Source organism: Lactuca sativa, chromosome 5 (genome assembly GCF_002870075.4).
Source record: "Lactuca sativa cultivar Salinas chromosome 5, Lsat_Salinas_v11, whole genome shotgun sequence".
Taxonomy (NCBI): domain Eukaryota; kingdom Viridiplantae; phylum Streptophyta; class Magnoliopsida; order Asterales; family Asteraceae; genus Lactuca; species Lactuca sativa.
In genome coordinates, this window is record NC_056627.2 from 230,650,749 (window position 1) to 230,722,837 (window position 72,089).

General features: G+C 34.1%; 4 protein-coding genes across 4 annotated transcripts; 2 read left to right on the top strand and 2 right to left on the bottom strand.

Moving 5' to 3' along the window:
- The first annotated feature begins 10,265 nt into the window (after positions 1–10,265).
- Positions 10,266–13,097, top strand: LOC111881860 (probable galactinol--sucrose galactosyltransferase 6). Its single transcript, XM_023878248.2, has 4 exons — positions 10,266–10,474; positions 10,560–11,893; positions 12,007–12,216; positions 12,296–13,097. Exons 1-4 carry the CDS (start codon positions 10,304–10,306, stop codon positions 13,035–13,037), a joined length of 2,457 nt encoding a protein of 818 aa, XP_023734016.1. The 5' UTR covers positions 10,266–10,303; the 3' UTR covers positions 13,038–13,097.
- Positions 13,098–14,742: 1,645 nt separating this feature from the next.
- LOC111881916 (zinc finger BED domain-containing protein DAYSLEEPER-like) lies at positions 14,743–17,630 on the top strand. Its single transcript, XM_023878301.3, has 2 exons — positions 14,743–15,083; positions 15,406–17,630. The coding sequence occupies exons 1-2, from the start codon at positions 15,051–15,053 to the stop codon at positions 17,455–17,457; spliced, it is 2,085 nt and encodes a 694-aa protein (XP_023734069.2). The 5' UTR covers positions 14,743–15,050; the 3' UTR covers positions 17,458–17,630.
- Positions 17,631–18,225: 595 nt separating this feature from the next.
- On the bottom strand, positions 18,226–24,527 carry LOC111881827 (uncharacterized). The gene is made up of 13 exons (XM_052763616.1): positions 24,459–24,527; positions 24,152–24,370; positions 23,812–23,953; positions 23,501–23,650; positions 22,841–23,086; positions 22,306–22,741; positions 21,708–22,217; positions 21,278–21,621; positions 20,418–21,169; positions 19,953–20,328; positions 18,886–19,830; positions 18,388–18,782; positions 18,226–18,258 (listed from the first exon to the last, which is right to left on the bottom strand). Exons 1-13 carry the CDS (start codon positions 24,525–24,527, stop codon positions 18,226–18,228), a joined length of 4,617 nt encoding a protein of 1,538 aa, XP_052619576.1.
- An 8,602-nt stretch (positions 24,528–33,129) lies between these two features.
- Positions 33,130–36,260, bottom strand: LOC111881886 (zinc finger BED domain-containing protein DAYSLEEPER). Its single transcript, XM_023878270.3, has 2 exons — positions 35,947–36,260; positions 33,130–35,463 (listed from the first exon to the last, which is right to left on the bottom strand). Exon 2 carries the CDS (start codon positions 35,455–35,457, stop codon positions 33,379–33,381), a length of 2,079 nt encoding a protein of 692 aa, XP_023734038.1. The 5' UTR covers positions 35,458–35,463; positions 35,947–36,260; the 3' UTR covers positions 33,130–33,378.
- Between the last annotated feature and the right edge of the window lie 35,829 nt (positions 36,261–72,089).

The window sequence follows — 72,089 nt, forward strand, 5'->3', positions numbered from 1 at the left end:
GTTCATCGGAAACAGACTTATAATGAAGAAGTTATAGTACTTTGAAGTTATTAGCATTATTGGTCCTTAATGGAGAAAGATGGCATGAAAGGACCATTCATGCAAGGTAGCAGGCGCGAAAGTACGCCCAACGTAGAGAAGAAAGTGGACACGGGTATTGGAGGAGTACGCTCAACATACGAGAAGTACGCCCAACGTACGCTCAGAGTTCCTAAACCCTAATTTTAGGGCTAAGCATTATATAAAGAACATAATTCTCTATATATCAACCTCCCCCTCATCCTTAGATAGCCACCACGAAACCCTAATCCTCCCTTGAGTGTTCTTGGAGCTTTGGAGTCCATTAGAGAGAATTTTAGTGTTGTGAAGCCATTTTCCAAGAAAGTAAAGAGCATAGCAAGGTAGTGGATCAAAGGAGAAGTAGTAGATCCGAGATTATGGTTCCATTTATGATCACCTTGAGGTATAAAGCGTTGAACTTTCCTCAAGTATGCTTAGATCTTGTGTTGTATGGTTTTGGAGTCTTTTTGGTCCCAAGAATAGAGCTTTATGGTTCATATCTGACTCCTAGGCTTAGAGTTGCCACTCTTAGTTCTAAATGAGTCCCTAAGGCAAAAAGTTGCCATCTAGGATGTCTTATTGGGTTCATGCATGAGTTAAGATCACTTTTATGAGAATAGGATGCCATTTTGGAGATTGGGGTTATTAGGGTCATGTAAAGTCACTAAGTCAGTGACTTTATTGATTAAGACGTTGAAGAGGACTTGGATCTGTGTTTATAGCCGTTGGGATAAAGTATTAAGTGCTTTAATGGAAAAGTGACTTAAAAGAGAAGTATGTTGGGCGTACATACAAGTACGCACAACATACACACCATGCAGCTTGTACGCTTAGCGTACAGAGGAGTACGCCCCGCGTACTCATCATATATGGGCTTGGCGTGTATTGGGCCTCAGATTGGGCCATGCAGTGGATTTTGGTTCTTTGGGACTTAGTGGGCCATCAAAAGTCAGATAACTTGGGCCAAGAATATGTTTGGTCTTAGGGTAAGGTCCATTAGAGGGATTGGGCCCATTTTAGCAAATTGGGCCATTATTGGGCCACTAGTGGGCTTGAGAAGCCTACATAGTGTTGGGCCTTTTTAGATCATGGTTTGGGCCTTAGATACGGACCAAGTTGGACTAGGGGTAAATTGGTCATTTTACCCTAAAGATAATTATTGGTTAGGACTAATTGTTATTTTAGGTAATGGTAGCTCGGGGAGTCGAGAGAACAGCAGTTCAGGGATCTGCCAGCTAGCAGCGAGAGGTTATTCACAAGATTATACAGTCAACTTGTGAGGTGAGTTTTCTCCAGTAGGAGCGGATCGAAGGCACCAATGTCGGCCTGTTTACGTATGTTAGTGTATTCCGAATTTAGATCTGATGCTGGAGTCAGCCCGATGTAGTTTATATGCTTCCAGATTACGGTCCGACGCCGGCGGGGCCCAATGAAGGTTTATATGTATGTTTCCGAACTACAGTTCGATGTCGGGTGGTACCCGAGGAAGGAATGCATGTTTAGTTATACTTTTTGTCTTTGTGATACTTGTATGCGCCTGGTAGGGAGGATGAGTGTGGGCGGGTGCCCGTATCTCATCACTAGCTGAGTGTGGACGAGGTTCCATATCTCATTAGTAGTAGAGTAGGGGCGGGGCCCAAGATAGGCGGGGCCTTGAGACTAGAAGTATTAGTGTGTTTTTCTTGTTATCTACTAGCTTGATTATGATTATATGTTTGTATGTGTATAGCGGGAGGGGCCTAGAGACAGACGGGGCCTAGTAGAAACAAATCTGTATACCGAGCGGGGCTCGATGCCAGGCGGGTCCTGATGCCGGATTCGTCCGATGCTGGGCGGGGACCGATGTAGTGGGATAGGCCCAATATTTGTAGTATGTGATTATGTGTATGGTATGTGGTAGTTTGGGGAGACTCCCTAAGCTTCTTGCTTACGGTTTTCACTTTTGGTTCCAGGTACTTCCAGTTGCAAGGAGAAGAGCTCGAGATGACTGTATTGCACACACCAAGTTGTTTTAGCCTGGGATGTTTACACTGTTGTTTTGAAACTCTGATAACAATGTTTGATATATTATAACTTATGTTTTGATGAAATGGGTTAATAACTGTGGTTCTTAAATTAAAATGAAAATTTTGGACCGTATTTTTGGGATGTTTCATAATCAGGACTTAATGGACTTAGGGTTGTAGATCTTGCTTTGGGGTGAGGTCCTAATGGATAAAGTTGGAAATTGTATCCAGTAAGTCAATGAGAAGGATTAGATCAGAAGTTTGAGCCTTGATTTTGTCACACCCCCGAACCATAACGGCGGAAACGTCTGGAGGCGGGTGACGTCATTGTGCAGTATCATAACAATTATATATAATTAAAGCATAGCAAATCCAAACATCACACGTCAATATAACAAGCTTACATTGTTTTACATCGTGTTTATATTCTCAAATTTACACAAAAGAAACATCAGTAAGCAAATTTCCAAAATACAGCAAAATAATCTTCAGTCCGCGATCCATAACCTACTTATTGATTTCCTGAGAATACAAGTCGTTTGAAAAGCGTCAACATAAAATATGTTGGTGAGTTCATAAGCATGTTCGTATAAAACTTTGATGATAGTTTAGAAATCCAGAAAATCCAATATTTTCTTATCAAAATAGTTGTAGTTCTTGTTTCAAATCGAGTATAATTGCATGTATGTCTTAGTTCATTGTTTTCGAAATCGTAATAAATCACCCCCCCCCCCAGAAAATCCTATACTTTCTGATGTGTGAAAATAGTAGCTTTGGTAAAAACATAACACTTGTGTGGAAAAGTCTCATTGAGATAATTAAAACATAGTTGATTGTAAACCGAAGGTGAAATTTGTATACATACATACGTTTCTGCTATATTCTAGTGAGTCGTTATAACCATACTAATATGACGGAGTGCCTGTTATGACGTTCTTCAGGCATCGGTTTTGTTTAAGACATTTGTCACCCTAGACTGCCCGGTCTAGCTGTAGCGAACAACGAAGGTGCGGGGTGTCAACCCCATATAGATCTATACACAAATTCCCGCTCCCCCTCCAGGAGACTCTGGTTATAACTCTTACAGGACTTTGAGCGTACATTATTATGTATAAATATATGTACTGTGAAGATTTTTCTAACTAGAATACTAACCGACTTTTGAGCAAATCGTGAAAACCATTATTGACTACATAAATAATAATAGTAGTAGTCGTTTACTTGATATTTCGTTTAGTTTCGTTTCATGTCGTTTGTTAAAAATAATCCGCTTTGTATATTTATCAATCGGCCCAATATTAGCGAAGTCGAAAAAATGGCTCTTCCCTTTATAAATTACTAAGTGAGGCCCCATTTTTCGGAAGGTGTCAAGTTATGATTTGTGTAAAACTATGACTTGTGTGAAGTTATGACAACAGCTTTATGACATGCAAAATTTTCTGTCATAAAGGCTCTATTTGTATATTTTCTCGACTATCAAATATTTATAAAATACTCCCTAATATTTTTCAGAAGCATAAAGTTCCAAACTTTGAAGATCCTAGCAATAGTGTCAACTTATAAGTCTATTTCAACAACTTTTTATCTCTAGATATGGTGATATGAAATAAGGTTGGGGGGGGGGGGGGACATATCCAAAAGCCTTGGGAGGCTCTCTTCCTTGTAGACAAAGTATTCTTTATGTGGTGGTTTTTAAATATTTTTCAGATTTTCATGAGATCTGTGAAACTCACGTTCATGAAAATTTATAATAGAATAATAATATTTCAACACACACACTAAACATACAAATACATGGAATTATCCAAGGATTTAGACAAGATTTGACTTGTATTATCCCCCCAAAAAAATAAAAACTTAGAAAAAGGTGGGGTATGAAGCTCATCTTGGTTATTTGAAGAGTGATGAGGAAGTTTCCAAGCTCCAAAACTTGGAAGTTTCTTGAATCTTTAGGGGATTCTAAGAGTAAATTTTGTGTGTAAATATAATGAAATCTTAGAATAATGTGAAGAATAATTATTCAAAGAGGATAAAATACTTACAAAATAAATCTAAGAATTTTCTTTGAAGAAGATGAAACTTGAAGCTTGAGTAAGTGGAGGGCACTCTTAGGAGCTTTTTGGAAGTGAAAATGAGAAATGGAACTTGGGGTGGAAAAGGAGTTCACGTATCTAAAGGGAAGGATAAGGGTGACTTGACATTTGCATGGAGGGCTGGTGGGTAAAGCTTGTTATCCATGGATAATATGTGTTTTACTAAGTTTTGCATGAGAAATAAGAGATTTACATCACATCATAAAGTCAAACCCCTTTATTTGCCTTAGAATCTCCTTAAAAATCTTGGGTACTATTTTATATAAATATGTTTAAAATAATTAATTTTGGCATAAAATAGTGGTTTAAGGGGGTCTAAGATATGAAAAATATGAGTTTGGAGGTATTCCCGATGCCAAAATGCCTTAAAATGATGGAAAAGTCCGAAAATGCCAAAAATCTGAAATGAAGAAGCAAATTCTGGAGTCCACCTCGAAATTTCGGAGCAAGGGTGGATTTCCGAAACCATTTAGATAAGTTCCGGAGTCATTCACCAACTTCCAGAGTCACATGCGAAGTTCCGAAGCACTCCTTTTAGTTCCGGAGTCGACAGGCGGAGTCCGGAGGTGTGAAACAGGCTAGGGATTCCAAAGCGGCCTCAGGTGAGATCTTTCAGAGCCAAAAAGCTCTGAGGTGCGAGATTGTCTGGTACCAGGGCCTTCCGGAGTTTCTCACTTCCGGAGTCACTTTAGAGGTTCCGAATGGGGGGGGGGGGGTCCGAAATGGCTTAAGAAGGTTCCATTGTCTTGTTCTTTTAAGCTTTACTCCTCATTGTGAGCTGAAATTTAACTAAGGAAAGGTTACATAGGAAGCCTTGGGAGAGATTTGACATGCTTGGAGAGATTTGGGAGAGATTTCACATACTTGGAGAGATTTGGGAGAGAAAGAGATATAGTGGGAGAGATTGAGAGAGATTTTGCTGGGGGCCTTTATTAGTGTTTTTCTTCATAGTTCAAAGGCCGTAGACTTAGTTACATCCCATTTTGAGTGATATACACCCCGAAGGGTACTTAATAGTACTTTATAGAGATGTTACTTCCCTGAATCATATTAGGGTGTTAAATTTTGAACATTTGGGACTTTCAAGTGTTACTTTGCATTAGGATTTATAGTTGTACATTAGTAAACATAAAGAAATCCCTAATGTATAACACTAGTTGAGTTGACCAGATTGACTTGTTGACCTTGACTTGACTTTGACTTGACCAGAAGCTTGCCGGTTGTCACAGATTTCTAAGGATTAATCTCTTAATGAGGAATTGTGAATTCTACCAGTGCCCACGATGTGGCCAAGGAATGACCATGAAATGGTGGAGTCTTGTCTCATGATTGTTTTTTCTGGACATGCTCATGACATGGCCAAGGAGGGTCCACAACATGGTGATGTCATGCATATCGTATATTTTGTCATGTCATGCCTATGATATAGCCAAGAGACCTCCACGGTGTCGTGGCTGTTGACTTGTTTGATTGTTGACTTTTGTTGACCGTTTACCATTGAATTTTGACTAGTTTGACCTTGAGTCAAACCAAAAATCTATTTTTATGTTAGTCGATTCGCAAGATTGATCAGCGCAAGGGGTAAGAGTGTTGTTGTGTTCCTCCGGTTCTTCAATTCAGGTGAGTTTCTTACCATGTCACATATCCCATGGTATATCCTTTGCATCGTATGATAGATGTACTATTAGAGTACAAGTATGCTAGTTGACTAGGATAACTCCTTGGTATGCTTTGTAGTTTAGAACACTTGGTGTTTTGGTATGGTAGAATGGTAGGGTCTTACATATTGATCGTATGATACTGTTTTGGTATGCTAGACTAGCAGGGTCTTCCCTGTTGATCATATGATAGTGTTTTGGTATATGCTAGACTGGTAGGGTCTTGCATGCTGATCGTATAATGCTGTTTTGGTATTCTAGACTGGTAGGGTCTTGCATGTTGATCGTATGATACTATTATGGTTAGCTAGACTGGTAAAGTATTGTCTGTTGACCGTATGATATTGTTAGGAGTTATGTTTCGTTAGGGTAATTGGGGAAGGCAGGTTATCAGAATTATGTATGATTGACCAACGAAAGACTTGGTTGAGTAATGGTTAATGAAAGGGTAATTAGGGAAGGCTAGTTACCTAGGGTATGCAATATGCTAGTTTATGTTATGCATTTATGTTATATGATTATGTGGTAGTGATAGTTTTGGTTCTATGTAGTTTAAGTTGGATAGCCTGAGAACTTTTGGTCTAATGCCTAATTACAATGTCTTTGTCTGATTGTTCGCTCTTGGGTGGATCATCTGTTTGACTGTTTATATGATCCCTAATTACATATGACTTTATGTTTTAAATGAAAGGCCATGATCTAGCCCCTGGAAATGTATAGAAGACCAAGATTTTGTCCTCTAGAAATTGTATGAAAGACCAGGATCTGTCCTTGACAATTGTATGAAAGGCCATGAATCTGGCACCGACACTCGTATGTAAGACTAGGATTTGGCCCTTGGAAATGGCAAAAGAAGACCATGGTACTAAGTGACTGTAAGACTATGATTTGGCAATAACATCCACTTGGGGTTGGAATTGATCTATTATTTTATGTATGATTGCTATGTATGTTATATGCATGTTGATAGGAGATTTGGCAGGTCGATGCTAGAGAGACAAGAACTTTGTGTGGATGGATTGTATATATGATGGAATATGTGGTATACTGGGAACTCACTAAGCTTTATGCTTACAGTTATGGATAAAATATTTTACAGGTTGTTCGTGAGAAGAGATCGGCGGACTATACACATGCATCATATATTTTCTTTTCCGTGGTTTTGTAATATAACTATGATAATGTATGGTTTTAACAAACAAATGTTACTTAATGATTCCCGATATAAAGGTTTTAATTGATTAATCTATTTTGAAAATGAAAAATTTTCTTTGCAATTTTCGAAACATTACATAAATGAAAGTCTCACCGTATAACCACCATTCACTTAGATGATTAACTAATTACTTTCCATGTTTCAAATATGACCCTTCCCCATCTAATTCATGCCTAATTCATGCCGATAAAGTCCTAACTAGTCGTATGGGTCTAAGCCTAACTTCCTTAAATTGATGACCATGGCCTTCTAACCAAATTTCTAAATTTGGCTTAAATGATCATCCAATTATTAATTGTCGTTATAATTGTTACTCTAAAATTAATTCTTTTATTTTATTTATTATTATTTATTTAATTATTTAAATTATTTATTATCTCAAAGTTTTATTTTTCCATTAAAATGTTTAAAACTTTTAGGCTCTAATTCATGATGTTGCACTAATATTGAAAAATCTTCAATAGAAGCAGATCGAAGTGATGTCCATAACACATGATGGGAACAAAGTGGTTATTCCTCATATCGTAATTAGAGATGACAACGGGGGCGGGGGGGGGGGGGGGGGGGGCGGGGAACACAGGGGATCCCAATCCCCATCCTCATCCCCGAATCCTCATCCCCATCCCCATCGGGGAATATAAATAAACCCCCATCCCCACCCCCAACGGGGAAACGGGGATTTGTTTATCTCTTTTAACATGCAAACTTTTACGTAAGAAAAAACTCTATATTTCAATTTTACCAGCATAAATTTAAAAATTTTATAAAATATATAAGTACTCATAAATTGCATAAAAAATATAATTAAATTTTCTACCAAATTTAAATACATACATGAAAATCAAGTAGAAAAAATTATCAGATTGATATTTAAGGTAAAACAAATCAACCAAAGAGAAAAATATATATATACACGAGTTTAAATTAGATAAAAGAAAAAACAAAAAGTATAATTTCAACCAAATAATTACTAATGAGTTAGGTTACTTAGATAAAATTTTATATATTATAAACTATACTATAAATATACGTTCTGTATTATTTTTATATATTAATATATGTCGGGGCGGGTCTAGGGTCGGGAATTAAGGGCATCCCCATCCCCACTTTTTTTTTTTTTTTTTTTTATTTGGGTATTCTCCATCCCGTCCCCATCCCCGGTCAACCTGAGGATTCCCCAGTCAAAACGAGTGCGAGTTTTGGATTCCCCATTAGGTCTGGGGCTTTTTGCCATCCCTAATCGTAATACAATCTATGAATCAAATGGCCATTTTTTTAAAACTCTACAAGAGGCAATTACCTTTTACCATATGCTTTATAATGATAATCAACAAAAGCACGCTTCCATACATGGTCAATTATATGTAGAAGATTCTTGGGTAACAAGAAAAAAATGATTTGCCATTCTAAATGGAAATGGAGATATGCTAGATAAGACATTGAATAAAAAAAACATTTTTTTTACAAAGAAGCGTTCATTCAAATGTCAAAAAGAAGTATACATGATCTATGCATGTACTAATAGTAAGTTAGGTCTTTACAAGTTTTAAAAAAATATAAATATGAATTCCAACACATTTTAACTTTTACTCGATGATATTTTATCCACTTGATTTTATATTTCTGTACCCACAAAATACATCTAGTTGAAAGATAAAATAAGACCTCGTGTACCATCACTTTCAAAATAGAAGGAAGTTTCCTTTTTAAGGTTTTTGTTCATTAATTATTGATTAATATTAACAGTTAATAAAGATTCTAAAAACTATTAAATATTAACTATTAATATTATATTTAAATAAATTTGGAAATATATAAAAGATGCTCATAGAATTTCAGCATCCCATAATAAGTCATTTTCATCAACTATTATGATAGCACGTAACTTCAAAACGTTTAGATTTGTATTATATTATTATTATTTTAAGGAAACTCCAAAACAGTGTGCGATATGTAGACGACTTTGGATTGGAGAAACGTAGATCCAACGTGTCATTTATATCTAACCTTTTTATTATAAAAAGAAACGTAGATCCAACGTGTCATTTTTATCTAACCTTTTTATTATAATATCCATCTTACCCCCTTCTTCTTTAGTCAAGTCTCACATTGCACCTCGAATTCTTTTTTCAAGTATGCCTCCACTTTAGATAAATTTCAATCCGTACTTGGACATTCAAAATGAATTGAATTTTATAAAATTTAATGATTTGTCATGTTTGTATCTAACTTTAATATTATTTTCTTACAATACATTAAAGTTTAATGTTGAACTGTATAAAAGTTAAATATAACATATTTTAAAATTTTAAAAGTTATATTTTTTCATTTAACAATTTAATAACCATTAAACTTTATATAACATTTTGTTATGGTTGAGTTTAATAAATTGAATGTCAACTAGTCACTCAATATCATTCAACTATTCCATTAAATTATATAGTGTGAATGCTCTCATGATGTTAGTAAATATTTGAAACATCTTTTATTTTATTTATTTATTATAAAATAAAAGTTCAAATGACTCCAAGCAAACCCGAAATCAACATACAGTGTAAAGCACAAAAGGTAATATAGTAGAGATAAAATTGCTAAGTATATATCTTATATATGCACGAGGTTCAATTTTTCTTTATTTTTATAGCTTTGATATTCTAACAAAACTTATCTCATTCTTTAAGTAAATTCCCTTTCAAGTTATTTATCTTCATTGCTAGTCAATTATGATTTTATGTTTATCCTTATGATCTTCTAGTTTTCAAGATTGTTTAGTTTCAACTTTTAAGTAATAATTTATGTCTATAAAGTGTAAATCATAAACGTTTTCCACACAAAAACAGTTGAACAACTTTTTTATATGCTCATGTATGACTTCTTTAGAAACTAAATGTTAGTATTTTGGACGTAGATAATAAAAAAAACATCTTAGCATTAGTATCCATGAATACTAGATGTAAGAATGTAAAAACTAAAATTTTAAGACCTTTAGTACTTGTATACTCATGGGCACGTATAATTCTACTTATGCATTAATTTCTTGAAGATTTTTTACTCACACTTTACATATAACAAGCTAAATTAAATAGAGTTTATGGCTTTCCAAAGTCAAAGATAAAATGGAAGCACTTTATCACAAATACAAGGGCGTCAAATAACAATCCTTAGAAGTTCAAGGTTCGATACGAACATTCCCAAATCGACAAATAACAACTCAGATCCTACAAGAGAGAGAAGAAACTGCAGAAATAGAAAACCAAAAAAATTGCAGCCATGGCGATTCGATCTCTCAAGCTAATCCCTCATGACACATCTTTATCTCCCCCAATAAATACCCATCTCAACCCACCTTCTATCTCATCAATCACGTTCTTCTCTCATCTATCCTCTAAAATTACAATCAGTTCTCGAAATCGAAGAGCATTCATCTCGTCTTCATTTAAGGTACTTTTCAATTCCACAATCTCTCTTTTTTCCCCATTCGTAAAGCTGGTTTCCAAGTCGATTTTTTTTTTTCGATTGTTAACAGAACAGAGAATCAGTGTTGGATTACCCCGAAAAAAGGGATAAAACACATCAAGAACAAGCGGAAATGACAATTGGTCCAGTGGTTCAGATTTCACGGCGGAGATTGGTGGTAAAGGACCGAACCATTCTGACCGGTGTGTCGGAAAACGTGAGTATCTCATCCGCGTCGGAATCGGGTCACACAGATGGGGTTTTCCTCGGGTCGGATTTTGAAGAAGAAAGTAGTCATCACGTGGTGTCACTGGGGAAACTTCACGATGTCCGGTTCATGGCATGCTTCCGGTTCAAGCTATGGTGGATGGCCCAGAAGATGGGAAGTAAAGGGAGTGAAATCCCATCAGAAACACAGTTTCTATTAATGGAAACAATCGGAGAAACCCAAACCGAACCCATTTACATTGTTTTCTTACCCTTGATTGAAGGGTCATTTCGAGCTTGTCTCCATGGTAATTCTGGAGACGAGCTCCAGCTTTCTATCGAAAGCGGTGATTCAGACGTAAAAGGGTCTATTTTTACTCGCACGGTTTACGTGGGAGTAGGAACCGACCCTTTTAGTACAATTACAGATGCAATTAATAATGTTAAATTGCATCTAAATTCATTCAAGCAACGAAAAGACAAGAAACTCCCCGGGATTCTCGATTGGTTCGGGTGGTGCACTTGGGACGCGTTTTACCAAGACGTGACTCAAGAAGGCGTTGAGTCCGGGCTAAAAAGCTTAGCCGATGGTGGGGCCCCCGCAAAGTTTGTGATCATTGACGATGGATGGCAGTCCGTTGGATCGGACAAGAAAAAGATCGGAGAATCACAACCGTTGATGAGGCTAACCGGGATTAAAGAAAACGAAAAATTCCAATCCAAAAATAACCCGAAAATCGGGATCAAGAACATAGTCGATATCGCGAAAAACACATACGGGTTGAAATATGTGTACGTGTGGCATGCCATTGTAGGATATTGGGGTGGGGTTAGCCCTGAGGCTGGCCCGATGGAGGAATACGGGCCGGTGATGAAATCTCCAAAGGCGTCTAAACATGTTCTTGAAAATGATCCATTATGGAAAGCCGATCCGTTGGCTATACAAGGTTTGGGAGTAATGAACCCGAAAAAAGTGTTCAAATTTTACGATAATTTACATGCGTATTTAGCGAATGCCGGTGTTGATGGTGTGAAAGTTGATGTACAATCCATATTGGAGACACTTGGTACCGGTTTAGGTGGTCGGGTTGCCATAATGAGGCAATATCATCACGCGCTCGATGCATCTATCGCTCGGAATTTTCCTGATAATGGCTGCATTGATTGCATGAGTCACAACAACGATTCACTTTACTCGTAAGTGCTATATGGATAAAGTGTTGTCTGATATTGTTGTTTAAGTTGTTCTTTCTGTAGTAAAAGTAAAAACACTGATATATAGCTTACCAGATTAAGTCATGTATGTACAGATCGCAACAAACGGCTGTGGTTCGCGCTTCGGATGATTTTTACCCTCGTGACCCGGTGTCACACACGATCCACATTGCATCCGTGGCGTACAACAGCGTATTTCTTGGAGAATTTATGCAGCCTGATTGGGACATGTTCCATTCGCTTCATCCCGCAGCTGAGTACCATGCATCCGCTAGGGCCATAAGTGGTGGGCCGATATACGTGAGGTAATGAATCACAATACCATAAAAATCCCGTAAAATTTAGAAATAATCATAGCTTATTTTTAATTTTTTTTTTTGATAGTGATGCTCCCGGGAAGCACGATTTTGATTTGTTGAAAAAACTTGTTTTGCCCGATGGATCCGTGCTTCGGGCCCGATTGCCGGGTCGACCCACTAAAGATTGTCTTTTTGTTGACCCGACCCGTGATGGTGTTAGTTTGTTGAAGATATGGAACATGAATAAGTACACCGGTGTTATTGGTGTTTATAATTGTCAAGGAGCAGCGTGGGACGCCATGGAACACAAAAACATGTTCCATGAAACCAGGTCCAATCCGATAACCGGATCGGTTAGTTGTCGGGACGTGCACCTCATTGCTGAGGTTGCACTGGGTCCCGACTGGCGTGGTGACTGTGCAATGTACAGTCACCACACCGGAGATCTGATAGCTTTACCGAACAATGATGTGATTCCGGTTTCATTAAATGTTCTTGAATATGAAGTATTTACGGTTACGCCAATTAAGGTTTTGGGATTGGGGTTAGGGTTTGCTCCATTAGGGCTTATTGACATGTTTAATGGTGGTGGAGCTATTGATGATTTGAAGTATTTGATTGAAAGTGGTGGCTCTTCGGCGGTTGTTGAAATGAAGGTCAAGGGATGTGGACGGTTTGGTGCGTACTCGATGACTGAGCCAAGAAAGTGTATGGTTGGACCGAGTGAGATCGAGTTTGTATATGATTCACGGTCCGGGCTTGTGCACTTGAATTTGAGTCATATGCCTGAGGATCAGAAGTGTCACGATATTAAGATTCATTTATAAATTCATTGTATTCTTAAAATTAGAAATAAAGTGGTATACCCATATAAAGTTATTTGACAATTGATTTTGGAGCAAATGAACTACGAACTGCAATCAATTTAAAATTCATGAAATTAGCTACCACCATTGAATGTCCGACGAATCATTCGTGAAATGATAATGATCGGTGAAAAGACTTTAAACATCATTTACGGTTTTTTTAAAGAGTTACTCAAATGATCATAATAGTCGGTAGTTTATCATCACAAGATTTAACCACATTACAAAGAGTTAACCAAGTACCTGGTCGCCTATCAGGTAAGAAATTGACATGGGAGGTTTATAGTTTGAGTCGTGGAGGTTTCAATTAAAAATTGGCAATGAGAGCGTACGAAATCTATTTTAGAACTCTGGTTAACTATTATATATTGTTTTTTTATTGTTCTTGATTATGTATTTCATGTATCGGAAATAGACAAAAAAAAAAAAACAATTTAATAAAGTATAACTTACAACGTTTTGATGATTTTAGTAGATTATTAACACAAATCATTTTACACATGCATATAAAAACAATGTTATCATCAAAGTAGTTTCTCAATAGGTATGAATGTTATAATCAAAGCAGTTTATCATAGTTCGAGTCGTGGAGGTTTCAATTAAAAGTTGTCAATGGGTTTTGTGTTTTGAATGATTGAATTTGTCCTTGTTTTTTCTTGTTGGTTTTCTGATTAAATTATAATTTTGTCATGTACTTTTTGAAAAAGTGTTTGTAATAGCTATGTTTTTTTGCTTATTGGTTCGTTTTTTATCAACTATAAAAATTTCGTTAAATTTAATATCAAATTCACACAAAATACAAAAAATGATGAAAGATGGTTATTTTTTTTTTCCAAACTTGTTTTGAAGTTTAAACTGATTGTGGCCGGTTTTTGTATGAAATTTTTTCACTTGGTGACCGGTTTATATCATTGGTGGATTTAAGAGGAGGGTTTTGAGCAATGTTTTAAAAACCGGTTTTTTAGTTGAACCGGTACGATGACTGGTTCCCGGTTCGACCACTGGGTGAACCGGTTTTCTATATTTTTCATTTTTTTTTTCTATTTTCTTACACATACATACATATATAAATCATGAATTTGATTTTTCCAAGTTCAAACATTAAAAATACACATCAAATTAAGTTGTAGATGAATTCGTATACATTAAAATAACACATAACTATAAATTTTAATGTTTTACATTAATCTATATACGTGAAAAAGAAAATAAAGTATAATACTTAAACGAAATATAGTTTTAGATGAATACAAACACATAAAATTTTTTTATAACATTTACCATATGTTTTTATTTAAAGAAAACTAAATAGATTTGAAAAAAATCACCAAAGTTTATTATGTAAATGGATATTTTTTATGTGCTTTTATTCGGTTTAACCGGTTTATTTTGACCGGTTCAATCGGGTTTTTCTAAAAACCGGCCAGTTCAATCAGGTTCAGAAATCAGTATAAAACCAATGATAGTTGAACCGCTCTTTCCCCGGTTCCCAGTCCAACCGGTTCGACCGGCCGATTCAAACCAATTTTTAAAACCTTGGTTTTAAGAGGCACATACCCCTAATTGTTTAGATTTTTTTACATTAATATACGTAATTTTTCCCAAGAATTTTTTTTATGCATTAAATACCCCAACATTTTAAAAATCTGGATTCTCCAATTTAGACTCAATTTGATTTTTGACTTTGTTGATCCAAAACTATCCGGATCCGAAATAAAAAATAAAATAAAATCCGGCCTCAGCACCTCTTACGTTGCCAATTAAATGGATCGCATAAGTCCATATCCATATCCATTATAATTTTCTTTTCCTTTACAAATCTTCTTTGTTCCTTTTAGTCTTTCTTTAAATCAACAAACCCTAATTCATAGTCCAATACTCCAATTCTCAAATTCGTATCTTGGGTTCAAAACTTCAAGCCCAAAGGATTCTGGATCACGATTGCAGGCTTCATCTTGAATTTTATCGATCTTGATGATGGATGGTTCGTCGACCTCAGCCATCACGGTATATATATTTAATATACTCTCAAACACTAACCCTCTTTTAGTTTCGTATACTATTTGTTAATGTCATTCGCGATGATTCCTTTTGTTTATTACAGAACTCGTGTTTCTTGTTCATGTTTCTAATTATTTGCTGTTTGGGTTCATCGATTGATGTCAATAATCCATCTAAAATTTTCGATTATGAGGTGTCTTGATTTGTTTAGTCATATCGCTCGGATTTTCCGATTTGGATTTCTTATGAACCCAAGTTTTGATTTGTATAGAATGACCAAAAGATTAGGATAAATAAAAACTTATTTCTAAATTCCAATTCAAACCAGGACCTCATCGAGACTACACCTATGGAAAGTGACCCACCGGTCAACATACAAATGCAACCAGAATATTTTGACATACCATTGGATGATATGGACATGGACACAGAACAACCTACTAAAAGAAGAAAAAAGAAATCAACAGTTTGGGAACATTTCACAATTGTAAACGTGAGTGAAGAGATTAGAAAAGCCTGCTGTAAACACTGCAAACATTTACTATCATACGTTAATGGCCCAAAAGTTTCAGGCACCAGTCACCTCAAACGCCACGTCACCAGGTGCCTCCGTAACCAAAACCATGACTCATCGGACCGGTTGACTCCAAAGACCCCCAAGATTCCCAAGTTGGATAGACCAAAACGCCGGTACAGACGAACCACCGCTTCCACCGCCTTCAACCCCGCCACGTGCCGCCAAGAAATGGCCCGGATGATCATACTCCATGACTACCCACTTGAGATGGTGGAACATCCAGGGTTCATGGCTTTTGTTCGAAACTTAAATCCCGGTTTTGAAATTGGTAATTTTGGTAGAATTCAAGGGGATTGTGGGGCGACTTATTTGAAAGAAAAGGAAAGGATTTGGAATCTGATTGAAGGAATGCCCGGGAATATTTCTCTCACACTTGACTTATGGAACTCTTCACATACAACCGGTTACGTTTTTGTAGCCGGACAATTCATTGATAGTGACTGGAAAATGCATCGGAAGCTACTAAACGTTGTAATGGAACCGTACCCTGATTCCGATTCCGCCTTCTCCCATGCCGTTTCCGCTTGTCTTTCCGATTGGAACATCGAAGGGAAACTATTCTCCATCACTATAAACCAGCCCGTTAGTGATTCCGGCCTCGATAGTCTTCGAAATTTAATCTCTGAAAAGAACTCGAATGTCCTTAACGGTCAATTACTCCTCACAGACTGTCTGGCCCGTTCTTTAACGTTTATCGCGCATTGTGCGATAAACGCGGGCCAAGAGACTGTGAAGAAAGTTAGAGACTGCGTGAAGTATGTGAAAACATCGGAATCATTAGAAGAAAAGTTTGTTGCTTTAAAACAACAACTTCAAGTAATGAGTACTAAATCTTTATCACTTGATGATCAAACACAATGGAATACAACTTATGAAATGTTGGTTTCGGCATCGGAGTTGAAAGAAGTGTTTTCTTGTTTGGATACTTTAGAGCCCGATTACGATAAAATCCCAACTCTTGAAGATTGGAAAGTTATCGACAATCTTTGCACGTATTTAAAGCTACTTTACAATACTGCAAATCTGCTGACATCATCGAGTATACCTACGACTAATATGTTCTTTCATGAAGCATGGAAGATTCAGTTAGAGCTTGCCCGGGCCTCCACAAGTGAAGATGATGTCATTAGCAACATGACAAAACCGATTCAAGAAAATTTCGATAAATATTGGAAAAATTGTTGTTTGGTTTTAGCGATTGCAGTGGTTATGGATCCGAGGTTTAAAATGAAGCTGGTTGAATTCAGTTTTACAAAGATTTATGGAGAGAAAGCGGTTTCTTATATAAACACTGTGGATGAAGGGATTCATGAGCTTTTTTCAAAGTATGCCGGACTTCCTTTGCCACTCGCTTTACTAAATGGGGACTCCGGAATCGGTGATTCCGGAGTTGTGAAACAAGAAGATGATGCGGGTGTGGGAGGTTTAGGAAATGAGCTTGGGCTTATGGATTTTGATGTTTTTATTATGGAGAGTACGAGTCAGCAATCGAAGTCGGAATTAGATCAGTATTTGGAGGGATCGCTTTTGCCAAGGATTCATGAGTTTGATGTTATGGGGTGGTGGAAATTGAATAAGAATAAGTACCCGACTTTATCAAAGATGGCTCGTGATATTTTGATGATTCCGGTGTCGAGTGTTGGTCCGGAATCGGTGTTTCAGACGGGTGTGAAGGAAATGGACCGGTATCGGTGCGAGTTAAGTCCGGAGATGGTGGAGGCGCTTTTTTGTGCGAAAGATTGGATGCGTTGTGAAGGGGCGGAGAGTATGGAGTCGAATGTGAAGATGGAATTTCCGATTTAGTTTTGGAGTTTGATATCTGAATTTTGTTTTTTTTAATTCGATTTTGATCATTTGTAAATGATATGGAAATAAATAGGTTTGAGTAACATGAGTTGTGCTTTTTAGATTTGAATTTGTGGTTTTGCTTAGTCGATTAGAATGTTTTTTAATGGAGTGGACGAAATATTCTTGAAGGAGTACGTTAAGTTTTTCTTTTCTTGTTAATTTTCATTTCACAGTTTACATGCTTAGTTTTCGTTTGTTAATTTTCATTGATTAATGATTAGTCATCGCATATTTTTATCATTTTATAATGGAAACGATAAAAGTTGTAATATAATATTTCATATTCATTTATGTAATACTAGGTTATAACCCGTGGACACCACGGGTGAAAATTTAAATTTTTTTTTTAATTTATTTATAAACTAATTATTGAAAATTTTAAAAATAATTTCAATTAATTAATACCATAATTATTAATTTCATAATAATATAATGTTCGGTTGAAATTAAGAATTCAAAATTGTTTAAATATCCAATTAGCAATTTATATTTGTAGATATGTTAGAAAATTATCGTTTTGTATAATGCAATAAAATTTAAATAAAACAGAAAGATAAATTGATATACATAATAAAAGTATACACAGTTTTATATATTGGTAAAAAGTAATTTAACATAACATTGGATAGTTTGTTTGTTTGTTTTCTATCAGAATCTAAAATTAATAGTTTTGAATGGTTTTTTAATTTGAATTCTAGATAAAACAATATACAACTGTTCATGTTACTTGAGAAACAAACCAACATTCTGTAAAGTCTGTCATTTGCATCAATGTTATTGTTTGATATAGGTAAATTGATATAAATAACAAAATTGAACAAAGTATTTATAAATTTCTAAAAACTTCTTTATAAACAACATTGGATGTTTTATTTGATAGTCTACCATGCTCTTGTTAATTGTCATTGCAAAACATACAACCAATGGAAATTGTCTTTTTTGGAATTTGAACGGGATCTTGTTTTCAGAAGGAGTTAAAGACATTCTTGGAATAAATGTCCGGTTTCCAATATTACTTCCAGATATGATAACTGCCTCGATAACACGCTTGCCCAAAGATTTTATCTGTAGTCTAGTGCCATTGCATAAGCCATTTTTCTGATCAATGTTTCTCAATAACATAACTGGAACACCGACTTTTAAAATGAGATTATGGTTTGGCAGACCTGAGACTTTAAGACCATTTAAAACATCAGGTGAGTATAAACTTGCATCAAACTGATCATGAACAAACTCAGATTGGCAAAGCTTATCTGAGCTTAAATATTCTTTTTGCTCTCCTGGAATCAATTTTAGCAACCGATCATTTATTTCTTGGACAACTTCATTTTTAGGAGCAAGTATTGCTCTTTCTTGAAAATAACCCGAAATTGATTAATGAACCAATCGGATCACATAGATCATTAATGAGAATATCTTCTGGAATATCAACAATTGCTTCACCATCATTTGGACCACTAAGATTACCTTCTCCTATGTCCAAAAGCCAGTTTGAAAAACCCTTTATTCGATTAACAACAAATGGATCGCTTCCAACAGTTAACCTCATGTTTTTTGTTAATTTATGGACTTTGCATTGTTGCCATAAATATGAAGAACTTAAAGAAGCATTAACAATGTTTTGTCTACTGCCACCCGGAACAACAAGTAAAATTTGTCTGAAATCACCTCCAAAAACAACCACTTTACCTCCAAATGGAATACTTGAGTTTGTAGGATCGACAAATTTTAATATATCCTTCAAAGTTCGATCTAAAGCTTCAAATGCATGCTTGTGTACCATAGGCGCTTCATCCCAAATGATCAATGAGGCTTTTCTTATTAAAATTGCAAGATCACTCTTTGGATTTATTTTACAAAAAGAATCCTCGGTAAGATTGATGGGAATTATAAACCGAGAGTGTGCCGTCCTGCCTCCAGTCAATAATAATGAAGCGATCCCACTTGAAGCAACATTTAAAACAATCTCACCTTGGGATCTAATTGCTGCAGATATTGTCTTCCAAAGAAATGTCTTACCCGTTCCACCGTAACCATAAATAAAGAATACACCTCCCTTATTATTTTTAACCTTAGCCATGATATCTTGAAAAATGTTGCGTTGCTCATCGGTTAATGAAACAAAGAACCGATCAAAGTCATTTTTCAAATTTGGTATGTCATAATCTAGCTCTTCGGCTATCAAACGATTGTTTGAAGATGAAACCGAATCAAGATCAGGGTAAGGCATCCTTCTATAGTTCTTGAGACTGGAATTGTTTCGAAGTAAAATTTGTTCTATCTCAAACAAAGTCAAGTTTTTAATTTGATCTTCGTTTAGTGATAAACCTGTACGAACAACACAATATTACTTACATCATATTAAACAAGAGATTAAGTGGGACGTAAAATGTGCATATTGGAAATTTATATGATACAATTTTAATAATAATGTAATAAACATATAATACCTGGAGAGTTTAATCTCTTTTGTTGAGTATAAAGAATTCCATCTGAGAGGTATTCCCACGTGTTTTCCCACACAATCTCTGGCTTACACAAACTGGTGGACAATAACATCGTAGCAAATAAGAAACGTAAATAAAAACCAGATCCAGAAAGACTTGTTTCTTTAATTGCTTCGATGTATTCTTTGTCATCATCCAAAATGCCTAAATTATAGCATGCATCTTTAAAAGAAGAACATATTTCACCATTGACCGTGCAAATTTCTTCGAATGATTTTGGACCTTTCACTTTATTTAAAAGAATTCTTAAAAAATATGCTTCGCCAAGTTTAGGAGAAACCGAGTGAATTCTACCAATAGAACGTCCAACTTCCCTTGGCTTCCAAGTTTGAAGGTTAGGTTTCCACACAAACTTTATAGGAAATTCAACATATGTAAGTTTCCGTGCTTCTTTATTGGTTTCATTACATTCATCCAAGATATAAACATTGAAGAAGCATTTGAAGGACGGTCAAGAACATCTTCAATATCATCGTCTGCCTCATACATGACTTGTTGTTGACCAGGCAAATGAAAAGGCAGTCTAATCACAGCAGGATACCTATAATGAACATCATAGGTAAAAATACGCCATGATGCTTCACATGCAGATATATATCTACAATCATAGTATTCTTTGATTTCATTGACTGCATCGTTGTTATCAGAATCATTATTGTTGTGCACCATAGCAATAGTCGCTCTATCAGGACCCTTGTTTATATATTTAAATAAATATTTTATAGAAGATCCTTGATTGCACCATTCAACATTAATGTGTGCCTGATATCTTTTCAACAGATATTTGTTGTATGGAACAACATTTCTGTTATCTAAATGAACACCAGATTTTTCAACAAAATTTCCATCATTTCTTCTCCTATATAAAGGAAAACCATCTGAATCAAGTGAAGTATGATTACAGAATTGCTTTGGAAAGTTTTTAGAACACTTTCTGTCCACCATGCATGGGCAATTCAAATTTTCAGCTCCACATGGGCCGTGAATCATGAACTCCCTGACAAGTGAATATAATTCTCGATCTTCATCAATATTTGGAATCTCAGCAGAAATAATTGGATTGATATATTCAACTGTAGGAAGCTTGTAGTCATAATGCATAAATAGACATATATGACTATGCGACAGACCTCTTTTTTGAAATTCAATTGTGTAAACCACTGCATGAAAAAATATACAAACAAGATAGAAGTTAGCAACTAAAGAAGGTATATATATATATATATACACACACACACACAAATATATTAAAGTATAATTTTAAATACCTGCTTGAACCTTGCCAAAAATTTCATTTTGCCTTAAATCTTTAATAAATGCATCCAACTTAATCTTAAATAACCTACATAATATATTTGGTCTATCTTCTGGATGAAGTGGAGTGTCCTTAAGAAACCTTTGAACTTCTGGCCATTTTGGATTACACGTAAAGGTTATGAAAAAATCAGGATATCCATACCACTTACATAGTGACATGGCATCCAAATAGTTTTGCATCATATAACGTGCACCACCGGTAAACGAAGAAGGTAAGATCACACGTTGCCCAACGTTTGAAATATCTGTACTCCCACATGCTTGGTGATTACGCAGATTCTCATAAGACTCGCATCTAAGAATTTTTTTTGCTTACGTATGAAATATAATCGCTCACTTTCAATCATTGTATAACCATCAACTAAAAATTGTTGGAACAACCTTTTAGCATTAAGAAGTAGTGAGAACGATTGATCTTTATCTTGAATTCTGTAAGCAAAAAATTCTCTCATTGTACATATCGGGCGTTTGCTGTTACTTGAAACTGTTATACCTCTATGAAGGATGTCAACTCTATAACCATCATCTCCATATGGAAATAGTAATGGATACTGAAGAGCAAGGTAAGAAGGATGTAATTCACTGATACGTTTTAGTAATCCAAATGCGGTTTCAACAATGATGTCCCTTTTTTCAATTGAATCACAAATGTCACCAACAATTAAAGCTGCTACCTCAAAAGAAGTTGGTAAGTTATACGTCCTTCCATCTTGTTCTCTTTTTCCGATTAATCTTAACTTCAAATTAGCACCTGGATTTTCGTGAAGACTGTCTCTTACCATCCTATAAGACTTAACCAACGCATTGTTTGAATCTAACATAACCTTCAAAAATTCTATAATCTGGAGATCATATGATATTGAACTTGATGTAGAACCGCTCTTTGGTCCACTGAAAATATTATAAAAAATTATTTATTGTTAGTAAATAAATTAAAATGAATTTAATTGATTTAATAAAGTTAATTGTAAAAATTTACCTAATACTTGTTGATCTATTTGAAATCTCGTTCTCCGTATCATATATGTATAACTGATAGAATTTTGGTCTAGATCCACCTGTCGGTAGAAGACTTCCCATACTATGATAATTTTTACCACTAAGTCTAAATATGTATGGTGCGTTGCCCGTGTTGATGGATGAATCAACTTTTCCTCCCATGGATGTAAATGAAAACATTGAATTGTAACGTCGAATGTTCTTCATGAAGTGTTTGCTTTTAGAATCTATGGAGCGGTAAAGATTTTTGTAAGATGACGGTGCTTCTTTTAAAGGTGGTAGTTCAACTTTGCCGTAACCACAACATAACGAATAAGATGTATTCCCGTTTTTTTTGCCTCTAAGCGATTCATCTTTCCATAGTTTTGCATGACAAATTTGACATATGACAATCTGGTCTCCATGATCCAAGTAATCTGTTGAATCCCATAAATAAATTAAAAATAATGAATATAATTAAAAATATTAAATAAAAATATTAAATTTTCTATATTTATGATCACCTTGTGAAGTACCGCGAAAAACATCTTCAATAATATGGTCATCATTAATTTCTTCATCTAATGTCAAGTCAATCATAGGTATAGCAGATATGTGTGTAGTCTTCCTTTTTAATTGATGTTTTCCTTTTGGTAACTTGATTGATGAAGATTTTGGAGTGATGGTTGAATGACCGGTAGATGTCATGCCGATACCAAACAATGGATTATCATTGTTAATAGATAGCGGTGTTTGAATGTTATTATGAAAAATATAATTTCCTGAAAAAATAAAAATACAAATTATAACGTTAGGAATTTGTATAAATTATATAACTGGTAAACATATATTTTAGAATCTGTCTATAAAGAAATGCATACCATTTGAAATGTTAGATAAAGGAGTTCTAACATTTATGTCTGCAGACTGAGAATGAATAGATGTATGTTGATATATAAATGATTTGACTGAGTTTAGATTTTCCTTATCTGATGTAACGTTTCTGTAGTTATCTACAGATACTAAATGACTACGACGATTGTAGACATATGTTATGTAATGAAAAATAAAAAGAAATATTGTTAGTAATAAAACCAATAAAATTACTTATAAAAAACAATTAAACTTTAGAATTTAGCAATTAGATATAATTTATATAGTTAAAAAAGAATTATAAAATAAAAGAATAAAAATACCGTTATTTGATATGTAAGAAACATGTGTAATAGGTGATTTTTGATGGGTAGATGTGTTAGAATTTACTTTGGATTTTTTATTATCCAAATATAACTTTCTAATTTTTCTCCTCTCTTTAGCGTTTGTAGAAGTTGTAGTGTTAATTGAACCTGTAAAATGATAGTAAATAATTTAAGAACATTTTTTTTATATAAAATTAAATATATTATATTTTATTAAAATTTATTTATTTTTAAGATAATTATGAACAATAGATTAAATATAAATAAATAAAATATATTAAATATTTAAAACAAAGTAAGAAAATTACCGTATTGTCTAAAATGAGTAGCATGTGCAATAGATATACGTTGAGACGATTCCGCGGTATAGTTATTCTTAGATTTTTTATTATCCAAGTATAACTTTCTCTTTCTTCTTCTTTCTCTAGCATATGTAGCATCCATATTCTTCTTTGATATATAATAAAATCAATAAAGTTAACTTATAAAAATTAATAATTTTAAAATAACTATTACAAATCGAATGGTAGTTCTAAATCATAAAATAGCAAACAAATGGTAGTTCTAAATCATAATGGGTAATGAGTTATATATATATATATATATATATATATATATATATAGACTGGTAATAGACTGGTAATCAACAAACTCAAAACCAAATGTAGTTCCAGAAAAGTCATGACACTCAGTAACAACAGTGTTATTAAGAAAACTAAGTTTATGTTCCTCTTGAGTTAACCTAAAAGCACCCTTCTTTTGTGATGCAAAGCTTGGACATTTTATGTAAAATGCCAAGCCATCTTTTAAAATGTTTTTGAATCGGTAGATGTATTTTTTTAATACATTTGCTTGTATCTTGGTACCCTAAAAGAAATATAATATATAAAAATTATAATTAAATCATATTATATTTTAATGTGTAAATAATATATAATGTTAACTTGATAGATACCTGTTCATCTATCAAAATTAACTCAATAGAGAAGAGTTCAACATTGTTATAGAATGAAAAAGGTTCCATAGGTTTATCACTCTGACTTTGATAGTTGAATCATCTTTGAGTACATCTAAATCTGCAATGAAAGTAACATGTGGATGTGCCATTGATCTGCAAATAATAAAGTATGTATAAAATGTTTAGTTAGAAGGTAAAATAACAAATAACATATATAAATTGAATTAAACAACAACAATTTCCAATTTGAAGACAAAGATAGGAAGAACAGAACAAAAAATGTATGAAAAAACGGAACTATTTGTGCAATTTGATATTAAAAGAAACGAATTACAGTTTGAATAGAAAGACATGCAAAAAAGAAAACAAAGAATGTATGAAAAGATGGAAATGTGAAGTTACAAGTTAAAATAACAAATAACATATATAAAATGAAATGAAAAACAACAAATTCCAGTTTGAACACAAAGACAAAAAAAAAAGAGAATAAAAATTCAATAAAAAATGAAACTATCTGTGCAGTTTGATTTGAAAATAATTGGCTGAAATAAAAAAACAAATTAAAGATTACATATTGTATTTTACATAAATAAATTTGCTTTTATTTAAATTTAAAAAGAGGTAGAGGAGTATGATCTGAAAATAATTGTCAAGAAAAAAAATAATAACAACTTTTTAAATGGTTACTGCATTTCCTGCAAACATAGCAAGAATGAAAGTCAATTAATTGATGTAAACATAGAATTGAACATATTACGAGTTGTGAATGATTGAAACTACCGAAAAAAAGAGAACAAAGAAAGATCGAAACTACTAAAATAGATGTAGAGTTTGATGTTAAAATAAAAAAATATTTAAAAGATTGTATTACTAACCTTTTGCAAATCGGTAGAGCAGAGCAGATAAGAAACTGAAAATTGGAGGACAAACCAGTAGAAGGTTATGTGCAATTCGATAGGTATATATAAATATGCAGAGACTAATGAAACACAGATTTTATTCCTGATTTTTATGGATTTGATAGTGGGTAATTGATTTAAATTTGGAATTCGGTACAGATTTATGATTATGATCTACAAATAATTGGCAGGAAAAATAAAGGAAATTGTAGTCAACGATTTGCATTCATTTGATTCCTGAATTACAGGAGTTGATAATGTGAATTTAAAGGAGCTGATTTAAATCCACGATGCTGATTTATCGAGATTTTGACCATAAAAATAGGATTGATATGAGTTTTTATTTGCAGGTATTTGAAAATATTTGAGCTGATTTTTAGGGGTTGTTTCTCGATTTTTTGCTGATGTTTAAGGGCAGTTTCTTGAATTTTTGGTGTAAAGAATGGGCGGGAATTTGATGCATAAGAGTTCCCTGGTGAAGACACGTGTCAAATTGGAGGTGCAAAAGAGGGACACTTGGCATCCAAAGTACTCTTTTATTAAGAATAGATATGTTGACAAATTTTTTCTTAAAAAATTTCATGAGTTCAATGAAAGAGAAGGAGTCGGAAAATATATGTTTATTATAGTTCATTTTTGGGTTCTAATAATAGTATCTAAAATAGGAGGGTTTTTTTTTGAAGGTTCATGAAAACTGAAAAAGCTAGTGGAGTAGCATTAATTTTTAGATGTAAGATTTTTAGAGTTTATTCAACCCATATGTATTTTCAACCTATTGATGTTGGCATTTTTCAACAAATTGTTATTACTTATTAGACAACTCCTTTAAACAATACATAAAAGGCAATTTAGAAAAGCTATTGTATCGTCAATGAGATTTTCCTTTTAAGTTTTATTCGGGCTGGCCCAATGATTTTCTAGAACATAATAAGTTAATAATGTCTTTATGTTCGAAACAATACATATATAATCCTATTTAATAAATAAAAATCTTTTTGTCAGATGTTATATTTTTATTTATTTTGCTACATGTAATTTTATAGTTATTTTAAATTAATATTTATTCCACATGTCATTTTATGGTTTTTATTTTATTTTATTAAATTATAGATATTATTTATATTCAATAATAAATGCATATCAATAAACTTTCCTTCTAATTTTTATTTATTTATTTATCTAAATTATTTTTTAAATTTAAAAGAGAAAAAAACACTTTAATTTTTATAATTCAACATTTTCTCATTTTTATTATAAATTCATACTTTTCAAATGCTTAAAATTTTGTATTTTTTTTTTTTTTTTTTTTTTTTTTTTTTTAAATAAACTCATGTAATATATAGGTCTTACACCTAGTTTATAATACAATAGTTCGGTATATGTTATATAATTTATAATACAATACCTCAAAGCGACTTAAAACAATGTCTTTGTGTATATTCGAAGCAAAGCATCTGGTTAGAAAAACTATTAATCGGTTGACGGTCTTGAACCGATTACGATTAGGGTGTTTGACGGAAATTGGTCAAAATCAGTCAAAATCGGGCTTGACGGTCATAGGCGGAAAATATTTAAAAAATTCAAAATTTTTAATTTTCAAATATTACACCAAAAATTTAAAATTTTAAAATTTTAAGTTATAAAATTTTAAAATATTTTTTAAAATTTAAAATTTTCAAATACTTATTTTTTTTAGGATATATTAATTTTTTAAATAGCTTTATTAATAATTTAGGGTCCCCGATTAATCGTCGTCTAGTCCGATTAATCGTTTAACGTCAGTCGACCGCAGAGTTATCGCTGAATGATTTTCACAACCTTACATGTAAATTCAAATATTGCTTAAATCACGAAAGTAATGGCAAATCAAACAATTGCAGAGGTAACAACTTTCTTTTAATCAAGGAAAAATAGATAGATAACTTTATGAAACCAAACAATTTGAATCAAACACACATGACACAAAGATGAAATATTTTAGATATTAAGGGAAATATATAGATTATTGGGATAAGCTAAAATTTAAATGTTAGAGGTACCTTTTGGAGAATAATAGCACGTATAAAATTTATGAATATGAACAATATGGGTGCTACATGTTTCAATATATACCAATCTTAAATATTAAAAGTAGCTTTTGAATTCATGTATTCATATGCATCAGCATAACATTTGGGCATAGAAATAGAAATGAACATTACTAGCTTTTCAAACAGTAGGTCTTTTAAGTCATATTTTATAGGGTGTCAAACTCAACAAATGATAAGGGTACAAAATGAACTCTATATACACTGTTACTTTTCATTAGAAAGTAGCACAAGGTAAGTAGGATCGATCCACAGAGACACGAGACAAACGAATATACCTCTTTGCACAAGGTATTTGAGTCACAAATAAGGGGAGTTTGATTTGGATTTATAGAAATTAAAAATAAGCACATGCAATTAAAAACATCTAACTCAATAATAAAATGGTTCCGATTCCGTAATAAACTCACGTGTCAGGCATTTTAATCACATAATAAGGTTAAGTCATAATCTATCTAAGTTGGTACTTGAAAACACTAACAAGCTCTAACATTTTCCATTCATCAAAGTGTTTGATCAAAATAAAGCTCTTTATATTAAACCTACTTTTACTAATCTAACATAAACAAGCTCTTAGAATTGGATTGAAAAACCGCATTAAGATTAGTGTGAAGGTTCCTAACAATGTTCAATATTTCTCATAAGCTCGAAAACCTAAGAGCATGAAACTGTAGTTTACACCAAAGTTAATCCCATCATACAATTACCAATTTGATTCTTGTACTTTACTTTCAATTCATAAATCAATTATGAATTTCAAAAAATGAATAACAAGAATGAAATAATCCTAATTCTAGTGGCCAACATGAACAATGATTAAATCAAACATTAAATTAAAACAAAACTACTATTGCTAGATAGAATCATGAACATAACATCAAGTCACATGATTAAAAGCATAAACACAATCGTACAACAGAATAAAAAATGGAAGGCTTTAGCCGGATATGGCTAAAGCTTGAATCCAAAATCTAGAAATGAGAAATATGATGTTAATTCAACTTACAAAACAAATCCAAATGTTTCCAAAAATGAATTCCAAGTGAAAACTAGCTAGAACTCCTGGTAAAAATCGCCTCCAAGTCGTTTAAGATGAGAAAGAGTGACAAAAACCCTAAAAATCTCGTAATAAGTTATTAGGAAAAACTACCAAAATGCAGTTTTCGGGATCCACACGCCCAGTGTGGAAGGAAGTAGGTTGCTATGGTCGGAGATTCTTTGAAAGTAAATTGCTCAAGAAATGTTGATTTTGGGTTTCACACGCCCTATGTGGATTCAGTGTAAATCCACACGCCCTGTGTGAAATAAAGTCAACGCCTGGTGAGCTGGTCAACATGCCCCTTGTGGATTTTCATGCATATTTTCACCCCTTCACACACCCCGTGTGAAATCCACTATTTTGGTACTCTTTGAATTTTTCAAATTCTTTGTTTCCGCTTTGTTTGCTTCCAAATCTTGTCTCAAGCTTCCTTAGCATCACCAAAGTGCATTCCAACCTTCAAATGTACTTGAAATTTGTTGGTGATTTGTTATCATCAATGGTATTTAAGTGCAATAGGATTACTTTGTTGACCAAAAGTGATCTGGATAAATATTAAACAATTAAGGAAGGTGTGGAGTATACACTTGTTTAAGTTTGATCAAGTTTCAAAGTACATTGTCATTTAGGGGGGAAACCCCTAAACGAATGGGGGTCCGAGGGCAACGCTCCTGGGAGCGGTTCCAAGGGGCGGCAGCCCCTGGCAGGGTCCAAGGGGTAAAGCCCCTGGCTGGGTATGTTACTATTTCAAAAATGCATCAGAAAATTGGTTTTTCAGATAATTGACCCTTGGTTTGACCCTTATCCAAATATCTGTTTTTATGTCAGTTTTTATGGTTTTATGACAATTTAAAACTGTCATATGACAGTTTTCACACTTAGATCTTAAAGTTGGTTTTGGTCTCATTTTTGGTACATATGAAAATATCATCAAACACTCTTTGTTCTTGTCTCTCTGAGTCTTATCCAATTGAAGATTTGGGAGTACCACCCAAATACTTCGATTTGAAAGTGAAAATCATGATTCTCAAAATTTCCAAGTCTTTTTATACCCAAATTTCTAACAAAATCCACCATAAAAATGTGAAAATAAAAGTATTCCTCCGATAGACTAAAAATAACCAAAAGTAAGTAAAAATGTATGATTTTGGCTCCTAAATGCAATGCTAAAGACGAGATATTTACACAAAATAGGTGCATGAAATGCACCTAACACATCTATTTCTACAAACCATTAAAAAGATTTATATTTCTATAAAGTTTTTTTAAACACCCTTATATTTACAAAAAAACTCTAGAAGTGGAGGTGAGGTTGTGAATCCATACCAAACTAGGCCAAAATGATCAAAACCAAATCCATACCAAACTAGGCGAAAATGACCAAAACCATAATTTAGAAAATTGAATCCAAAGAAAATGACAAACCATAAGACCATTTATGCAATTTTTTCTTTTAACTTTTTATAAGAACGTCTTTTTCTTTAGGGATGTCAACGGGGGTATACGGGACGGGGATTGCATCCCCGCCTCCACCACCAAAGTTCCCCATTCCCCCGCCCCTGCCCCCAGAATTTTCAACCTCCCACCCTCGCCCCGAATTCCTAAATTACCCGCACCCCCGCCTCTTATTGATTTTGGGATATTTTTTTTATTGGGCTAAAAGAAGTTGTTTTGGGGGCTTAAAGAAGCTATTTTGGGTTAAAATAGTTATTATAACATAATTTTACATGTTAAAAATATAAATGTTATCACATCTCAAAAACGTTATACTAACAACTTAAAAATAGGATTCTTTTTGTTGATTTTTGGAAATTCAAAATCATTGCTATTATTTATTATATATATATATATATATATATATATATATATATATATATATAATATTAACGGGGCCCATATTAGGGGTTCGAGACGGAACTACCTACCCCCATTCCCGCCCCCGAAATTAAAACGGATGTTAACCTTACACCCGTCCCCGATTTTTTTAACAAATATCCCTTATCTGAGATCGTGGCCCATAGGTTTGTAGTCCCATGAGACTTTTTTGACATGCCTATTTTTGTTTAGTGAAAATTCAAATTAGCAAATAATATACGAAATTAAACATATAACATAACTAGACATAAGCTATTTAGATCCTTGGATGCTTATATTCCTCCGGGTTAATATAATGTATAAGACCAATTCCAACAATAAAACATTAAATTGATGATTTTTTAAAGTTCAAATTGATTTTGCATTCCAACTAAATATCAAAATGATTGTTTTACATATCATGTATTTTGGTGTTCATATTCTATCTCAAACACTGTATTGTGTTTTTTAGAGGTTGTTTGGAATGAGAACACCATTTTATTATTTGCCTTTATTTTAGTAGTTGATTGGAATTGAACTCGGCTTACATTGTTCAGAATATAAAAAAATGTAGAGTAAGGAAATAAATAGAAATAAATAAAACCATTTTTACGTTTTTGTCCCTTAGAAAAAGAAAGAAAATGAGTTAAAGTTTAGGCTAATTTTGTAACACTCTAAAAATTCCAACCAATTTAAACTTTTCAAAAACAACCCAATTTCATAAAGTTATTACAAAAAGGTTTTCAATACATTTATTATCAGAGTATATCCCAGAAACCACATCGTAAACACATAAAATTCGAGGAGCGATATGATCATGTCTTTGCCTTGCCACGGTCTCCTAAGATTTTGGGAGGAGAAGGGGGCTACATCCCAGCAAGGCTGCATGGGACCTTGGATTAAGTGAGAGAAAGGAAGAACTTTTTTCGATAAAAAAATTTCGAAAATGTAATCTTGACCTAGACGGCTAAATGTGGCTTCAACGTTACAAACAACATAACATACTCAATCTAATTGCTTTCTTTTACATATTTGGTGTTGGTTTTAGGACCGTCCAATTTACGTATAGAAATATAAAAACTTGCTTAAACATAAACCAGTTATTTTTTAGCTTGAATTTTTAAAAATAACCTTACATGCTTAGTCGTGGCATGACGTATCAACACATTTAATTATTGAGTTTAACTAAGCGGATTGCAATCTCTTATCCAAACTAATTTATTGTGTTGTTTGTGTCAAGTTTGTGTGATATGTCCGTTTTTGTCACGTTTAGTTTCCATAAATTGATAACAAAACTAATTTTCTATCAAAATAATAACTATAAAATTACCTTTTAAAGCTATAATTAAAATTCATAAAAAAATATGTGAACGCCAAATCAACACCATGTAGATACAGGTGGGTAAGGAATTGCCTTTGTCACTTTGTGGCATGCCATATAGACAATTACTTGCTATACCTAACCGGTGACAATGGCCAAATCGATACACACAAAAAATTAGGATCTAATTTAACACAGTTTGAAATATAAGACTATACAGTGACACCAACAATGCTTCACAGTTAATTATGTCATTAATTCTTATATAAATAAGAGTTAATGCCATTAAAACTATCGAATTTTGCTCAAGTTTGAAAAAAAAAAAATCCATTTAACTTTTTTATATTCTATATTTGCCACTAATACTAAGAAATGTGTTGAAGCCGACATGTTACATTAGCCAAAGGATATTATGCTATTAAGTGTGAGACCCATATATTACAGGGGTTTATAAAAAGAATTTAATATAAAATTATAAGCATTACATATTTTTTAAAGTAATAATTTTACATAAATACAAGAATATAATAAATAAAGTAAGCAATAAAGATTGTAGAGCATTTATTATAAAATTTAATAGAATGATCAACTTTACATATACAAATCTCATTGAATTTACATATACAAATCTCATTGAAATGTGGATTTTAAATTTAAGAAAAATGAAAATTTTAAAAAAATGACAAATGAAAAAGAAATAATTCAAAAACTCTTAAAAAATGACATGTGTCAAATTCAATGAAAACATAACATTTGACAAAATTGATTTTCATTTATTAGGTTAGATCATAAGAGTTCAAATATATAAAATACTAGGTGTGAAACCCATGTATTACATGAATTTATTTAAAAAAAACTAAAAACAAAATTCTAAACATTTGAGAAGTATGAATTTATAAGAAAAAGTGAAAAAATATTAAATTATAAAAATTAAAGTGTTTTTTTTTTCTCTTATAAATTTAAACAAATAATTTAGATAAATAAATAAATAAAATTAATAAATCTTTAATTTAATAATTTTGTAATTATAAGAAAAGTTCATTAATGAAATTGATATGCATTTATTATTATTGCATTTAAATACTATTTAGAAATTAATAAAATGACATGTGAAATAAAAATTAATTTAAAATAACTATAAAATTACATGTGACAAAATAAATAAAAATGTGACATATGACAAAAAGATTTTTATTTATCAGGGAGAATATCTCTAAAATTAATGAAAATTAGTTTTTTTGTAACTTTAGGCCAAAACTTAATAGCTTTTATAACATTAACCCTATAAATATAAAGAAGCCCAGATTTCATAACAAATTTTTATTTCATTAACCCATTTTATGATAAAAAGAAAAAGAAAAAACAAGACTCCTCTCGTTAAGTGATGAAAACTAAGAAGATGAATTTTCTAGAACTAAAAAAAGGAAGGTATTGACATTCTTCTAACAAGGGTTTGATCAATTCCGTCTAACAAAACAAATCCAATAGAATAAACCATCCACTCTCTAACCAATTCCATCGTATCAAACACGATTCCATCCAAGTATTCACAACTCATTCCAAATCACCAATCCAGACACAGCTTCTCCAATTCAAATTCATAACACACAACTCAACTCATCTTACTCAAACCTATTTATTTCCATATCCTGCACAAATGAACACAACCTAAATAACAAAAAAAAAATAAAAAAAATCTAAACATCAAACTCCAATACTAAATCGGAAACTCCATCTTCACATTCGACTCCATACTCTCCACCCCTTCACAACGCATCCAATCTTTCGCACAAAAAAGCGCCTCCACCATCTCCGGACTTAACTCGCACCGATACCGGTCCATTACCTTCACACCCGTCTGAAACACCGATTCCGGACCAACACTCGACACCGGAATCATCAAAATATCACGAGCCATCTTCGATAAAGTCGGGTACTTATTCTTATTCAATTTCCACCACCCCATAACATCAAACTCATGAATCCTTGGCAAAAGCGATTCCTCCAAATACTGATCTAATTCCGACTTCGATTGCTGACTCGTACTCTCCATAATAAAAACATCAAAATCCGTAAGCCCAAGCCCATTCCCTAAACCTCCCACACCCGCATCATCTTCTTGTTTCACAACTCCGGAATCACCGATTCCGGAGTCCCCATTTAGTAAAGCGAGTGGCAAAGGAAGTCCGGCATACTTTGAAAAAAGCTCATGAATCCCTTCATCCACAGTGTTTATATAAGAAACCGCTTTCTCTCCATAAATCTTTGTAAAACTGAATTCAACCAGCTTCATTTTAAACCTCGGATCCATAACCACTGCAATCGCTAAAACCAAACAACAATTATTCCAATATTTATCGAAATTTTCTTGAATTGGTTTTGTCATGTTACTAATGACATCATCTTCACTAGTGGAGGCCCGAGCAAGCTCTAACTGAATCTTCCATGCTTCATGAAAGAACATATTAGTCGTAGGTATACTCGATGATGTCAGCAGATTTGCAGTATTGTAAAGTAACTTTAAATACGTGCATAGATTGTCGATAACTTTCCAATCTTCATGAGTTGGGATTTTATTGTAATCGGGCTCTAAAGTATCCAAACAAGAAAACACTTCTTTCAACTCCGATGCCGAAACCAACATTTCATAAGTTGTATTCCATTGTGTTTGATCATCGAGTGATAAAGATTTCGTACTCATTACTTGAAGTTGTTGTTTTAAAGCAACAAACTTTTCTTCTAATGATTCCGATGTTTTCACATACTTCACGCAGTCTCTAACTTTCTTCACAGTCTCTTGGCCCGCGTTTATCGCACAATGCGCGATAAACGTTAAAGAACGGGCCAGACAGTCTGTGAGGAGTAATTGACCGTTAAGGACATTCGAGTTCTTTTCAGAGATTAAATTTCGAAGACTATCGAGGCCAGAATCACTAACGGGCTGGTTTATAGTGATGGAGAATAGTTTCCCTTCGATGTTCCAATCGGAAAGACAAGCGGAAACGGCATGGGAGAAGGCGGAATCGGAATCAGGGTACGGTTCCATTACAACGTTTAGTAGCTTCCGATGCATTTTCCAGTCGCTATCGATGAATTGTCCGGCTACAAAAACGTAACCGGTTGTATGTGAAGAGTTCCATAAGTCAAGTGTGAGAGAAATATTCCCGGGCATTCCTTCAATCAGATTCCAAATCCTTTCCTTTTCTTTCAAATAAGTCGCCCCACAATCCCCTTGAATTCTACCAAAATTACCAATTTCAAAACCGGGATTTAAGTTTCGAACAAAAGCCATGAACCCTGGATGTTCCACCATCTCGAGTGGGTAGTCATGGAGTATGATCATTCGGGCCATTTCTTGGCGGCATGTGGCGGGGTTGAAGGCGGTGTATGGGGCGGCAGTGGCGGTGGAGGTGGTGGTTCTGTAACGTCGTTTAGGTGTATTGACAGTTGGGGTCACTGCCAATGGGTTTAACGGGTCATGGTTTTGGTCACGTAGGGCAACCGGGCAGCCGCCCTTGGCGATGTGGCGTTTGAGGTGGCTGGTGCCTGAAACTTTTGAGCCCTTTCCGTATGAGAATAATTGTTTGCAGTGTTTACAGCAGGCCTTTCTAACGCCTTCACCCACGTTTACAATTGTGAAAAATTCCCAAACTATGGATTTCTTTTTTCTTCTTTTGGTAGGTTGCTCTGTGTCCATGTCCATGTCCATGGCCATGTCATCCAATGGTGTGTCAAAATATTCTGGTTGCATTTCTATGTTGACCAGTGGGTTAATTTCCATAGGTGTAATCTCCATGAGGGCCTGGTTTAAAGCAGAAGATTAAACAGATATAGAGATTAAAGAAGAAATTAGACTCATAAGCAGATAATAATCAAACACAGATTAAAGATTTATGTAAAGACTACATTTTGATTGAGTTGTCAGTATGATATATCAACCGAGCCAAAATAGATCTAGGGTTTTTTTTTCATTTTTAATACTTGGGTGACTATGGAATCCGAAAGCCATAAGCTCAAACAAATCAAGAAGACATTATCATATCAAAATCAAGATGAAGATAGTTGGTTGGCATATATTGATTAACAAAACACGAGCAAGAACTAGAAGAAACAACCATCCTGTTTAAATACAGCACTTTATTTACATAAATTAATAATCCATTAATCCAGACTTCCATGAAACACAGCGAATTAGGGTAAACGAGCAACTACGGTGAATACAAGCAATATATATACGAAAAACGAAAGAGGGTTAGAGTTGGAGAAAGATTTTAAATATATATACCGTGATGGTTGAGGTCGACGAAATACCGATCAAAATCGATAGAATCCAAGATGCAGCCTGCAATTCGTGATCCAGAAACGTTTCTTCGAAGATGGGGATGGGATTGGGCTTGAACCCGTGGTAACAAATTGGTGTATTGGACCAATCGAATTGGGGTTTGCTTTAGGCGACTAAGAAGAAGAAAGAAAATGTGTGAAGAAAAACGAAAACCCTAATGGATATGGACTCCCAGGATCCGTTCAATTTGTAGGCTGAAGGAGAAGCCCACGACTTAATTTCTCAAATTAGGGTGAAAAATAGCGATGAATTTGGGTTAAATAGCGAGATTCCAAAAATTAAGTCGGTTCACCTCTCGTCAGAATTGATAACTCATAACGCGGTTGTCACTTGGCTATAGTTTGTCAAAAAGTTCCGGATTAGATCTTTACAAAAAAACTTTAACATATTTGGTCCCTATAAAACACTTGTATATAGTAAAGATAACGAGATCATTAACTTTTTTGAGATCTTAAGATCAAAATCTCAACCGTCAAATTAAACAGATCGTAGATTTGTTAAACGGGAATGCATCCATCGGATTACAATAAACACCCACCAAAAAAAAACGACTTTTTATTTTTTTTTATTTTTGTTTTTTTATTATTAGAGTTTACTTAATGTAAAAAAAATAAAAATACCAAATTCATAATTTGTTAATATATATATATATATATATATATATATATATATATATATATATATATATATATATATATATATATATATATATATATATATATATATATTTGTAATTATGCATATATAAACACTTGATGATTACTTTTTTTTATTTTTTTTTTGAAAAACATCTTAATAGGTTAAGACATTATAAAATGTCATTTGTAGAAAAAAGCAAAATTTTTTTTTTTTCAAATGATGTGCATATAGATACATTTTACATATAAATAATGAATATGTGCATATATATATATATATATATATATATATATATATATATATATATATATATATATATATATATATATATATATATATATATATATATATATATATATATATATATATATATATATATATATATATATATCCATTTTTGTATATGCATATGCTCATTTATTCACAAACAAAAATGTACATATGTGCACCTCAAAAATATATACATGGGTGCATATATGCACATTTTTGAACTTTTTTAGATATTGTTTTTCAAAAAAAACATACTATTAAGTTAAGATGTTGCTATATAAATTGATTCCTTGAAAAAAATTCAATAAAAGAAAATAAAAAAATAAAAACATTTTTTTAGTGATGTATATATGTGCATATTATACATCAAAATAATAAATGTGTGCACAAACTCAAATGTGCATATGTGCATCAGTAATATAGACATGCAAAAAACATATATATATATATATATATATATATATATATATATATATATATATATATATATATATATATATATATATATATATATATATATATAAAATAAGCTCTAAAAAATCAAAAAAAGAAAAAAATAATAATTTAAGTGAGTTTTTATTATAATCTTGTGCATATGCATCCGATTTACTAAGATACACCTTTTAATTTAGTGATTGAGATTTTGATCCTAAGATCTTAGAAAGTTAATGATCTTAATGGAACTCATATATATATATATATATATATATATATATATATATATATATATATATATATATATATATATATATATATATATATATATATATAATATATATATATATATATATATATATGGTGAGGTTCAATAGAAAACCATAATTAATCAATGAACCAAAGAACCAATCTTTTTTTCAACTTTTAGAACTTATTTTTTATCAACAAAAAAAAAACTAAAAATACAGAAATTCATAGCTTTTTATCCTTTTTCCAATGATATAAAATTCGATTTTTTTTACGTCAAATTCACAATGTGAATCTTTGAAAATTCACAACGTGAATCCAGATTCAAATGGTGAATCCGAAAAATATTTTTCACATTCACAATGTTAATATATGAATTTAGATATTTTTAGATTTTTTTTTGATAAAGAATAAGCTCTAGAAATTGAAAAAAAAGATTTGATTCCTTGAAGAACCAATGATTATGGTTCTCTATTGAAATTTTCTATATATATATATATATATATATATATATATATATATATATATATATATATATATATATATATATGTTACCTTTTTCATCCCTCACCATTTACGTCTTAAAGAAACATAAACTCTAAAAACCAAAAAAGTTAATAAAAAACAAAGAATTATATTAAAAGTTCGATCAAGCCTAAATGAAAGAGCAATAACAATGTTAACAACAACAAATCCTATGAATTCAATTATAATGAGATGGCGAGGTAATTGTCAACAGTCATGGCTTTAAAAGTGATTGTGTCTCATATATGACCTCCTACACGAGAGTAATTGAGAACCAACAAATGAGGAAAACAATAGATGGTAAGTCAAAGTGCCTAGTAAGACGTAAAACATGCGTAACTCATAATACAAATATTTGAATATGATAACCTATAGATGTGGCAAAACAAGGACAAAGTAAATTAATGTGAACAAGTAAACATGTATCGGAAAATATCATTATATACATATATGAACATGGAGCATGTATCAATAATAAACATAAAAAATAACACAATACAAGGGGTAGGCTACTAATATACCCTAATGCTTAGCCTACATGTACACCTTCCTATTTAAGGTCATGTTCTCGGAGAGAGCAAGTTCCTTTCTGTCTAGTTTCATAGTATCCTCCCACTTCCTAACATGGTGTTTTATCATCCTCTTACCTTTAAGCATCATTGACTATAGCCTCCTCATTATCATCGGTGGTAGCCTCCTTTGGATATACTCATGTCACCTTAATCTATTAGTGATGCTCATTATTCCTAATAAATTTCTTATCCTTTCATTTGGTATCCTATCTAGGAGAGTTCTATCATAGGTTCACCTCCACATCCTCATTTTAGATACTTACATCTTCCTCTTGTGTTCCTTTTTCTAGACCAACATTCAGATCTATACATCATCGTAAAGATAATAGCTACTATATAAAACTTCCATTTCAGTTTCAGTGATACCTTCCTGTCATAAGCATATAATCAAATTATTCTCTAAATTCCATATTCAGTTCATCATAATACTAAACCATAAATGAACTTAATTAAAGTCTGTATCAAGGAAAATGGAACTTCTTCAATTTAGTATCATATATGATGGGTTTTGGTCATAAGACATCTTATGTGCTCATACAAACCCTAATGCTTGGATCTAGGTTTCTCTATTGTACATGCTTTGAATCCAAGACTATAAACCCTAATTCTAGCATATGGAAATCGATATTAACATATAATTAGGTTTATGATATTACCTTGATTGTTATATAGCAATAACAATCCCAATTCCTCCTTGAATTGACTTTGGATGGCTTAGAGTCACAAGTGTCACTCCTCTAATGGCTTACAAACACCAAGAGCAAATGGAGAAGGTATAAAGAGAGAGGGGAGGTATAAGAATTCGTCTCTAGGACTTCTTGGGAAGGCATAGACGAATTCATGAGCCTTGGGGGGTTTATATAGGTGTAGAGATTAGGGTTTTAGTCCTTATCCTTATCTAGTTGCTTGCCCACCAAGTAACCATAAGATAAGCCTTTAAAACCCTTATCCTAGTCGAATTCTAAGGCCTTATCACCTTAGATTCGTCCAACCCATTAATAAGATAATTCTTACCTTATTTTGTAACTATCACATAATTACAATTCAGCCCTTCTAGTTTAATTAATTACACTTGATCACAAAATTAATTCTTAATTAATTATTGACCAATATTAATTAAACAAATATGATTTCTACTTTAATATATTATTCTTATAACATATTAATAAATCATAATAACCTCTCTCTTAATTTATTTCTCCAATCAAGTTGCTTTGGTAAAGGCAACCCAAAAGGACCATGCACCATCGGGTCAAGTACATACCAAAAATAGTTATGGACTTAGACACTAATCCAACAATATATTCTCTATCCTTACCAACGATCATACCACCATCCACTCACTATTGTCACCAATACCATTAGAATAGGTATGTACCATCCTCGTATCCCATTTTCTCCCCCCCCCCCCCTCTCTCTCTCTATATATATATATATATATATATATATATATATATATATATATATATATATATATATATATATATATATATCTTCTTTTCATTACATCACCATTTTCATATTCTATTTTAGTTAAATCTATATGACCAAAAATCATTATTAAGTGATATTGCTAATAATATATGATCCTATAGAGTCCCACACTTATCAAGTTCGCACATTTTGTATATTTATTATCAATATGATTATTAATAAATAATATCAATTCTCGTACTTAATTAGGGAATAATTATTGTTTTTTGAAAATAACAATTAAAAGAGAGTATAACTAGTTATTATATAATATGACATGATTTAATAAGTCATGTACAAAGTTTTGGACTAGTTGAATACTTTTGTCTTTTACCTAAAGACAAATATATCTTATAAACTTGGAGTTTATAAAATTTAAAGAATCCTTCTACTTTACTAGTTAGACAATTTTTTGTCTTCTTTGAAGGCATGACCTAAATTATTATTATAAGAAGAAATGTTGCTTGTCAACTTTCTTATTATGTCCCCCATGCTTCTTAAAGGCTTCCAATACTTTATTTTATTATAATATAAATGTATGTCTTGCATAGGATTATAAAAAGGAAGGCTTTTGCATGGGTTTTTAATAGTGTTTCTAGCCTTTCTCCACTACGAACGAAAAATATTCTCTTCCTACACCTTTATCTCTTTATAAGATAGTTTGGTGAATTAGAAGCTCTCTTGAGTTGTCTACTTTAGTGCTTATTTGAGTTAAATACTTAAAAGGATTAATGCACTCAAGAATACAAGAAGGAACTAACATTCCAAGTGCCTTGATCTTGATGGTGGATACTTGTAGAGAAAATCATACTCTTTTATTTTTCTATCTTCATCAACACCCTAAAACCAAGTGGGTTCAAAGGCTTCAAAGGTTGTCATTCTAAAACACTATTGGGTTGTTTTAATATCATTCTAACCTCTATAAATGGACCCTAGATGGTTTGGTTTTGTTATAAACTTAAAAATAAATTTGTTATTTTTAATGCTTCCGTTGACTGGTTTTTATGAGAAACACACTTATATTTAGCATCAAAACTCATTAGTAGTATCAGAGCCATCTTTTATATGTCAGAATGATTTTTTTTATGTTTGATAATCTTTGGTTTTTGGAAAACAAGCATGGTTTTGTTTTAGTTTAGAAAAATCCATATTTGTCTTCTTTGGCTACTTCTTGGTTAAAATTGTTTATTTTTATATATAATCATTTTCATGCATTTTGTTTATATAAAAGTTGCATTAGAAAAAACAAAGAGTTGTTTATTATTATATATGATATGTTGTTGTGTATAAAAAAGTCATTTGAACATTTGTGTTGTGTTTGATTGATATTTATTTATTCATAAGATGTAATAGATAAACATATATTTTTTTTTTACATTTGTTGATTTGTTGTAATAATTAGTTAGACTAGTTGTATTCTTTTTAACTGTAACAAGATGAAGAAGTGGCCTCATTGAAGATGACTTAACCATTTGAGATCATAAGCTTCAACCTTTGGTCTTGGGCTTAATTATAGTCTTAATGATTTAGGTGCACCAACTTTTACAACATGAAGATTTGAAATCGTTTTTGAAAGCAAAAGTTGACTTGGAAAATTGGAGCTTGGAGATCTTTTGAAGTGTCCCTTAAGTCCTTCAGTAAAGGATTAATAATTCTTGTGATGGCTCACAAAAATTAGTAATTGACATGACTTGGTTTATATACATTATAATGCATGTATTTGATGTTTATTTTATGTTATTGTTGTTGGATTAGGTGTCTAAGCCCATAACTATAATTGGTATGTACTTGACCCAATAGTAACATGGTCAATTTCGGGTTGCATTCACCAAAACAAATTGATAGGATGGATATTTGAGAAAGAATTTATTTGTGATTTATTAATATATTACAAGTATAATATATTAATTGAGAAATCATATTATTTAATTAGTATTGATCAAGAATTAATTTAGTGATCAAAAGAGACTAATTAAATTAACGGGGACTGATTATGTAAATCAGTGATACATATAGTTTGGGCCAATGATCCATGATTGATTAGTGATGGACTAAGTTTATGTGAGAGTACATGAAGTGTTAGTCCATAAGACTAACGAGTTAACGGATTAAAGGCCCAAGTGAATTTGGGTTTACAAGTTGAAACCCTAGGAATTCCAAACTATATATTGAACCCCTAAGTTTGCAAAATCGGCCCATAAGCCTCCTAATGTGTAAGCCTAGCCGATTTGATCTTCATAACTATTTTCTCATATTCATCCTTTGTTCATGGTGTCTTGTGGACTGTTTGAGGCATCACACTTGGGGTGCTAAGCTCTTAAAAGGCCAAGAACTACAAGCTACAAATAAAAGGTATTCTTCTAACTAGTTTTATGTTTCATGTATCAAAATTGCATACTAGTTAGGATTCACGCTTTGGAAAATGAATATTGCATGTATAACTAGAGAAAACTTAGATACAAAGCATTATGGTTGTATGTGCACCATAGGAGTGTTATATTACATAAAACCCAACAGTGGTATCAGAGCCATGGGTGTTTTTTGTTATATAGATGCAATTATATCGTTTTCAAAGTTAAAAAATTATGTTTTTTGCTGTTTGACTGCTGGACTCGACGAGTCCCATGAATGGAATCGACGAGTTGACTCATATGACCATGAACTCGACGAGTCCATAGCCTGGCTCGACGAGTTGGATCATCAGTTGGCAAATTTTTTGAGTTTTTGGCCTATTTTGGATTAGTCTAATAACTATTATTTCAAGTACGACTCCAAAACCTGATTAGCAATCGTAGCTCTCAAAAGCCGCTGTCAACTCTAATCAATAATTCGTCCATTAGATAAGGGATCATATATTCATCCATTATATATATCGTATGTACATGAGACATGGATTATAATCATTCTCTTTGTTCATGTGTTGTTTTCCAATTTCTGATTTATGATGACCGACTAATTGATCAAATCAGTCCAGGCTTGGCCAAGCGCTTAGGGTTGTCATCACTAAATCATCGAGGGGTCCACATATATCGCTTTTATCCCTCTTAGGGTAAAAGGAACGGATAAAATTCGACTCATATGATTGGTATATTTCCTCATCAAATCACACACAACAATATGTTTTATAACACCAAGTTACTGGTGCGTTTACATATCATCAATGTGCAACCGACTTGTAAACTGCAACTATATGTCTCCGTTTCAAGAATATAAGATATTACCGTCTCACAATCACTCGTGATGTAATCCATGAAGCGATTCAGATGAGCATGGGTTTAATCCAATACTCAAATCTTATTACAGGAGTACTCATGAACACTGCAACAAACTTTGCTATGTCTAAACACTTTAGACAATCTACAAATGGATTCATGACAGTCTTACCTCAATACCTACTTCCAAAGTATGATCGGTTGTGGATAGTTTGAATAATATTATTATTCAGGAAGTCAAAACATGCAAAGTGAAACACAAGAATAAGGGAATTCAATATGGTCTCAAAACTTTCGAACATAAATAAAACACCTTTTATTTTATCACTATATTGATTACACATTATTCATTGTATAATTTTTCGATTAATCAACTTAATACTTGAAGTAAAACAATAGTTATCCCATGCTCCAAGCATGCACACTATGTTTATATATGGTCCTTACTTTGTGAAATAGATTAATTTAAAACATTTCCAATGAAACTCATTTCACAATTCCAAATCTTTATCACAAGTGTTAGATTCTAAACTTTCATGCAATGATTCCTTTTGTAATGTCATGGTACCAAAGTCACAGAGGCTTTGTCAATGATATTACAAAACTTTCCACTGGAGATTAATAACAAAACAATTCCAAGGAAGCGAAGTCTCAAATTCAAAGTACATTCCTTTGAACATCCTTCTTGCATAAAGGTTTCAAACCTACACATAGATTCTTAATATCCAACTCCCATTATGAAAACTTTTCCATATTTGCCATATGACAATGCATTATTAATAGAATTTTGTCTATTCATAATAATGTCAATATGGTCCATCCTTTACTATATTTCCAACTGTCCTTAAGCAACCAATCCTTAATGAACCTTAGATTGTCCTTGACAGTTGTTTAACCACTTTAGTCATATCCGGTTCTAGTCCTTTTTCCCTCTTAATGCCCTAGGCATTTGGAAAACTAGAACACGTGAATATTATAGCATATGCAATCGATCCTATATCCGAAGCATATGAGACACGATTCATAATGTCTTACATAAAGACATGATACTTGACCAGTCTTTTGCTATAATATTTCCATATATAGAATTTCCAATGTTGAACTATTTCAACATGGTATTCATATATATCTATGACTAAGTTTGATTAATACTTCAATCTAAACTTCTAGATTTGAAATAAAGTATAAGTATCCTCTCCCTTACTATAGCTAAACAACTTTTCAACTTTTGCAACTTTGCAAATTAGAACTTGTTTCCTATAAATATTATTGCTAACTTGCAACACTTACCATAATAATTATGCTCCCACTAGCATAACAATTATTTTGTTACTAGCATAAGTGCATAAAATTTATGCTCCTACTAGCTTTGACATGTATCCAAAATCAGCTGGACTTCTAGAAATCAATACTTTATTGACTTTCTTACCAAAGTTCAGATTTCTGATATGAAATGCTTCGATAAGCCTTTATCTAATCTCATACACCTTTTATTAGAAAGCCCATATGTGTGTCTAAACTATTTTAGAACTTACAACAATAAGTTCCGAATGTTCAAACTATTTGTCATTTCTCACAATTCGAACTATAAAGAGGGATGTCGTAATCATAATCGAATTTGACAACGCAATTAACACAACCGCTATCTCCTTAAAATCTACTTAGTGAAAGTGCTTCCTTACAATCATTTTCATGAAGTGGAGAGAAACCTTATGACACTTAGATTTTATGGTGTATGTGTTCCTATCCATGTGAATCTGTCATTTCCAACCATTATCATAAGATAAGGTCTTTGACAAATTCAAACTCATATGGACTGAACTTGTTCAATCTTAATTTCTTGCCACTTGGCAGAACAAGGGCCTACCATGTTTTCCAAGTTGTTTATCAACTCATCCTTAATGGTCAATGAACTTTCACTGAACAAGGTGCTTTGCCTTATGCAAACAATTGAGAACTCATAGAACTCACATGCATAGTCAACTTTAACTATAACGGGCATAGAAACAAGAGTATGTCAACACGATAGGTTACAAACCTCAAGTCGTGTGCTAGTGATAAACGATAGGTTTATTCTTGATTAGTTCTTGAAGCTTTTCAAGGTCTTTAATACTCCTACTGACCTCTTGACATATAAGATTATCTTTCAAGAAACATTCTTTGACAAACAAATATCCAAGAGTTAGTGCGGATTCTTATCAAGAATGACACTTCATATAATTGGTCTTAGTTGGTCTTTATCTTATCTAAACATCACAACTACCAATTTCAAATGTGCAAGATCAAGAAACATTTCTACTCCACATCCTATGAGGTGCTATAAACCTGCTTAAGATATGTCACTCAAGGCACAATCTTGGAGTATGACTTTAAGACTCGTTTTTGGAACGAAGTATGATTCACATTTTTGTTTTAACCATTTTAACAATTCACGATTCCTCTTCTTAGCCATACAAGTGCACTAAGGAGTCCTTAGAGGATCAATTGTGATATGGTTTTCATAATCATTAAGATGATCATAAAACATGATACTAAAATACTCTCCTTTCCTTTTAGATTGGAGAAACTTTTATCTTTCTGCCTAATTGATTCTTCTTATTCGTTCTGCTATACATTGAAACTTTTTCAATGATTCAGAATTACACTTAATCTTGTAAGCATAACCATATTTACTAAACTTTTATTAAATCATGACAAATAGTATTATCGTTCTTTGTGGTGGACCCGAACAGTGCACAACAATTTGTACTAGATCCCCTAATCCTTCACTTGACTCACATCTATATGTGAACAAGGAATTAGTCTTAATTTCCCAAAGATAAAGGTTCTCATTCATCATACAATACAAGTTGCATGATTCCAAGTTTCTGTCCAATTGAAACTTGGTGATGAGAATCTTTCCTTATTTGGTAAATTTAGACACTACCACAAACGAAAGAATCAAATCCATATTGCTAAAATAGAAACATACAAACATCAATTTTCACAAATCCCATTGCAAGGAAATAAGATAAAATCAAAATTTTCTTTATTTATAAAATTGCGGAAAATCTTGTCCATACAATGCAAGTACATACGAAAACTATGTTTCTAAATATTCCTAGGCAATCTATCATAACTCCTAAGCAACAGCTCAAAGCTCTGATCATCGAATCATATGATCAAAATCGATCTCTTCGCGATCAGACTCAACCTGCTCTTTCTTTAAGCTTCCTTTCTCTTCTCCGATCCTACAAAACATCAAAATGTGATATCATCACATCATGTATTAAGAATCTTCAAATAGGAATTTAATAGAGTTAGATAGTGGACTTACCTGAAGCAGAGTCATACATTTTGACTTTACCATCCTTATGGTCCTTCAGGTAGATAAGGCAGCTTTGCATCCAATGCCCCTTCTCTGGGCAGTAGTAACAAACAGACTCTTTCAGAATGGCATACGGGACAATATCAGACTTAGCCTTTCTCTTTACCATTTGGTCAAAACTGTTTGACCTTGGCCAATCCTTTTCCACTGGGAAGAGAAGACTTGTCTGGACTTCCAATGTTTCCATTATCAATGTCCATGGAGGTTTGGGAAGTAGATCTTCCATTCAAATTTGCTTTACCAGTGCGCCAAATCATTACTGATTCAGCAGCAACTAGCAAATATGTAAGATCGATGAGGGTCACATCGTGGTCTGTCATATAGTAATCTTTAATGAGCTCACTATAGGACTTGGAGAAATAACAACTTACGAAATATATCATAAAGCATGATTATTTATAAGTTATATTTATATCTTAATAAACTAGTTAGAGTTTATTCATATAAAAGGTAGTTTATATGAAAGAAGATATTTATATATATGACTAGTTATATATATATATATATATATATATATATATATATATATATATATATATATCATCTTTATCTAAAAGGCTATCCTTTATATAAAGTAATTCCAATGTGTGTGTGTGTGTGTATATATATATATATATATATATATATATATATATATATATATATCATTATCTAAAAGGCTATCTTTTATATAAAATAATTCTAATGTGTGTATATATATATATATATATATATATATATATATATATATAATTATATATGGCTAGGTTAATGTGTTTTTTTTACATTTATTATGTGCTAGAATGCACCAATACGAATTTAGTAAAACTAAATAACTATTTAGTTAAATAAAGATAGATATTAAATGATTTCCATAATTGTATGTATATTAAATGATATTCATAATTATACTTCTCTTTTTATGGAAACTAATTAAATTCGTCATTAATGTCAGCAATAACATTCTTTCAGAATGAATTCGCATCTAGGTTTTTATGTATGAGTTTGTGTTTAGTTTCAAGACTCACTCACTTAAAATACAATAAAGTTGCATGGAATATGAATAACGAGAGTGTATTCTACTGGAATACACTTATTTTGCTAGAATTTACTCTCATTCTTCTAGATATGAATTCATTCTGAAATAATATTATTGTTGAAATTATTGACGAATTTAATTAGTTTCCATATAAAAAGAATTATAAGTATGGATATCATTTAATATAAATATAATTAAAAGAAATAATTTAATATCTATCTTTATCTGATTAAATAATAATTTAATTTTTACTAAATTTTATTGGTGCATTCTAGCACACAACAGATGTGAGAAATATTTGAACCCACCTACCTACCTCTCTCTCTGTCTCTCTCTCTCTCTCTCTATATATATATATATATATATATATATATATATAATAACTAGCCATGATTTAAAAGTATGGGACACACCTTTTCTTCTTTTGATCTCATAATTTCTAGATTTAAGAAGGGGACCAAAATGGCTCTCTTTTGATTTGTTTATTAGTTTCTACCATGCTTGTAAGAAGCTTGTCAGTGCTTTTACTTTATGTATCCTCTCACCTTTTGTCTTTTTGGGTTAAGGCATAAATGAGAGAGATAAGAGAACTTTCTTACCAGTTTTTTGGAGCATCTTTTTGGTCATTTTTTAGCTCAAAACCGAGACCACTTGGCTCTCTATGGGGCTGCCAAAATTTGATGCTAAATCTGCTATCTTCTCCCCCGTTCTCTTACATTTTGATGTTAGAAAAAGTCTCTTAGTTGCTTCACCTTATAACATATATTTGGTATATATTTCTAAGGCTTATGAATAACTAATACAAGTGTATACTAAGAACTAGTGGGAGAATAGTGATATTCCTAATCTTGTATGATTAAGACATACTTATCATTTGAAATAACATTCCGACTATATTACAAGTAATTTATGTTATAAGCATAAATAATGAACTAAACTCCGAGAGTGTAGTTCCAACTTTCTTGTGCTCAACTGGTTACTCTTCTGTAAATATCTGCAAACAAGTTACAAATATTAGCTTAACATTTAAGTACCAAGTACTTGAGTGTTATATGAGAAGTATAAGTTCTATCTATTAGATACCTAAAGTACTAGTCTCTTCCAGACTTTCCTTTTCAGATAAGAGAAGCAGTTTCTCTTCCAGTATCTAGTTTCTCCATAAAAGAGACATGATCCATATATGTGAGCCTTCTTGGATTTATTGGGCTTAAAGATGTCCAGTCCATAAACATAGGCTTCTTAGATCACACAAGGTGACTCCTTTTAGCCTTGCATCATTGCATTGTTTAAACAAGTTTGAAAAAAATATCATTGTATTTATCGAAATATTGCTTAACCTGTTATGTCATTAGATATACATGCATCTAAATTATCCAAGACTTCTTGGAAGTTAGGAATAACTATTCCTAGTGTGATGTTAGAACCATCTTGAGCATCACAGTGATGCCTTTACTAGGTATCATGTTCAGGTCTATTACTCAAAGGAAGTTGTTTAGGACTAGGAACGTTAAGTGTATATAATTTCACATATCTCTCGAGATTGTCTCTCAAGACATGAACTCATTCATTGAAGTTGTATCTATTGAATGTTATTGTTTCATTAAAGAAAATGACAATTCATGGTAATGAGAGTGGATTATATATCTAAAAAATTCTAACAAAATTCATTTAGTATTTTCAATATTTAATCTTTAATAATTAATACCCTTTTAGTTTCCAAATACATTAATTATCAAAGTCTAGGATCCAAGTTGAAAAACAAATAAATGGTTAGGTATCCTTTATCCCATCCATTTGAATTCAACCCGGTAGATATCGATTATCAATTATATCTTACTATATAATTCCTATATTTATGGGATCGCTAATAACAATTTTGATTAGACATGTTTGATCCCATTTATGCCTTGGAACTCTCTTGATTAGGTATCCTTTATCACAAAAGATTTCCGATCAAATCATCTAATTTGAAAAACTTGTGTAATCCGCCTATAACTTGGTTATAGAAATCGCGAAAACACCCTGTCCATCAAAAGATAACACTAAGTTGTTAGGTGACCTTTATCCCACTATTGTATACAAAAGATGCGTGAGTGTTCTTAAAAAAGGTTGCATAAATTTGAGGTTTGTAAGGGGTCTTTGATGTTTTTATAATTCTTGTTAAAAATATATATTATATCATGGTTATTGCATCCATTCAATAAACCATGGTAAACTTTAAAGATATTATTTTTAAAAAAAATCACATTTTAACAATGTTATTTTATAAAACCTGGTTTTATTAAATTGATGTGATCAAATTTTAATGGCTAGTATTAACTCGATGTTTGAGCGCTTTAGAACATTTGAAAACCTTTTAATAAAACTTCATTTTATAAATTAAGGTTTGGATTTTGTTAAGTTTGCAAATCTCTATTTTAAACTTATACAATTTTAATCCCGAAATTTTATCGGTTACTAGTTTTAACGATAAAACTTGTTTTATTTTTAAAATTATTTTTACCATCTTATGTTAAAGGTAAATTTCATTATAGCAAAACTCCTTTGTGATGTTTATTTACGTTTAAATATTATTTTTTATTTGAAAAACTAATTTATCAACCATAACATAATAATAATAATAACATAAACATAAAACAACACAAGCAAACATAACAATTATAACATATGTGCATAAAACTAGCATGTTTTGATGGTTCTACTCTTTCTTGGTGGATACTTCTAGAGAGCTCTTAATTTAGAGCTTAATGTCATCTTCATCAACTTCCAACCTCCCATGAGGATCAAAGTCTTCAAAATTTGTTATGCTTTCTCTTCTATGGTTGTTTTAATATTTCTAAGTTTTTCAAAATGATTCTTTGGTGGGAATAAAACTAGTTTTATTTTTTTGTTCAAATCTTAAGTCTTTCGTTGCATTGTTTATGTTTTTGAAACAATTTTTGAATAAAACCCTAATAGACTTATGCACGGCGTACGTCTTACTCTACGTAGGGTGTAGAGTCTTATCTAGAAAACAAGCCAGAATCAGATTACACCCCGCGTATGGCGTCCCTTACCAAACTTTATTTTAAGCACTTAATACATTTTAGACATTTCACTCAAAGCTCAAATCTGATTACTACTAGCTCCATAATGGATAAACTTCCCAACTTTATCCATTAGGATGGTCCGAACAATCAAGATCTAGTCTTTATGTCTGAAAGGGACCAAAATGCATCTTTCTCATCTTAATCCATTAAGTTCAGGTCTCCACCTTCAGATCTAAATCATTATGATGTTTAGATGGATAAAGTTTCCAACTTTATCCATAACAAGGTCACAAACTTTCAAGATCTAAACTTTATGTACTAAAATGAAAAAAAGTGGCAAATATGACAAATAACTAGATCTATGAAACCAATGTAACACCTCATTTTTACCGTTTCGTAGGATTCAATATAAACAAATTTTTATAAAATTTGAAGTAGAAATATATTACTTCATAGCTCAAGAAATCATCATAAACATGTAGGGAACATATATATATATATATATATATATATATATATATATATATATATGCTTTTCGTAGATATATAGAACGCCCAAATTCGAGTTTGTATGAAGAAGTTATGCTTCTTTGAAGTTTCACGATTTAACTGACGTGACTATGCGTTTTGTAAAAATGAATTTTTGATAAATCACTGTTTAGCCTAAGAGATCTAAACGAGAGTCACAGTTGTCGTTAAACTAGGAGCATTCATATAAATAACGTTGAAATCTAACTTCGTGAGAAGAAGTTACAGTTTTTCGAAGTTTCAGCGCAATAGTGCGGGCCTAGAAATCGAAATTCAAATCAATTGATTGTTAGCCGAAACAATTTAAACGAGAATTGAAGATATCGTAAATATGAACCCGTCAATATAAAAACAGTCGAGAATGGAGTCAGTATGTTGGAGTTATACTTTCTGCAGCGATTCCTAACATGCTAAGACTATCAAAAATATAAATTTTGGATAGAATGAGAATTAGATGTTGAGGTCTAAAGAAAATTTGTAGATCTCGTCAAGAGCTTTCCGTGGATATAAAGAACGTTAAAAACGGAGCTCATATGAAGAACTTATGCCATTTTGAAAATATGAAAAATCGCGCGAGCGAAGTGCGCGACGCACATGATGATGTGGCACCACAAGAGAGTGCCACGTGGCCATATATGGGCAGCCCATGTCTTCTGAGACTTTCTGATGTAGATCCACAAGGTTGTGACACGTGACACCATAGGAAGGTCACATATGGCACCTTCTAGAAGAGGCGTATGTGGACCACTGATATCGCGACACGTGGTACGAACCGGGGGAGCAACATTGCAAAACCGCACGACACGCACCCTAGAAGCACGTGCTATACCTAGAAAAATCGCCTATAAATAGTCCCTGTTATATAAGCTCTTAACATCCAACCCCTAGAGTGTCTCTCTCTCTCTCTCTCTCTCTCTCTCTCTCTTTCTCCCTCTCTCTCCCTCTCAACTCTCCGTGTTGTAGCCCTTTTTTCCTTGAGTTCCCGACCTGCGGCGAAGCCCTGCGACACCCCTGAGTGCTAAGCTAGTTGAAATCTTCGAGTAGGAGTTCCCGAGTCAGTGTTTTGTCCGTTTAGATCCTGGTTTTCATCAAGAGTACCCTGTAAGTTGGCTACACTTACTCTGATTTCGTGTAATCTATGATAATAGTTATAAGTAGTTAATAGGAACTTAAAATTAAGATCTATCAATGATTCCATGTCATATACTAATCGATCTACTTACGGGAGAGGTGTCTTGTCACACCCACGAACCAAGACGGCAGAAACGTCCGGGGGCGGATGACATCATTGTATAGTATCATAACAATTGAATATAAATGGACATAGCAACCCACACGCATACATTAAGAGATACAAACTTACATTGTTACATAGTGTATTTGTTCAAAGTTTACACGGCATTAACTGAGAAGTAACAATTTCAAAGTACAACAAAATCCAGTTCCCGATGGCTTAATTACCTGCTCACTGGTTCCCTAAGAATACAAGTCATTTTGAAAATCGTCAACAATGAATGTTGGTGAGTTCATAAGCATTATTGTATGAAAATCGGTTTGTATCTGTTTTTTTTAAAGTATTGTATGTTTCCAGAAAATTCGATATTTTCCATAAGAGTGAATTGTATGTCTTATACCAAAGACAGAAAATGTATGTATGCATGTTTCTTTGTATGTTCCCAAAAAATCTAATATTTTCTAATGTGTGAAAATCTGTAGTATTAAACACTAAGACCGGAGTAGTGATAATAGTATACTGAAAAATAGCATGTAGTTTTATAATTTATAAAACCAGTTGAGTGTGAGTTTCCCGTAAACCAAGATAGTATTGTTAATCCCTATGTGAGTCATTATAACCATGCTTGATATGACTGTATGCCTGTTGCAACGTTCTTCAGGCGTCAGAAATAGGTAAGATACTTGTCACCCTAGACTGGCCCGTCTAGCTGTAGCGAACAACTCAGGTGTGGGGATGTCAATTTGCGTATAGATCTATACATAACTACCTCGCTCTCCCTCCAGGAGACACTGGTTATAATTACATGACTTAGAGAGTATGATAGGTAGGTACGGTGATATTAATGTCTCACTAGAGCATTAACAGATTTACGTGAACTTCGACTCCCTTTTATTATATAATGAAATGACTTCACAAGTGTCAAGTCATGACAGGCGTTTTATAACACACACTTTACAGGTTTCATGACATGCAGTTTATGACACGCGTTTTTAACAGTTTCATAATACACATTTAATGACATGTGTCTTGTGACATGCAATTTTTCATGTCAACAGTTTGTCTTGTAATCTCTTTTGCGAAAACTAGTTATAAATCCTTATATAAATAGTTAATAATAGTTATGTCTAGTAGTAAACATAACATTGTTTTTCTTGGGTTTTTAAACCATCCAAAAATAGTGATGACAAATCTACGACTATTTTACTAATAAAATTATTTATAAAAGAAAAATATCAAACCTTGTAGTTTTGTTTAACACCTTTTTACCGGTTTTGTAAACTTGTAACATGAAATACTTTTATTTTGGTTCGACTCTAGTAAATCATGATTTTTATGTAACAAAAAGATAACAAACACATGTGTCAAGATTTTTATGTTGTTAACACATGATATTAACTTTTTCATACAAGAATATGTTCCATGCTCATCATATAATCATAGTGCATGAAATTGTCCAATGGACAAACGCATTTTAACTTATAACAAGTTTATAAAACACGACTTTTATGTATGTAAGCATGAAGTTTTTGACATAAAATGTACATATCATTCCATAAGCAAGTTGATGCATGTAAATATCCAATGGATAAACGAAACTTGACTTGTATCCCCCCCCCCCCCCCCCCCCCCCCCCCGAAAAGCCAGAAAAACACGAAGACATGGGGGTATGAAGCTCACCTTGATGATTTCGTGAGTTGTAGGAAGGAAATGAGGGAGATGTCGAGCCTAGACTTGTACACACTTGAAGTGCTTCTCGAAATCCTAGTGTTCTAAGAGGCTTCACACGAAAATGCGTGTAAATGTGATGGTTTTTAACATAAAAATGTTTATAAACACTAGGGTAGTTTGAAATACTTACCAAGTTGTTATGAACCACTTGAAGAATTTATCACTTCTTAAAGACGGCTCACGATTTTGGGGGAGGATTGATGAGAGAATTTGGAGAGTAAAACGAGTGAAAATGTTTTTAGTGTGTGTGTGTGTTTGGGTGTTTGAGGCTGAACACCCCTTAAATGGGGAGGGAAAAGTTTCTTGGTTAATACTTGATGGTTTCATAAGTGCCATGCATGGGGACATGGAAGGTAATTGCATGCATGGTGTGGTTGTTTGTTGTGTAATGAAGTGTAAAGCAATGAGTTGACACACATTTGTGTAATTCTTTTTTTGTTTTTTTTGTTTGACTTGTGCCAAACCCAATTTTCCTAATTTAGGGGAGGGGTTTTCGGTTTTAGGGTGGCCAAAAACACCTTTCCTTAGGGTTTTCGGTCCTTGTGGTGTGGGCTTTCGGGTTCACTATGGCCCAATGAGGTTTTCGGTTTTTATTGGGCCAATTTAAGAGTTTTCGGTCTCAACTAGGCCCAAAGAAAGGTTTTCGACCTAGGGTTAATTTGGGCTGAGTGTTCTAAGCACAAGCCCAACATTCATTTTTGTTTAGCTATTGGATCAAATTTGGGCTTACATGAGGCTATTACTGCTTGATTCTTATTGTATGCATGTATGTATGTATATCATTGTCATTGTTGAATTTCAATAGTTTAATGCAACAAGGTTACATAGAGGAATTATTTGTACATGAATCACAATCTCAACCCTAAATTTGCCAATTGTGACATGTCTAAAATGGTTGGTTGTTGGATTTCAGAAAAACTATATGCTGAAATGATCTTGTGTGCCAACTGTCCTGCCTGGCTGATCCTTTATCCCAGGAGATGAATTTTCGGTTTCAGTATTGTTTTCTTTTTACTTATTTATTGTAATTGTTATGGCCACAACGAAACTAATTAGGGACACATCACACGATCTATTGTTAGGGGTGAGTGACTACTATGTTAATTAGCAAGTGTTGTTGGTTTACATATATCATGGCTTGGAGGTGGGTTTCAAATCACTATTTTAAAATGAATTATTACTGAATGTTATAATTATTAATTTATTTTGCAATACTATATTTGATAAGCAAGAATGTCTACTAGCAACTTTCGATCGTAAAAGTACTATTTTGGTCCTCAAGCTAGTTCATCCAACTATTATCTACTCAGGAAAGCAGTCACTATCATTCTATGGCTTGATGTGCCATCTACGCTTTCAATCGGTTTAGTGCAAAGCATATCATATGCTACCAATCTTGGTGGATCCTACGAACTTAAGGACAATACAGACTATGACTTTCAATGAAAGTTTTGCTTTTAGAACATGCCATATTAACAATGTTAAAGATAGATAAAAAAAAATTTCAATCGCCACCTCTTGAACATGAGAATGGTTCTTTTGATTGACTATATTTTTGTAAAATTCCCTTAAGCTAATTTTTGGCCGGGGTAAGAAAAAATATTACATGTAGAACATTTTTCTATATGAATAAATTTTAAGGTTTTTGATAGAACTCACAGGGAGTTGATAGATTCTAGTGAACTTGTTAAAGCACTAGTTTATAATGAAATTACCATTGTAATGGTTTTGAATTAACAATAATGAACATAAATTTGGTATTGAAATTAACGAAAAGTAAGATATATTATTATATTAAATGAAAAGCATTATCATGCTATTGTGAGCATATAACCTTTTAAAATATAAATTACCCTGAAATATATATAAATATAACGTAACAAAGGTTATGGTTTTATTTGATTTTTCTTTTTGGAACCGTGATATCTACTAATCTGACCGATAAAACTTATTAAGTTTCCTTCCTTCCTACCATAGGAAATTTAATAGAACAAAACTAGCTCTTATAAAAAAGTTGACATGATCCATACCGTAAATAAATCAAATATTTGTCGTCTGAAATTTTTATTTAGCAAAATGGAGTTTTATTGAGTTGTACTTGCTCCATGTCCAGCCTAATAAAACCAAAAATTGCGTGAACTTTTAGCCAACTGTACAATAAGAAAAAGAATTTAATAATATGGGAGTTGGGACCCGCTTACCCACGCTCTCTTTCAACTTCAAGGTATAAATTTTGTGATACATGAAAAAGTAAATATAAAATAAAAAGATTATTTTATAAGAGATTTTATATTTTATTTTTATTTATATTTTCAAAATAAACTCGGTTCTAATATATTCATTGTTATTTCAATGAAGATGGTTACCAACATATAAACTAAATTTATTCCGTAAAAAACCATATATATATATATATATATATATATATATATATATATATATATATATATATATATATATATATATATATATATATATATATATATATATATATATATATATATATATATATATTTTGTAGGGTCCATTATATGCGTCTTGGGCTCGTTCTTTAGTCCAATTTTGTATCCGGATTGAGCCTGTCCATCCGTGAATTATTTTCTAAGGTTTAGTATTTATAGATGCTTGCATGCATCTTAGTACGTAAGATTTGGAGTCGATCATTCATAGATATTTTTCTTTTATCGTTTGTAACCCTAGTAGCCTCTACAGTGGAAGTTCTTTGTCGAGCTCTACTGAGGCTTGAATCTATTGAATCATTCGACATATTTTGATCCACTCTTGTGTTTGATATTTCTGTTTACATTTTTGTGATTAACCTGTTTAAAGATCTAAACGATCAAAGAGTTTCTTAACTCATCAATTGGTATCAGAGCAGGAGACTGTGTAATTCATACACATCTCTTCTGTGAAAGAAGTGATTAGGGTTTATTCCGCATTCATTGATATTTACTGAGCCGTCACTCATTATTGACGTATCTCATTAATTATTCATCTTGCCCTAATATTACGTATTACAAAGTCTGATCTTATAACAAGTTACACGATCAAGCATGGACGATTCTCAATCCAATCCCATCAACATCTCTAACAGCATCGGATCAACAACCAAGATTCCAATTCTCTATACTTAAGACTATGAAGTATGGACGCACCACTTTGAAGACTACGTTATTGGATCTGAAGATAATAGGTATCTGATATGGAAAGCTATAATATCTGGCCCTTTTGCTCATTCAGGCACATCTAGAATTATTAAAACTCAAAAGGAGTACAATGATTTGTTGAAAGATGTGAAAGACGTCACTCAGGATGAAAAGGAGAAGTTCCAATGCAACATTAAGGCATTGAGACTAATTCGATTCGCTCTTCAGTTCAACACATTTCGATTAGTTAGTTCATACAGCACAACAAAAGAAATATGGGATCGGCTGCGAGAGTTGTACTCCATAGATGAAGATCTGGAGCATTCGATTCAGACCCTACTTCTCTCTGAATTTGGAGAATTCAAGCAGATGCCAGATGAGGTTGTTACACAAACATTTGATTGATTCAATCATCTTCTCAGCAAGATGATCAAGCATGACATTGAAAGAAAGCTTATCGAACAAAAGGTCACATTCTTAAATGGTTTGAGACCCGAATGGAGGGCTGTTGTGTCGACGGTTAAAGCGCATGAGCAGTTTAAATCATATTCCTTGGCAAAACTGGTGGGGATTCTGAAATCCCAAGAAAATATTGTGTTGCAAGAGAAAAGCGTGGTTTCAAAATTGGGGTCTTTGGCGCTTTTGTCCAAAGGTAAGAATGCAGAAGAAGATGAAGATTTGAATCTGGGAGATTTCGATTTAACAGCTGAAGACTATGCTATGATGGTATCAAATCCCAGAAGGTTCATTAAGAAGAAGTTTCCTACCAACAAGAACCGAAATTGGTAGGGAAGCTACAGTTCTGAGAAAGTGAAAGAGGAGCCGAAAGTTGAAGAATCAAAGAAAGAAGCGAAAAGTGAAGCTGACTCTGGTGTCAGTTGCTTTTACTGTGGTGGGAAAAATCATTACGCAAAAGATTGCGTGTTGAAGAAGATGGCAGAGAAAGATGAAGAAGCAAGTCTTACGAAAAGACTGGAAGAGATAAAGAGGAAGAAAGCTGCTACTAATCCCTCTATGAATGCTCTTATTGTGCAGGGTTCGGTAGATGATGATGAGTTCGGTGGCGTACAGGTGTGGTCAACCGACTCAGAGGATGATGAAGTGAGAAAACCTTCTCATGGAAAGGCATATGTGGCGAAGAATAGTGATGTGAGTGGAAGATGTCTGATGGTGACAGATGTATCTCAGATGAGGGGATACAACACTGATGGTGGAAACGAAGAGGCTAAGGAGCGAGAGGACGTATGCTTTACAGCGAAGCCCCTTAGTGTGCAGATCAGTGAACTTGATGAACTGATCAAGAAGGTACAATCTATTTTCATTTTATTTAAAATTCCACAAAAATTATATGAAAAGGAATTAAATAACTTGAATTCAAGAATTTCAAATCTAGACAATTGTTTAACTCAGATAAGGGTCATGAATTCTAATCTAACTGACCAAATAAGCAGGGTGTCATCCAAGAGTGAGGAGCGAAGGATGTGGATAGAGCAGAAAGAGTTGGAGCTGAATAAGTCTAGGGATGACAACATTTATTTGCAAAGAGACAATCTCAAATTATTAAAACAAAGGAATGTTTTTTGTTTGATTGCCAAAAGGCTTTATGCTAACATTACTCAGCTGCATTTAAATTGTGAAATAGGGCAGAAGATACATCGCATGATTTTACCCTTCCTTGAGTTTAAGAAGGATGAAATTGATGCCGAAGCATACAACTGTGAAAGTGTTGTATATTCTGATGATGTCAATCCTACTTATATGTATGGTCTGGACAAAATTGAATCTTTTATAAAGTCCAAAGACCATAAGGACATGCTTAAAAATCTTTTGGATGAAAATGATAAGTTGAAACTCAGGGCCGAAACCATACAAAAATTTGACTCATTGAGTACCAAATTGAGTTCAGAAAATAAAATTGATGTTGAAAATGCATCTGAACTTAATGAGGATGATGACATGAGTGAAATTTCTGTAGAGGATGAAGTTGATTGTTCCGAGTTCATTAGGAGCGAACCTGAAAACCACAAAAACCTGATTTCTGAAAATTCTGTGGAGTTCGCTCGTTTGTCCAAAACTAAGTCCCCAATCCTTAAAGAAAAGGCCGTTGTGTTTCAGAAGGTTAGAACAACTCCCAATCAGGTGTATAAGGTCACAAGAATAACTGAACATCAGACAACCGAACTCACTGCCATAGTAAATGAAGATAATGCAGATGGTTGTGATGAGTTTTTTGGTCTGCACCGATACACAACGCAGATGAAACAGTCGGTTTGTCAGAGCGAACATCATGGAAGGCCAAAGGTAGATATGTACCCGAACATCTGAATAAGCCTACCAACTTTGACGTACCAAGTTCCAGTGGCCCAAAAGAGATTCCAGTGGAAGAAGTCACCTCAACAAGCGAAACCTCTTCCATGAAGAGTGAACCTATTGCTAAGAAGCTGAAACAAAAGGCAAATATCCACAGACAACCGAAACAGGTGAAAAATCAAAAGCAGTAGAGAAACTTGAGATACATGAAAAATCTCTCAGAGCGAAAGCAGTTTTGGCGCTCTCAAAATCCTCACTACAATCACTTTGACAAAAATTCTAAGTCAAAAGGAGAAGAAAACAAAAGTAAAAGGAACTTCGAATCACCGATTCAAAAGAACCATAGGAAGACTTTCGGGCCACAGGAAGAACAAAACCGAAAGGATATGTTCGGTCCCGAAAGCAACAACAACCGAAAAACTAGTTTCGGTCCGCCAAACAACAACAAGCAAAGACCAGATTTCAGCCTGTCAAGCTTTTACAATTAAAGACCCAGGTTTGGGCCACCAACCAATAACACCCGAAAATCCAGCTTCGGTTCATCATCAAACAGCAACCGAAGGTCCAGGTTCGGTTCCTCAAATGACCACAACCGAAAGAGTCATTTCGAACCTCAAGTCAGGAAAGATTCTCATTCTAATTTCTTTTCCTCTAATTCTTCTCGTTCTCAATCTTTTTCTAAACCCAATTCTGGTCCTACACCAAATTCAAGATCGTCAACGGATTTGAAAGGAAAAAGGAAGATTTCCTCAGCTAATGAAGACCAAAAGCAGGCTAAAGTCCAAACACTAGAACCCGAATCCAAAACACCTGCATCTAATTCTAATAAAATCAAAGTGTTTACTATTAAAAAGAAAGATGAAACAACCTTAATAAAACGAACATATCTCGTTGATGTTTCTCTTACTATTCCTGTTTCTGTAAAAGGCTCACGTGGACCCAAGAAACTTTGGGTTCCTAAATCTGCCTAATTTTTGCAGGTTATTAGTGACGAGCAGTTTGACGACGAATGGTACATAGATAGTAGCTGTTCACGTCACATGATAGGAAGGAAGGAAGAACTAAGGGAGTTTCGATCACTTCAAAATGGTGGCAATGTCAAGTTCGGTAACAACTCTTATGGGACGATAAAGGGTTATGGAATGATAACCAATGGAGACTTTACAATAAGGAAGGTGGCGTATGTAGAAGGGTTGCAACATAATCTCATCAGTGTATCTCAACTGGTGGGAGGTACCGGTCTCAAAGTCTCGTTCTACGACGAAGGTTCAGAAATTATAGAGAAGAAAACCAACAAAGTCATTCTCAAGTCTGATCGAAAAGGTGAAATGTTCCCTTTGAATCTCAGACCAATCAAAGGGAATCCAGCCATATGTCTTTTGTCCAAAGCTCATTCAGACGAAAGTTGGTTGTGGCACCGAAGGCTTTCACATCTCAACTTCATAGACATCAATAAGCTTGTCACCGGTGGTCATGTTCGGGGTATTCCATTGCTTAAGTTTGATCGAGAACACTTATGTGCTGCCTGTGAAATGGGAAAACGAAGTCGTCAAAGTCACCCAACCATCGTAAACACCAACTTTGTTGAACCACTTGAGTTGCTTCACATCGACTTAAGTGGTTTATCATCAATCGAGAGCATTGGCGGTAACAAGTATATCCTTGTCATTGTTGATGACTTCTCACGTTTTACTTGGGTATTCTTTCTAAAGCACAAATCTGAGGCGACTCCTAAGCTGAAGATCTTTATCAAGCAAGTCGAAGTGCAACTGAGGAAAGTCGTTCGAAACATCAGGAGCGACAATGGACTGGAATTCAAGAACAAAGAATTTGAAGATTTCTTGATGGAAAAAGGCACTAGTCACAATTTCTCAGCCCCCTATACACCTCAACAGAACGGAATTGTCGAAAGGCGAAACCGATCCCTGTGCGAGGCGGCCCGAACCATGCTAAGTTTTGCTTTCCTTCCCTTATATTTCTGGGCTGACGCTATTGCTGCAACATGTTTTACTCAGAATAGGTCTTATCTCAACAAGTGTTTCTCTCTCACTCCTTATTAGATTATTAACAACAGGAAGCCGAATGTTAATTTCTTTCACGTGTTCGGTTCCAGGTGCTTCATCTTCAACTCCAAAGAACATCGCAACAAGTTTGATGTCAAAGCTGATGAAGGAATCTTTCTGGGATATTCTCTTACTTCAAAGGCATACAGGGTTTTGAATAAGCATTCTAAAAGAATTGAAGAAACCTATTATGTGACGTTCGATGGCAATTACGTCAAAAGCTAAAGTCTACCGAAGAAGCAATTGGAGAGATTTTCTCTCAAACAGGTCAAGTCACAGCTTCAATCGCCAATTTATTTGACCAGTTCATAGACTTATTTGATGAACCTAAGAAAGCCACTCTTTTGGAAGCCAAGGCAACAGACAACAAAATCGATCACCTTAAGCAGATTATCGAAGACGCAGCCAAACAAATGGGAAAAGGAGAACCTGTTCGAAACGAACCTCCCCAGAGCAGTACTTCGGTTGAGGGGGAGAATCAATTCTCTTAAAAACAACAGGGCTCACATATTCTGGGGGAGAATCCAATCTTTGATGGACCTGAAAGTCCTGTAGCGCCCGAAAGTCAAGTAACACCCAAAAGTCCTGTAGCACCCGAAAGTCCAGTAACAGCCGAAAGTCCGGTTGAAGAAAGAATTTCTGGGTCAAATCCAAATGATTCATCATCTGTCGAGGGGGAGAATTCTGATATGCTCTTTGACGATGATACTCAATCAGAATTAGAAGAAATGGTGAATGCTGAATTAGATCCGTCCTATGACCCAAATTATCTTCCTCTCACCAAATGGACCAGAGATCATCCTGTATCTCAAATAGTGGGGGACGCATCAGAAAAAGTTCTAACTCGTTCACAACTGAAGGCGAAACAAACTGCTTTATTCTCTAAAGTAGAGTTCTGCATGTTTAATTCTTTCGTGTCCAAAATTGAGCCGAAGACCGTCAATATTGCCCTTGATCATTCTGATTGGGTCCAGTCAATGCAAGACGAACTCAATGAGTTTGGAAGAAATAAAGTCTGGAGACTCATTCCTACACCAAAAGATGCCTCGGTTGTCGGTCTCAAATGGGTGTTCAGGAACAAAATGGACAAAGAGGGGAATGTAATCCGAAATAAAGCTCGGCTAGTGGTAAAAGGTTACTGCCAGGAAGAAGGAATTGATTACGAAGAGATATTTGCTCCGGTAGCAAGGCTGGAATTTGTTCGAATATTTCTTGCCTATGCTGCACACAAGAATTTCAAGGTCTACCAAATGGATGTGAAGTGCGCTTTTCTGAATGGGGAACTTGAAGAAACTGTGTACGTGGAGCAACCTCCTGGTTTTGTGAATGAAAAATATCCAAATCACTGCTACATATTAGATAAGTCAGTTTACGGTCTGAAACAAGCTCCTAGGTCCTGGTATGAAACACTAACTAAGTTTTTAAAGATGTCAAAATTCAAACAAGGTTCGGTTGACCCAACATTCTTTCGCAAAAAGGAAGGTAACCACCTTATGATAGTTTAGATCTATGTCGATGATATCATCTTTGGCTCAACGAATCCTAGCCTAACAGCTGAATTCAGAAAGTTGATGGAGACAAAATTTGAAATGAGCTCAATGGGTCCGATTAACTTTTTTCTTGGTTTAAATATTAGACAGGGACCCGAAGGCATCTTTCTAAACTAGGAAGCATATACCAAGACTCTTCTTGCTAAATTCGGCATGATGGGAGATTCAAAGGTCAAAGTCCCTATGGCGTTCGGTACCAAGCTCATACCATCTTTGGAAAAACCGGCAGTTGACATAACGCTATATCGCCAAATGATTGGTTCCCTGATGTACCTCACAGCTAGCAGGCATGATATAATGTTTTCTATGTGCTATTGTGCCAGGTTTCAAGCAAATCCTCGTGAACCACACATGCTGGCAGTGAAGAATATACTCCGGTATTTGAAGCGAACCACCTCTCTCGGTCTCTGGTATCCCTCAAACTCAGGTTTCTTTGTTCAAGCGTACTCAGATGCAGACGTTGGAGGATGTGGTTTAGACAGGAAAAGCACTACAGGAGGCTGTCAGTTCCTCGACGGGAAGTTGGTGAGCTGGCAATCTAAGAAACAAACATGTGTTTCTCTGTCTACAGCTGAAGCAGAGTACATTGCAGCCGCCTCCTGCACATCTCAAGTGATTTGGATCCAAAGCCAACTTCGGGACTATGGGCTCAATATGAAAAAGATCCCTCTATATTGCGACTCAGAAATTGCAATCAGGATTTGTCATAACTCGGTGCAACACTCCAAGACCAAACATATTGCATTGTGGTATCACTTTATTAAGGATCATGTGGAAGACGGAAACGTAGAGATTCACTTTGTTCGAACCACTGATCAACTGACTGACATCTTCACCAAAGCCCTTCCTGAAGCAAGTTTTAATAAAATTCTACAAGGACTAGGGATGATGGAATCAGAGTCAGTACCAAAAACACCTTCTCAAAACTAAAAGATGAAAGCGAAATGAACCGAACGTTCGGTCTATTTCGGGTTCGGTTCACATGGGAACCGAAATGAACCGAACGCTCGGTGTATTTCGGGTTCGGTCCCATTGCACTTGTTTTCGCTTATCTCAAAAGGTGGTATCTTTGGCTGTAAACCTTTGTACAATTGTTTTCCAAAAATTTTTTTAATTCCAAAATTTTTTTAGGAACCGAAATGAACCGAACGGTCGGTCTATTTCGGGTTCGGTTCCAATTTTTTTTTGTTTGGATTGTTTTGTTTTCCTCTTTACCAAATTATCAAAAACTCCTAAAATATTTTCTTTTTCTTTTTGTCTCTACTTCTGTTTGTATTCACCGTTTATGGATTATCGATGGGGCAGGTATCATTCTCACACTTTTTAATAGCTAAGTGTCCCTAGAAGCATGTTGCTGCATGTTGTCCAAAACCTCAACTGATTCTGAATAAAGCCTTACTGACTTGGTATATACAAACCTTGTCTTCCCAATTAGGCTGATACATTTATTCTAATCATGAGCTGCCTTACTCTTTTCTCATATGAGATAAGAGTTTTCAGCTTGGTCACTATTTTTTGTAGCAGAGGTACTTTGGTTTCCTTACACCTCCTCAAATATGTTTCTCCATCATATTCGCTTCATACAAGTAACCCTTGAGACTCTCAGAAATAACCACTGAGGTTTATGGTTACACAATCTCTGTGTTTGTGATCTTAGCTTCGTGTTACTACGTGCTAAGTGAAACCCACAATTCAATTCCTACTATGCATTGACGGTGAACAATTAAATTTGCTCTAGTTTTCACTCACGAATTAACGAATCCACCCATGTGGTTGTATCATGAAATCTCTAATTTTTCTTTTTGTGTGATTCTTATGAAATTGTTACATACCATAACATTTCTTCCCTTAAAATCCAATTTTAATTTTTCTTGAGATTTCATACCAAGTATTTCCAACATGTCACTTAAATATTATCCAAACCTACTTGTTTAACAGACCACATTGGTCTCACAAGTTCTTCAGTCGATTTCTGTTTTATGTCAAGATCAGGAATTCTGAACTGAAGCGAAAGCCTCCCAAATAAGCCTTATTAAAAGATGCCTTTCAACACTTCTTAACTAGTGATTGATCGTAATTCAACGGGAAACCACACAAACACTTTAAGGTCTCTCTTGACTTTGAAGGAAAAGATTCGTGCCCGGGATCCACAGTTTCATGTCTTTATTGACATCACAAATTCCCACATATATATATATATATATATATATATATATATATATATATATATATATATATATATATATATATATAGATTTATTTCTTTATCTTTGACACTCTATGCACGAAAATCTTTTTGATTTTCCAAAAATCTGGTTTCCTTCATTACAAGCTATTTTTTTGGCTCTGGTATTTAATGCTATATTCTAAACGGGATGTGGTTGTTCATGCTACACGTGTTCACTTTTATTTAGTGAAGACAGCTAAGTTTAAGGATTATCTGCTGACTCAGCTGGGAGCTTATCGGTTCAGGAATTCAAAAGGGCATTTGATGGGAACGCGTGCAAAACGGAAGAGTTTTTCTCTCTCATGCGTAATCATAGAGGTTGCGAAACTGTCACGCGTCAATCACCTCAGGAAACGCTTCGATTTTCAAGAAGATTTGGGGGGGGGACTCTTCTCTCTCCTCTACCCACGGTATAAAGGGTAAATCCTAAAGTCTTTTACTTCTTTACTGCACCAAATATTCAGAGAGCAATAAACGATTATATCTCCCACTGTTCATCTTCTTCTCCAAAACGCTCTTCAATGGCAGATTCTTCTTCTGTTCACGCTACCTCCCACATTCTACCTATTCGACCTCAGCAAAGCCTGATCATTGATCTCACCCTTCATGCCTACGACGCCTTCATGTTCCCAATTGTGGAGTGTCTTAAGCACTCTCCACTGGTTCAAGCATTAACCAAGGTCGAAATCGTTCCAATGGAGTGCTTGTCGCAGATCTTCTCAACTGCCCACTATGACAAGTCTGTCGATCGTATCTTCTTTGACATTCTTGATACCAAATCCTCCATCTCCAAACAACGATTCTGTTCGCTTCTAGGGTTCGAGCCTGATGAATCAAGGGTTAACCCTGAGTCTATTCCTGTGGGACAGTTGTTCTCCATGTTTTACAACATGGGTTACATCGAGATTCTAACCACTGTGACCAAGTTCAAGAAATCATGTCTTCCTCCTCAGTGGAATGGCTTCTTCACTGTGCTGTTCAAAGGATTATCAGAACGAAGTGCAGGTTCTGATGGGGCTAGCCGACTGTTTATGAAAATTCTCTATGAGCTGTACCACGGCGTCAATCTCGACTATGGCTCAGTTTTATGGCAGCAGTTGATTCAAAGCCTTGCTTCTACTTCTCGCTATTCTGAGATTTCTTATGCCAGATTCTGGATACTGGTCACAAAGTGGGCAATAGACAAGTATCATGTCCCTGTCCTTGCTGATTCTCCACTCTCCTCAATCGCAGTTTTCCACACAACGAAGATTATTGTAACCGATGCTTCCAAATTTCAGTTCGTTTGCTCAATCCCTGAGTCAATGTATGCGTGTGTTCCAAGGGATAGTCGTATCATCAAGACTTACAAGGAGTTTCTTCGTTCAGGCCCCAGAGAGCTCACTCCAAAAATGATCCAATCTATCCACGACGCTGACAGGCCTGCTCCAAGGGGAAAGAAACCAGAAAAGGGGAAAGACAAGAAAGTTGTCAAAGGAGTGAAAGGTCCTTCTCTAAAGAAGCGAAAACCATTGAAGGCAGCTCAATCATGTCCACCTAAGAAGAGGAAAACTCAGCCCAGGCGCAAAGTCATTCTTGCCTCTTCCTCCAGTGAATCATAGGATGAGAGTTCAGACTCTGAGGAGTCGCTTCGAGGTGACACTCCTCCTCGTTTTCCTTCACCTGAGGTACCTGTTTCAACTACACCAGTATCTCCTCCCCCAATCTCTATCTCTATTTCCATTCCCCCCATAACCTCCACTACTCATATACCACCCACCTCTATCCCTGTACCACCTCCTATCTTCACAGAAGCTACGCCAACAACTACCACTGGAGTTAGAACCAACGTATCTGATACGGGGGCTCATACTTCAGCACCCAAACACACACCCACTACTGAACATACTTCCAGACCCAAACCTACTCCCACAGCCTAACCTTCACCTTCGCCTTCATCTCCAAATCACTCAGCTGATGACGAGACTTTTCTTGGAGGAGAAGACATGACGTTTGAATCGGTCTACTATAGTCCGTATCAGGTTCAAAGTGATGATGACGATGATGCTCTAGTCACCAAAAAGCATCTCAAGGAACTTCATGAGAAAATCGACAGTCTCATCGCTTCCTCCTCTTCCTCTCGGTCCACTATCTCAGAGGCTGCCATTCAGGGGCTAGTTGATACGTTGACCAAGGCACATGAAGCCTCCATAAATTCTGCCACTACTGCTATCGATGCATCTACCAAGGCGTGTGCTGCTGCGACCGAAAAAGTCGAAAAACTATTTGTTGATGCTAACAATCTTTTGAAGTCTTTTCAGGGAGCCGCAGAAACCAATGCAGCGAAGGTTGAATCTCTTGTCGAGAAGCTGGCCACTTCATTCGCATCCGAATTGCAATCCTTTGCCAGTCTTCGTCAGTCCCTCGACGATGACAATAAAACCTTCCAGGCGAATGTTGAGGAGCGCTTGACAAAGCTGCAAGAAGATCTCGCTTCAGAGAACTCCGTGATGGATGCTCTAGCTCGCAAGACCACTACTCTCAAGGTTAAGAGTCTTCAACTTTTCCAATCAGAAAAGGAAGTTGCGTCTCTCCGATCTGAACGAGCGGTCATCTCCACGTGTGTTTCGGATGTCCACGCCGCCCTCTCCAACATTATCGAAGCCCATGATCCCATTCTGAACTATTCTGTGAGACGCACTCTTGCTGAGAAGCTTGCTCCCGCCCTTGCCCTACTCAGCAAACTTGAAGGGCTTCTTGAGTTCTTGGCCCATCCAAAACAAGGGGGAGAAGATGTGTCTCAACCGCCTCCTGCCTCTACATCAACTAAAGCAACCGAACCTCCTCCAACAGGTCAACCTTCAGGTTCGAGTGCTAAAGATAAAGGGAAGAATATTATTGAAGATAATGATGGTGATGATGATAAAGATACCATCGCTGATCTCTTGAAGAAACAAGGACGGGAAAAGGATGCAGACATGAGTGCTCGTGTTGCTAGAGAGACCGAGGCGAACGAAAGAAAAATGAAGGAGGCTCATGATCTTCTTGAGAGTAGAAAAACTATATTTCCTCCGTGGACTCTCGAGAAGCTCATCAAAGAGGCTATTGATACTCCCAGCATCCTATGGCTTGAATCGGTGATTTCCTTGGACAGGGTCAATTCTGTTGACTCTCAGTTTGATATGCCCTTGACCCAAAATGCCTTCATTTTTCATGCTTTCTCTCATGTTGCTGATGTCCCTCACCCTCACCGAAAAGTTGATAGGGAGCTCGTTGAATTTTATTTGAGGTCTGCTCAGCCTCAGTATCAGACATGGAGTGCTCAGAAGATAATTAACGTTCGGGTCCTCAAACCTTTTAAGGATGGGAACTTCAGAAACGTTCGGTTCAAAGTGCTGAGGGGGTCTGCTAAAATAGAACATGCTATTTCGCTTGCTGATCTTCCCAACCTGAATCCACATGATTGGATCATTCTGCACAACATCCTCCTCACCAACGAAGCTGAATATGGGCCAATTATAGATCACTTCAAAAGGATGTTAGTTTGGTACATCATGGAGGTTGCCAAGATGGATCAGGAGATCGCAAGTATTTTCAAGAAAAAGCCTACCATCTCTCTTGTTGGTTTTGCAAGTGACTTAAATATGATGCAGATGGGAAGAATCGACCCGAAGCGGAACTCTGTCATGTTCACAAGGAACGAAGGCCAAAAATGCCTGTTCGCCTTGGCAGATAAGCATCTGTATACCACTGCATGCTTGGAACATGTTCTGGGAATCATCAATAGATACAAGCAGAACTCTGCAGATGACAAGAAGTATTTTGATGTCATGATCCAGTGGTATATTCGGTTCAGACAGACCATCCTTGCTCTCATTCCTCGTCTGTTCGAAACCACCAAGAAAGTTCCTGCAGCTGGACCTAGCAAGCCGAAGTAGAATCTCGCTCTAATTGACACAAAGGGGGAGATTGTAGGGTCCATTATATGTTGCGTCTTGGGCTCGTTCTTTAGTCCAATTTTGTATCCGGATTGGGCCTGTCCATCCGTGAGTTATTTTTTAGGGTTTAGTATTTATAGATGCTTGCATGCATCTTAGTACGTAAGATTTGGAGTCGATCATTCATAAATATTTTTCTTTTATCGTTTGTAACCCTAGTAGCCTCTACAGCGGAAGTTCTTTGTCGAGCCTGCTGAGGCTTGAATCTATTGAATCATTCGACATATTTTGATTCACTCTTGTGTTTGATATTTCTGTTTACATTTTTGTGATTAACCTGTTTAAAGATCTAAACGATCAAAGAGTTTCTTAACTCATCATCATCATCATCATCATATATATATATATATATATATATATATATATATATATATATATATATATATATATATATATTTCAAATAAACAAAACTTTAACATATTTTTTGTTATTTTATTTCATTAATGAAATCAATTACCCACATGTAACCTTATATTATTCTAACTTATATGTGTCCTTAGCATCGACAGATCACTTTTGTGTCAAAATCAACACTAAACTTGCATTTGAATTTACATGAAGGATCTTGGACCTCAGTTATTTTCTCGATGTCTCTATTTCCTGACATACGCATGGATTGTTTTTATGTCAAAAGAAATATGTTATGGAAATATTGAAATGAGTTGTAATGTCATCTTAGAAACCTACTCCGACTCTAAGCCCACTCTATTTGTAGCCTTGATGGATCACTTCAATACCTAACTTTCATCCAACCATATATCTCATATGCAGTTCAATAGATATGCTTCTACATGTATGAACCTCATGAATCCAATATGATAGCTTTAAAGCATATATTATGCTATGCTCAAGATCCTTTTGATTATGATCATACACTCTATAATACTCATTCCATATGTTTTACCATATATACTGATGCTGGCTGGCCCGACACACGTTGATCAACCTTTTGGGAATTGTCTTTTTTCTTGGTGTGTTAGATGCCATTTTATGCATCTTTTATAATAGTTTTGATTAGTGGTTTGCATTATATTTTATGCTTTTCCATATGCATTAGTTTAAATAATGTTCAACTCATGTATTTTGTCAGAATTCTTGTACTACTCATGTTTTATGTCGTTTTTAGATATTTCGAGTGGAGCGGTAATATGGAGGCAACTTGGATGCATATCTAGAGCTTAATGGAGCTAAAATACCCAAGGAGCTAGAACCTGGGTTAGATTTGATGAAACTGAAGAGTTTGTGTCTTAAACATGTGTTTTATGATTTACACGATCGTGTTTTTGGACATGTGATCTTGCTTCACTTTTGCAACTTTTCCAAGCCAAAAATCGACTTTCGAGACTTAGAAGCCTTTTCACGATCATGTTTTTTCATAAAGCACGATCATATTTTTGAGTTTTATGTCCGAATAACATTGTACTTCATTAAACGCAAAAAATGGAAATTTTTTGGATTTCAGAGCAAAAACACAATCATTTTTTTTAAATATTCGTCCACTGCTTTTGGTTTGTATATAAATACTTCTTATCTTATCAGTTAAAACCCTACATGTTCCCATACGATGAAAGACGACTTTTGGAGATGATTACTGCACTTTTTCATCAATTCTTGAAGATCTAAAGTTTGTGGATCATATCATTCAATTAGTTTAGTAAGATTAGTCGTTTAATTTCTCTTTTCATTGTTCTAGATTAGATTTGAGTCATTCTTGGCTAAACCCCAGATTTTAGTTCTGCAAAGACTAGTACTTTTTATGTGATCAATCGTTCGACTTAGTTTTTATTGTGTGATTCTATCTAGTTATTTCAGTTTTGCACTTAATGAATGTTTAATTTCTGATTTTTTTATAGCCCGATCACCTAATTTAGGATTAAATCATTCTAGTTAATCAATTTTTGAAATCCTTAAGTGTTTTGATAAACTGATAACAAGTAACAAGTAATAAATCAGTTTTGTGTTGGGATTTGATTATATTATAAACTGAAATTTTATATTTTTACGCTTCTAAGCTTGTGAGAAGTATTGAATATTGCTGAGAATTTTACATAGATCATAATGCTACCTTTCTAACTTGATTAAGAGCTTGTTTACCTGTTAGTAGTTTTAGTACCATCTTAGAGAAAATGCATCTTAAATAACCAGGTTTGTGATGACTACATAATTAGAAGGTTTGTGATGACTACATAATTAGAAAAGTCATAGCAGAATTGAATTCGTTTTTTATTACTGAATTTTATTTAGTTTATTTCACTGCTATTTTTAGTTATTAATTCACAAGAACCCCCCCCCCCCCCCCCCTTTATTATTTCATGTTTCTAACTAGTGTGTGCGTTAAGCAAAGAGGCACTGACTTTAAGGTTGTGTCGCTGTGGATTCGACCCTGCTTCACTGTGCTACCCAATAGTGCAACCGAGCAGTGAAGTTATTATTTGTTTAATACATCAACGTCAACGTTTCAACAAACCGGCGTCGTTGTCGGGGACACAGTGCTGCTAACTGTTTTATACCCAAATCTTTACGTACAAGT

Excerpts from the sequence above, each read along its gene's own strand:
- LOC111881860 (XM_023878248.2), top strand. The coding sequence starts at position 10,304 with ATGGCGATTCGATCTCTCAAGCTAATCCCTCATGACACATCTTTATCT. Across the intron at positions 10,475-10,559 it reads TCATCTCGTCTTCATTTAAG|AACAGAGAATCAGTGTTGGA; the intron begins GTACTTTTCAAT and ends GATTGTTAACAG. Across the intron at positions 11,894-12,006 it reads AACAACGATTCACTTTACTC|ATCGCAACAAACGGCTGTGG; the intron begins GTAAGTGCTATA and ends ATGTATGTACAG.
- LOC111881886 (XM_023878270.3), bottom strand. The coding sequence starts at position 35,457 with ATGGAGATTACACCTATGGAAATTAACCCACTGGTCAACATAGAAATG.
- LOC111881827 (XM_052763616.1), bottom strand. The coding sequence starts at position 24,527 with ATGGAACCTTTTTCATTCTATAACAATGTTGAACTCTTCTCTATTGAG. Across the intron at positions 22,742-22,840 it reads TATTGAAGATGTTTTTCGCG|ATTACTTGGATCATGGAGAC; the intron begins GTACTTCACAAG and ends GGGATTCAACAG. Across the intron at positions 21,170-21,277 it reads TTTTGGCAAGGTTCAAGCAG|TGGTTTACACAATTGAATTT; the intron begins GTATTTAAAATT and ends TTTTTCATGCAG.
- LOC111881916 (XM_023878301.3), top strand. The coding sequence starts at position 15,051 with ATGATGGATGGTTCGTCGACCTCAGCCATCACG. Across the intron at positions 15,084-15,405 it reads CGTCGACCTCAGCCATCACG|GACCTCATCGAGACTACACC; the intron begins GTATATATATTT and ends AATTCAAACCAG.